The sequence below is a fragment of the Podarcis bocagei genome (genome assembly GCF_964188305.1).
Source record: "Podarcis bocagei genome assembly, chromosome: W".
NCBI classification, from domain to species: Eukaryota; Metazoa; Chordata; class Lepidosauria; order Squamata; family Lacertidae; genus Podarcis; species Podarcis bocagei.
Genome location: NC_138131.1, coordinates 48,765,942 through 48,838,030, shown reverse-complemented (window position 1 = coordinate 48,838,030; position 72,089 = coordinate 48,765,942). Strand labels below are relative to the sequence as shown.

Below are 72,089 nucleotides of genomic sequence, written 5' to 3'. Positions count from 1 at the left end.
GAAACCTGGTGGGATAAGTCCCACAATTGGAATGTAATAATGGGGGGATACAATCTATTTCAGAGAAACAGACCAGACAAGAAAGGAGGAGGAGTGGCGTTATATGTCAGGGATGTGTATACCTGTGAAGAGATCCAAGATTTAGAACCTCAATGCCAAAGTGAGAGCATTTGGGTCAAAATTAAGGGAGAGAAGAATAACAGGGACCTCATTGTGGGAGTTTACTATAGATCCCCAAGCCAAACTGAGGACATAGATGATGCCTTCCTGGAACAGATGGCCAAGCATGCAAAAGGAAGGGAGATAGTAGTAATGGGGGACTTCAATTACCCGGATATTTGTGGGATGTCAAACTCAGCCAAGAGCATAAGGTCAAACAGATTCCTCACTGGCCTTGCAGACAACTTCATTGTCCAGAAAGTGGGAGAAGCAACAAGAGGAACAGCCATTTTAGATCTGGTCCTAACCAATGTTGATGATCTGGTTAGTGGGGTAGAAGTGGAAGGATCATTAGGCGCGAGTGATCATGCTCTTCTGAAGTTTACTATACAGCGGAAAGGAGCAGCCAAGCATACTAGGACTCAATTTCTTGACTTTAAGAAAGCCGACTTCATAAAACTTAGGGAAGTGCTGGGTGAGATCCCATGGACAGTAATACTAAAAGGAAAGGGAGTTCATGATGGCTGGGAGTTTGTTAAGAGGGAGATACTAAAAGCACAACGTCAGTCAATACCAATGAGACGGAAACATGGAAGGTGCCTAAAGAAGCCAGGGTGGCTATCTAAAGAACTTTTAACTGAGTTAAGATTAAAAAAGGATGTGTACAAAAAATGGAAAAGGGGGGAAACCACCAAAGAGGAATTCAAACAAATAGCCAGCACGTGTAGACACAAAGTCAGAAAAGCTAAAGCACAGAATGAACTCAGGCTTGCTAGAGAGGTTAAAAGCAACAAAAAAGGCTTTTATGGGTATGTTCGTAGCAAAAGGAAGAACAAAGAAACAGTGGGGTCACTCAGAGGAGAAGATGGTGAAATGCAAACAGGGGACACAGAAAGGGCTGAACTCCTCAATGCCTTCTTTGCCTCAGTCTTCTCCGATAAAGAAAACAATGCCCGACCTGAAGAATTTGGAGCAAATGATTCAGCAAAGGAAACACAGCCCAGAATAACTAAGGAGACAGTACAAGAATACTTGGCTAGTTGAGATGTATTCAAGTCTCCAGGGCCAGATGAACTGCATCCAAGAGTATTAAAAGAACTGGCAGATGTGATCTCAGAACCACTGGCAGTCATCTTTGAGAATTCCTGGAGAACAGGCGAAGTCCCGGCAGACTGGAGGAGGGCAAATGTTGTCCCTATTTTCAAAAAGGGGAAAAGAGAGGACCCAAATAATTACCGCCCAGTCAGTCTGACATCAATACCAGGGAAGATTCTGGAGCAGATCATTAAGCAAACAGTCTGTGAGCACCTAGAAAGGAATGCTGTGATCACCAATAGTCAGCATGGATTTCTGAAAAAGTCATGTCAGACTAACCTGATCTCATTTTTTGACAGAATTACAAGCCTGGTAGATGAAGGGAACGCAGTGGATGTAGCCTACCTTGATTTCAGCAAGGCATTTGACAAGGTGCCCCATGATATTCTTGTAAAGAAACTGGTAAAATGCGGTGTGGACTATGCTACCACTCAGTGGATTTGTAACTGGCTGACTGACCGAACCCAAAGAGTGCTCATCAATGGTTCCTCTTCATCCTGGAGAAGAGTGACTAGTGGGGTGCCACAGGGTTCTGTCTTGGGCCCGGTCTTATTCAACATCTTTATTAATGACTTGGATGATGGACTCAAGGGCATCCTGATCAAATTTGCGGATGACACCAAACTGGGAGGGGTGGCTAACACCCCAGAGGACAGGATCACACTTCAAAACGACCTTGACAGATTAGAGAACTGGGCCAAAACAAACAAGATGAATTTTAACAGGGAGAAATGTAAAGTATTGCACTTGGGCAAAAAAAATGAGAGGCACAAATACAAGATGGGGGACACCTGGCTTGAGAGCAGTACATGTGAAAAGGATCTAGGAGTCTTGGTTGACCACAAACTTGACATGAGCCAACAGTGTGACACGGCAGCTAAAAAAGCCAATGCAATTCTGGGCTGCATCAATAGGAGTATAGCATCTAGATCAAGGGAAGTAATAATGCCACTGTATTCTGCTCTGGTCAGACCTCACCTGGAGTACTGTGTCCAGTTCTGGGCACCATAATTCAAGAAGGACACTGACAAACTGGAACGTGTCCAGAGGAGGGCAACCAAAATGGTCAAAGGCCTGGAAACGATGCCTTATGAGGAACGGTTAAGGGAGCTGGGCATGTTTAGCCTGGAGAAGAGGAGGTTAAGGGGTGATATGATAGCCATGTTCAAATATATAAAAGGATGTCACATAGAGGAGGGAGAAAGGTTGTTTTCTGCTGCTCCAGAGAAGCGGACACGGAGCAATGGATCCAAACTACAAGAAAGAAGATTCCACTTAAACATTAGGAAGAACTTCCTGACAGTAAGAGCTTTTTGACAGTGGAATTTGCTGCCAAGGAGTGTGGTGGAGTCTCCTACTTTGGAGGTCTTTAAGCAGAGGCTTGACAACCATATGTCAGGAGTGCTCTGATGGTGTTTCCTGCTTGGCAGGGGGTCGGACTCGATGGCCCTTGTGGTCTCTTCCAACTCTATGATTCTATGATTCTATGATTCTAATGTCACTGAGCCTCCCTGCCAAATCGTGTATGTTATTTAAGTGTCCGGTGATGTTCAAGGATTGGTCAGTCACATATGTGCAACATTCGGCGCCTATCAAAGCACAGGTCCCCCCTTGACTTGACAAAAAAAAGTCTGTAGCAATCCTCGTTTGTAACCTACCTCAGAGAAGTCAGATACCAAAGAGTCTGTTATCTGAGTGGCTTCTTGCATGAACTTCAGGAGGATGTCGGTGAGTCTGAGAATGTTGACGTGGTTAGATCCAGCTCCGTAAGCAGGGAACAGTGCCCGACTCACAGTCTCTCCATTGGCAGCGATGTCAGAGAGATCTGACAGGTCCTTTTGTTCCCTTTTATTCCCCTGTCTCCCGGGTGGTAGATGCGGGGTGACCCTAATCCCAGGGACAATGTATCCGACAAAGCAGGACCCAGACATGTGTGGGCTTATCCAGGTGTATGCCCGGTGTCTGCACACCCAGAACAAGCCACTGAGGAACGATTCCATTCTGCCAGATGCAAAGGTCTGCAATAGCATAAGGTCTGAGTGTTGTGGCTTCCAAGTGGGTGGGTGGCCGATTGCGTTGGCCCAGGCGAGGGTGAGGTTTGGAAAGGTCTGGGAACGCGTCGGGTTGGTGACAGTCACTTGTCCTGTGGCTAGAATCTTATATAATAATAATAATAATAATAATAATAATAATAATAATAATAATAATAATAATAATAATAATAGTAATAATAATTTATTAATAATTTATTATTTATACCCCGCCCATCTGGCTGAGTTTCCCCAGCCACTCTGGGCGGCTCACAATCAGTGTTAAAAACAGTACAGCGTTACATATTAAAAACTTCCCTGAACAAGGCTGCCTTAAGATGTCTTCTGAATCTCAGGTAATTATTTATCTCTTTGACATCTGATGGGAGGGTGTTCCACAGGGCGGGCGCCACTGCCGAGAAGGCCCTCTGTCTGGTTCCCTGTAGCCTCACTTCTCGCAATGAGGGAACCGCCAGAAGACCCTCGGCGCTGGATCTCAGTGTCTTGAGGTTGACATTGCAGGTGCTAGTTCCGATAGAGGTCCCTTCTCCGGTGAAGCGGCGACAGAGGGGTCCCTTTTTCTTAAACCTTACTTCGCCGACTTCCTCATACCTCCCCTTTCTGCATCCCAATTCCCAAACTTATTTCAGCAAATCCTAACTTTTAGTTTTGTCAAATTTTTCCCTTATTCTTTTCTTTTACTTAATCTTTTACAGCTGTAATCGCCTTTTTTTCTAGAACCTCGACATTTTAGCATTCATTAATTTTATAATATTTCTTAAGATAAATTTTAAATTTCTTCCAATCTTCATCCGCCGTCTCTTTCCCCTGATCACGGATTCTGCCGGTCATTTCAGCCAGTCCCATATAGTCTATCACCTTCATCTGCCATTCTTCCAGAGTGGGTAGATCTTGAGTCTTCCAATGCTTTGCGATGAGTACTCTTGCTGCTGTGGTCGCATACATAAAGAAAGTTCTGTCTTTCTTTGGCACCAATTGGCCGACAATGCCCAAGAGAAAGGCCTCTGGTTTCTTAGGGAAAGTACATTTAAGTACCTTTTTCAATTCATTATATATCATTTCCCAGAAAGCCTTAATCTTCGGGCACATCCACCAAAGGTGATAAAAAGTACCTTCAGTTTCTTTACATTTCCAACACTTATTATCAGGCAAATGGTAGATTTTTGCTAGCTTGACTGGGGTCATGTACCACCTATAGATCATTTTCATAATATTTTCCTTTAAGGCATTACATGCCGTAAATTTCAAACCGGTGGTCCACAACTGTTCCCAGTCAGCAAACATGATGTTATGACCAATGTCCTGTGCCCACTTAATCATAGCTGATTTAACTGTTTCATCTTGTGTATTCCATTTCAGCAACAAGTTATACATTCTTGACAAATTCTTAGCATTGGGTTCTAGCAATTCTGTTTCTAATTTTGATTTCTCCACCTGGAAGCCAATTTTCCTGTCCTGTTTATACACTTCCATTATTTGGTAATAATGGAGCCAATCTCGTACTTTGGTCTTCAATTTCTCATGGCTCTGAAGTTTCAGTTTGTCACCCTGTTGTTCCAAAATTTCCCAATATTTTGGCCATTTAGCCTCCATCTTGAGTTTTTTCACAGCTTTAGCCTCCATTGGCGACAGCCATCTTGGAGTTTTATTTTCCAACAAATCTTTATATCTAGTCCAGACATTATATAATGCTTTCCTATAAGGAGGCAACATCTCCGGAACGGTATTGTTCCAGTGTTATGGCTACTGGAACTAGTGGAAGACTTTGCTGGAGGTGGCTGGGTGCGTGGGCACAGATCCAACAGTTGAAGTAGGGACTTTCTTTAGTCACCTGGCTAAGAAGTTTGATGTAAGAGTTCTGCTCCCAGGACAAAAGGAGATCTTCTCCCGGGAAGGAGAGGTCTGTGCCAAGCTGCCGGGGCGCGATGCCAACTGGGTATAGTGGGTCAGTGGTATTCAGGAGCCGCCTGTCCTTAGCAATCCCGCCACATCTCAAAGGACCGGCGTTGTCCCACACAGGGGTGTGGGAGGGGTGTATAGGATGGTGCCAACCCTCCAGGTACTCTGCCCCTCTCCAGTCATGAGTGAGTCCAAGGCTCCATAGGCAACAGAATTGCCTTAGGCGGAGTCCTTGCAGTTAGGGTTTTCATGGCTCAGGGGTCATAAAAAGGCATTGGAAACCAAAGATCAAATTTTCGGAAGGGTGGTGTGAGTCTGTGTACACGTGTGTAGCCCCTCCGGCTTCGATTTCGGTCCAGTTCAGATTTCTAGAGATCTCTCCCTGGCCATAAAGTAGGTAAGTCCCATTGTTGCATCTCAGGCAGTAATAATAATAATAATAATAATAATAATAATAATAATAATAATAATAATAATAATAATAATAATAATAATAATAATATTTTTTATTTATACCCCACCCTCCCCAGCCAAGGCCAGGCTCAGGGCGGCTTACAAGCAATAATAAAAACAAGTTGAATTATTACAACTTAAAAACAAAATTAAAAATACAACAATAAAATATTGAAACATTAAAATATTAAAATGTAGTCTCCTCGCAGGAGGAGAAGGAAAAGAAAAAAGAAAGAGAGGGAGGGAATCAAATTGGCTCCAAGCCAATGGCCAGGTGGAACAACTCTGTCTTACAGGCCCTGCGGAAAGAAATCAGATCCTGCAGGGCCCTGGTCTCATGAGGCAGAGCGTTCCACCAGCCAGAGTTGAAAAGGCCCTGGCACTGGTTGAAGCCAATCTAACTTCCTTAGGGCCCAGGACCACTAGAGTGTTACTATTTATGGACCGTGGGGCATACCGGGAGAGGCGGTCCCATAGGTACGAGGGTCCTAGGCCGTGAAGGGCTTTAAAGGTCAAAAGCAGCACCTTAAATCTGACCCTGTGTTCCACCGGGAGCCAGTGCAGCTTGAAAAGCACTGGGTGAATATGTCCCCATGGTACATATCAGTACCAATACTGATGGTTGAGAGTGAGGATGGCTGACCCTATACGTTGGAGATTTTGGTCTCGTATAAAGAGTTCCCAGTACTGGTTATTGGTAAGTCTGGGTACTAATGAATGGTGCAACAGAGTCAGTGACACAGAGAGACAGAAGTCCAAGTCCCCCATTCAGTCAGGGTTGGATTTCCCCCCAGATTCGATACTGTGAAAGTCCAAGAAATGGTAGTTTGTTTGTAATCCAGTGCAGTGGCTCGACGCGAAAGCGGAGATCCTGGTCAGGGAGGAGAGGATAAAAAGGGTGGGCAATATTCCATGTTCAGCAGCGGGGTGGTAAACAGGATGAACGGAGGGCTGGGTTGGCGCTCGGAAAAGAGGAGTTGGGCTATGAAGTGGTGAGCTGTCAGTGGAGCTGTCGGTTGAGCTGTCAAACGGAGCGCTGAAGGAAAGCGACGAAGCAAGGAGCTGTCAGTGGAGCTGTCAGTTGAGCTGTCAAACATGTTTGAGGTGTAGTTTGATGGCGGTTGTGTCCAGGACAACTTCGGAGGTCCAGATGGGCTCAGAGGTAGTATCTGGTCCAGTCTGTTGGGCCCAATCCTGACTCTGATCTGGTCCGGTCTGTTGGGCCCGATCCTGACCCCGATCTGGTCCGGTCTGTTGGGCCTCGTCCTCGTTGATGTAGGAGGTTGCGGCAGGAGGCGGGGCATCAAAGGTGTAGTCCTCTCCCTGGCTCTCCTGCGCCTCCTGGGGCAGTGGTGCTGCCTTGCACCTAGTGTGATGTAGTCAGGCGTTCTTTTCTCCCACCTTCACAGCAGTAGGCGAGGTTAGAAGTACTTGGTACGGGCCCTCCCAGGCAGGTTGAAGGGGCAGCTTCTGGTACACTTTAACCAGGATCCAGTCCCCCAGGTGGAAGGAGTGTGCTGGGACGTTGATTGGTAGATTCTGTCCCTCTATGGCAGCATACTTGTGGAGATGTTGTAGCTGTTTTTGGAGCTGAATGACATAATTAGTAAGTTCTGCTTCCCCCACCTCAAGTTCCAAGAGGGGAAATAAAGTGTTATAAACAGAGGGAGGGGGTCTCCCAAACAGAAGTTCAAAGGGGGACAGTTTTAACGGTCCAGTGGGGGCACTCCGAATATTATGGAGAACTAGTGGGAGTGCATTTACCCATTTTAGTCCGGTGGTACTACAAAGTTTCCCTAGCTGTACCTTTACCTCTTGATTCATGCTCTCTACTTGTCCTGATGAGGCTGGGTGGTAGGGTGTATGGAATTCCCACTTTATTCGAAGAGCTTGGGCCTCCTGTTGGACTGCCTCTGCAGTCACTGTCCAGTCGACGGGGTACTCCATACCGGGGAATGATATCTTGTAAAAGGGCCCTGGCGAGTACTGAAGCGGTTGCCTTCTTGCAAGGGAATTCCTCCACACAGGAGGAGAATTTGTCCACTATGATTAGGGCATGTTTGAACCCCTGACACTGGGGTAAGTCGATGAAATCCAGCTGTAAACTCTCATGTTATGCATGTTATGCAATTCTTTGAGGCTGCTGTGGCTGCAGCCGCTATCCCTGGAGCATACCAGCACCTTTGGACATGGTCTATTAGTCTTCCCTTTCCCCAATGTGTCTGTTGGTGGAGGACCCTCACAAATTTTGGAGTCCAGGCTTTTGGCATGACGGTTCTGCCGTCTGGGAGGAGCCAGACGCCACCCGTTTTGTTGGCGCCCATGGATTCCCACATTGTTTTTTCCTCTTCAGTGGCCGATTGGTACATTTGTTTGAAGTCAATGTTGGCAGGGAGTTGTATACCTTGGAACTCAGTCTCGTCCTCTGGGGGATGTAGTGAGGCCATTTGGGCTGCCCTGTCGGCTTGCCTGTTACCTTTGGAGACTGAGTCCCTCCCCTTTGTATGTGTGCTTTGCAATGGACGATGGCTATTGCTTTGGGCATGTGGATGGCTGTTAGTAACCTTTCCACTAGGGCGGCGTGGGAGAGCTGAGAACCAGCTGCGGTCAGGAAGCCTCTTTGGAGCCATATCTGGCCAGTTGTGTGTACTAGCCCGAAGCAATATTTGCTGTCAGTGTTGTCCTTCTTCCTTCGCTAATCTCACAAGCCCTTATGAGGGCAATTAACTCTGCCGCCTGGGCACTATATTGAGGGTTTATAGGGTTGGCTTCTAAGACTTTGAAGTCAGAGACTACGGCATATCCAGTCTTCCTTTCCCCGTTTATGACTTTGGAACTGCCGTCTGTGTAGAGTATTAGATCAGGGTTTTCTAGAGGGAGGTGGTCTAAATCTTCTCGGGGTTTCTCAGCTTGTTGGACTATCTTTGTACAATCATGGTGCAGGGTGCCATCATCTGGGAGGGTGTAGGAGTGCAAATATCCAGAGATGTAGTGATCAGGTGGGATTGCTATGAGGAATTATAACAGATATAGGGTAAGCCATCTGTGTCAGCAATGAAAGCATTGCGTTGACTGGGTTTATGTTGGATTCTTAAGCCTTATCAGAGGGAAAACTGGCCACTCTCCAGGCACTCGGCTTAAGATCCTTGTTGACCTCCCCGTCTGCGTCTCCCGGCAGGATACAGGCTAGGTCACTATCGGCGATCCCACTCAGCGTGAGAGGGACACACCACTCCTCCCTCCTCCCTGCCTCCCTCAGGGAGGGGGAAAGAGACAGACAGAATTCTATTTACATCGCTTTATTTCTGTCTTTGCAGCAGTACAGAGAAACGCGTCTGCACTCATCAGACTCCAACAGTAGAGAGAAAAAACTCCACCCCTGTACTTCCAGTCCAGGTCAGATGACACTCTGAGCTAACATCCGGTGCTCAGAACAGTGAATAGACTGCCCCTTCGTTCCCATGGTACAGTCCCAAATATCAACATCCTGTTTTGCTTTGCAGCCACCTGCAGCTCGCTCTCACATTGCTGCTTTTTTCCTGACATATCATATTTTGATATGATTCTTGATCAATCTACACCCCTGCATCCCTGTTCCATTCCTCTCTTCCTCACATGTCACGTACACAGCAGTTGCTTCACCAGGCAGGCATCATGGGCCATAAAGATAGTGGGCAAGTTTCTTTGAAGCAGTTTCTTATATATTAATCTTAGGATGTTAATCTTAGGGCCAGGAAACAGATCTCACATGAAGGTGATAATGATCCGCTGTCCTCCTGGTCATCCTTCTTATCATATGTACTGATTGTTTATTACCTCCAGGGTTGCCATATGCTCTTTGTAGTTCTGTTCTTTGTTTACCCCAGAAATATTTGTGCTTAATTAGTTTTAGTAGTTTAACTTGTCCCCACGTGGGTTTGTGGAAATGCTCAGAAGAAATCTGATTGGTTCTTACGAACACTCTGTAAAAAGTTCTTTTGTGAATAAAACGGCCTGGGCCAGGGGCTGCACATGGACAGGCACAGAGAGAGAGAGAGACGATTTATATGCACCCTTCCCAGAGTCTTGCTGGTTCAAGCCTCTGTGTGTATTCTTATTAATCAGAGTTCAATCCTTCCTTTACTTTGCGAACGCAACAGGAGGGGTAGTAGGGTTGCTGGGTTTAGGGAGTTGACCCGTTTAATAGTGACATTGTATGGAGTTAACAGGAGGGCTTCATAACGGTTTAGACGTGGGTTTGAGAAGTGGTGGCAGCCCCTTAGAGCTAGAAGGGTTGAGACTGCGTGGGGAACGTGTATTGTGATCTTATGTCCCAACACTGTCTCTTGAGCCTTTTGAAGGAGGAGTGCAGTGGCAGCAATGGCTCTCAAGCAACTCACTGCTCCCTTTGCAGTATTGAGTTATAGACTGTAATATGCCACTGGCCTTTCTTGATCTCGGAAGGGCTGGGTAAGAACTCCTGAGGCTACCCCCATTTGTTCATGAATGAATAGGTTGAAAGGGATGCGATAGTCCAGGAGGCCCAAGGCGGGGGCAGATCGTAATTCCCTCTTAAGGCTTTCAAAGGTGTTATAGGCTTCCTCTCCCCAAACCAGTTCATCAGGATGATCTTGGCGGGTCCTAGTGGACTGGGGTTTAGTTATTTCGCTGTAGCCGGCAATCCAAGCTTGGCAGAAGCCTGCCATACCAAGGAAGCCTGGCAATTGTCTCTTTGTTTTGGGGAGGGGGATTTTGGTGACTGCCTCTATTCTGTCAGTTGCTAGGCTTTGGGTGCCTATCCCCAGGATATGTCCGAGGTATTTTACTTCCTGCTTGCAGTATTGCAGCTTCTTAGGGGACACCTTGTGTCCTTTATATGCTAGCTCGAGAAGGAGGTGTTTTGTGTCTAATTTACACGCCTCCTCGCTGGTAGAACATATTAAAATGTTGTCTACATAGAGCAGATAGGTAGACCAGACAGATGTACATCCTGTAAATCCTGGTGTAATATTGCAGAAAATATAGCGGGTGATTCCGCATAACCCTGGGGTAGTCTGGTCCAGGTTAGTTAACTAGGTCCCCAGGTGAAGGCGAAGAGGAATTGACTCTCAGGGGCTAGAGGGAGACTGAAGAATGCAGAGCATAGATCTGCAGCGCTGTACCATGTAGTTCCTGCCAGGAAGGGAATTTAGAAGGGAATTTGGGTTGCCCACCACTGTCTCAGGTCCTGAACAAATTGTTCATTCACCCACAAATAGCAAAGCGAAGTGTAATAAGGCTAAACAAAGCAAAACAGGTTGTTTTGGGTTCCATCTACATAGAAAGAAGAATCCTCTGTGGGCCTGAGGTGTTTGAGATGGCCTGAGCATTGCTTGCACCTGAAGCAGCTTGCACCTGAAGCAGTCCAGGCAGCTCCGTGGGACACGATTCAAGAGAAGCTCCGCAACCACTACGCGCCAAAGCCATCCAAGATTGCTGCCCGCCATGCGTTTTACCACCGGAACCAGGCAGCGGGGGAGTCAATCAACAACTACACCACCACCCTGCGACAGGCTGCAATGCACTGCAAGTTCTGAGACCTAGACGATGCCCTGATGGATCGATTCACCTGCGGGGTCCGGGACATCTGTCTGCAACGGTGTCTCCTCGCCAAACCAGACCTCACACTGCAGAAAGCCATTGAGGAGGCCGTGGCCTCGGAAGCTGCTGATCCTCAAGCCAGCAGCCCACGTCTTGCTAGGAAGCCAGTTCCAGTGCATCATGAAGAGGCCAGCAGTGATGAGGCATCCTCCAGTGAAGACGATGACGTGCACCAGATAAAGCGGGAGCGCAGGAAGTTCCAACAGAAGTCCAAAGGTCAATCGGAATATGCCGGCTGCGGAGGCAACCATTCCCGTGCCAAGTGTCGATTCAGAGATGCCATCTGTCGGAAGTGTTCCAGAAGGGGCCACATTGCTAAGGTCTGCCGATTGGCTCCGTCCGGCACCCCCCCTTCACTGCCTCACAAGTCCAAGTCTTCACTCCAGTCCGCCAAGGAAAGCTGTTTCGCTCTCACCAACTGCCACTGCCCGTCTGGAACCACTATTGGCCAAACCGACTCGCCTACGCGACGCAAGCTAAACGTCACGGTGCTCATTGAAGGAGCTCCATGTGACATGGAGATTGACACTGGGTCTGCCCTGTCCATCGTGTCTTGGAGCACCATCAAAAGACTGGTACCCAGAGTGTCTAAAAGGCAACTCGACTCTCACCGTGTACACCTGAGAGACTACCAGGGAAACAACATTCCCGTGGTAGGCGTTGGCCGGTTCCAGATCACCTTCAAGGATTTTTCAGGCCTGCTCTGACTGGTGGTGGTCGAAGGTCAGCGGCCAAGCCTCCTAGGGCTAGACTGGTTTGATGGAAGTCACCAGCATCAACTGCATCTCTAACGCAGAGACTGAGGATCTGGTCAAAGACTTTGCTGAGGTTTTTTACGGCACTTGGGGCAATATACAGGTACGCCCATCTCCTTTAGCCTTGATCCACAAGTCGCCCCCATCAAGCTAAAGCCACGCCGGGTTCCCTTTGCTCTCAAGGCTAAGGTGGATGAACAATTGGACAAGCTGATCGCCCAAGGAGTTTTGGAGCCAGTTGACCACGCCAAGTGGGAAACCCCCATCATCACGCCTGTCAAGCCGGATGGGTTGGTGAGAATCTGCGCCGACTACAAGTGCACAATCAACAAGGCACTTCAGCAGCACGCTTACCCGGTTCCTATTGTTCAACACCTGCTGCGTTCCTTGGATGAGGGTAAGGTCTTTGCTAAGCTGAACCTTGCCCAAGCCCATCAACAACTGCCTGTCGATGATGCCACCGCTGAAGCCCCGACAATCGTCACCCACCGAGGGGCATTCTGTTGCCGCCGTTTGTAGTTCGGAGTAAATGTGGCTCCTGGGATCTTCCAAAGCCTTATGGAGCGTCTCCTGCAAGGGCTTCCGGGCATGGTACCATATTTTGATGATGTCTTGGTGTCCGCAGACTCACACCAGCAGCTGTTCGAGCGCCTCCACACCGTACTGACCAGGTTCCAGGAGGCCGCGCTCAAGGTAAAGAGGGAGAAGTGCCAGATCGCCGTTCGCAGGGCAGCAGTTGAAGAAAGAGCAAAAAGGGTTTTCTTGTGTGTGTGTGTTTCTTTGTGGCTGATTAGCTGTTCTCCCTATGCAAAGGTCAGAGGGGGCAGGGTTTCTGTTGAGGCAGGTGATTAGCTGTGGGAAGAGCTTATCAGAGCTTGCAGGGCAGCAGCACGCGCAGTTTGATCCATCGTGTAGATTTAGGGGAGCTAGTCTCAAACGTTCGTTGGGGGAGACCTAGGGTTTTTTTGTGGGAGGAGTTATTTGTCCTGTCTTCACGCTTTTTATGATGGAGGACCGCTGTAGCCACCCCCAATGACACATTCTCAAGATGGAGGGGGAGGGAACAGCTGCAGTCGCCTGCGGTTCCTGCGCAATGTTTGCCATCTTGCCAAAGGTTGCAGGCAGCTTTACCTGTAGCAATTGCATGTTGATTGCCCTCTTAAAAGACAAAGTCCAGCAACTGGAAGAACGTGTAGCTACGCTCCAAAGAATTAGAGAGCTGGAGCTCTTCTTGGAAGCAACAGAGCACACCGTCTCCACCAAGGAGGAGACAGGGGACTCCCCTGAGAAGGAGGCTAGTTCACCAACACAGGAGCCAGATATATGGAGAAACGTGACTCAAAGAAGTAGGAGGCCCAGGGTTCGCTCTGATTGTTTAGAAATACACAATCGCTTTGAGGTCCTCTCCCCTAGCATGGAAGACGAAGAGCAGACTCCATTTGAGGATCTCTCCCTCATTACAGTCGATCAGGTATATGAAGACGAGCAGCAAAGTCAGTCCTCAGGGAATGTGCAGGCGACCTTGGAACGGACAGCTCACGGAAGAACCCCGACCAAACCTAAGAGGAGGCGTGTAGTGGTGATAGGGGATTCCCTACTGAGGGGAACAGAAGCAGTGATCTGTGGGCCTGACAAGATGTCTCGGGAAGTGTGCTGACTCCCCGGGGCTAAGATCCAAGATGTAACTGAACGACTGCAAGGAATCATAAAACCCACTGACAAATACCCCTTCCTCTTGGTTCATGTGGGAACCAATGACACTGCAAGCAATAGCCTCCAGAAGATCAAAAGAGACTACGAGGCCCTCGGCAGGAAATTGAAGCAACTAAATGCACAAATTGTCATCTCATCTGTCCTCCCAGTTGAACGACGTGGCCCAGGGAGAGAGGGAAAAATAGTGGAAGTGAACAGCTGGCTTCGCAAATGGTGTAAACAGGAACGGTTTGGATTCTTAGATCACGGACTGCAGTTTCTTGAAGATGGACTTCTGGCAAGTGATGGGCTGCACCTCACAACGGTTGGGAGAAATGTTTTTGCCAAGAATCTCAGAAACCTCATCAGGAGGGCTTTAAACTGACTAATGTGGGGGAGGGAGACAGTGCTCCTGAAGGTAGGAGTCTATCAATTGATGAAGATGATCATCCAAATGTCATAGACCAATGGAGCAAACAGCACGCAGACCTAGTGGTGGGAGGAAAAAATCCTTAAATAAGAGACACGGGGGAATGATTAATGGACTTCAATGTCTGTACACTAATGCGCAAAGCATGGGAAATAAACAAGATGAGCTTGAGCTCTTGGTACAGCAAACTAAATATGACATAATAGGCATCACTGAAACCTGGTGGGATAAGTCCCACGATTGGAATGTAATAATGGGGGGATACAATCTATTTCAGAGAAACAGACCACACAAGAAAGGAGGAGGAGTGGCGTTATATGTCAGGGATGTGTATACCTGTGAAGAGATCCAAGATTTAGAACCTCAAAGCCAAAGTGAGAGCATTTGGGTCAAAATTAAGGGAGAGAAGAATAACAGGGACCTCATTGTGGGAGTTTACTATAGATCCCCAAGCCAAACGGAGGACATAGATGATGCCTTCCTGGAACAGATGGCCAAGCATGCAAAAGGAAGGGAGATAGTAGTAATGGGGGACTTCAATTACCCACATATTTGTTGGATGTCAAACTCAGCCAAGAGCATACAGTCAAACAGATTCCTCACTGGCCTTGCAGACAACTTCATTGTCCAGAAAGTGGGAGAAGCAACAAGAGGAACAGCCATTTTAGATCTGGTCCTAACCAATATTGATGACCTGGTTAGTGGGGTAGAAGTGGAAGGATCATTAGGCGCGAGTGATCATGCTCTTCTGAAGTTTACTATACAGCGGAAAGGAGCAGCCAAGCATACTAGGACTCAATTTTTTGACTTTAAGAAAGCCGACTTCATAAAACTTAGGGAAGTGCTGGGTGAGATCCCATGGACAGTAATACTAAAAGGAAAGGGAGTTCATGATGGCTGGGAGTTTGTTAAGAGGGAGATACTAAAAGCACAACGTCAGGCAATACCAATGAGACGGAAACATGGAAGGTGCCTAAAGAAGCCAGGGTGGCTATCTAAAGAACTTTTAACTGAATTAAGATTAAAAAAGCATGTGTACAAAAAATGGAAAAGGGGGGAAACCACCAAAGAGGAATTCAAACAAATAGCCAGCACGTGTAGACACAAAGTCAGAAAAGCTAAAGCACAGAATGAACTCAGGCTTGCTAGAGAGGTTAAAAGCAACAAAAAAGGCTTTTATGGGTATGTTCGTAGCAAAAGGAAGAACAAAGAAACAGTGGGGTCACTCAGAGGAGAAGATGGTGAAATGCAAACAGGGGACACAGAAAGGGCTGAACTCCTCAATGCCTTCTTTGCCTCAGTCTTCTCTGATAAAGAAAACAATGCCCGACCTGAAGAATTTGGAGCAAATGATTCAGCAAAGGAAACACAGCCCAGAATAACTAAGGAGATAGTACAAGAATACTTGGCTAGTTGAGATGCATTCAAGTCTCCAGGGCCAGATGAACTGCATTCAAGAGTATTAAAAGAACTGGCAGATGTGATCTCAGAACCACTGGCAGTCATCTTTGAGAATTCCTGGAGAACAGGCGAAGTCCCGGCAGACTGGAGGAGGGCAAATGTTGTCCCTATTTTCAAAAAGGGGGAAAGAGAGGACCCAAATAATTACCGCCCAGTCAGTCTGACATCAATACCAGGGAAGATTCTGGAGCAGATCAGCATGGATTTCTGAAAAATAAGTCATGTCAGACTAACCTGATCTCGTTTTTTGACAGAATTACAAGCCTGGTAGATGAAGGGAACTTATTTTTCAGACTTATTTTTCAAACTTATTTTTCAGACTTATTTTTCAGAAATCCATGCTGACTATTGGTGATAACAGCATTCCTTTCTAGGTGCTCACAGACTGTTTGCTTAATGATCTGCTCCAGAATCTTCCCTGGTATTGACCAGATCTAAAATGGCTGTTGATCTACTCCAGAATCTTCCCTGGTATTGACCAGATCTAAAATGGCTGTTCCTCTTGTTGCTTCTCCCACTTTCTGGACAATGAAGTTGTCTGCAAGGCCAGTGAGGAATCTGTTTGACCGTATGCTCTTGGCTGAGTTTGACATCCAACAAATATGTGGGTAATTGAAGTCCCCCATTACTACTATCTCCCTTCCTTTTGCATGCTTGGCCATCTGTTCCAGGAAGGCATCATCTATGTCCTCCGTTTGGCTTGGGGATCTATAGTAAACTCCCACAATGAGGTCACTGTTATTCTTCTCTCCCTTAATTTTGACCCAAATGCTCTCACTTTGGCATTGAGGTTCTAAATCTTGGATCTCTTCACAGGTATACACATCCCTGACATATAACGCCACTCCTCCTCCTTTCTTGTCTGGTCTGTTTCTCTGAAATAGATTGTATCCCCCCATTATTACATTCCAATCGTGGGACTTATCCCACCAGGTTTCAGTGATGCCTATTATGTCATATTTAGTTTGTTGTACCAAGAGCTCAAGCTCATCTTGTTTATTTCCCATGCTTTGCACATTAGTGTACAGACATTGAAGTCCATTAATCATTCCCCCGTGTCTCTTATTTAAGGATTTTTTCCTCCCACCACTAGGTCTGCGTGCTGTTTGCTCCATTGGTCTATGACATTTGGATGATCATCTTCATCAATTGATAGACTCCTACCTTCAGGAGCACTGTCTCCCTCCCCCACATTAGTCAGTTTAAAGCCCTCCTGATGAGGTTTCTGAGATTCTTGGCAAAAACATTTCTCCCAACCGTTGTGAGGTGCAGCCCATCACTTGCCAGAAGTCCATCTTCAAGAAACTGCAGTCCGTGATCTAAGAATCCAAACCGTTCCTGTTTACACCATTTGCGAAGCCAGCTGTTCACTTCCACTATTTTTCCCTCTCTCCCTGGGCCACGTCGTTCAACTGGGAGGACAGATGAGATGACAATTTGTGCATTTAGTTGCTTCAATTTCCTGCCGAGGGCCTCGTAGTCTCTTTTGATCTTCTGGAGGCTATTGCTTGCAGTGTCATTGGTTCCCACATGAACCAAGAGGAAGGGGTATTTGTCAGTGGGTTTTATGATTCCTTGCAGTCGTTCAGTTACATCTTGGATCTTAGCCCCGGGGAGTCAGCACACTTCCCGAGACATCTTGTCAGGCCCACAGATCACTGCTTCTGTTCCCCTCAGTAGGGAATCCCCTATCACCACTACACGCCTCCTTTTAGGTTTGGTCGGGGTTCTTCCGTGAGCTGTCCGTTCCAAGGTCGCCTGCACATTCCTTGAGGACTGACTTTGCTGCTCGTCTTCATATACCTGATTGACTGTAATGAGGGAGAGATCCTCAAATGGAGTCTGCTCTTCGTCTTCCATGCTAGGGGAGAGGACCTCAAAGCGATTGTGTATTTCTAAACAATCAGAGCGAACCCTGGGCCTCCTACTTCTTTGAGTCACGTTTCTCCATATATCTGGCTCCTGTGTTGGTGAACTAGCCTCCTTCTCAGGGGAGTCCCCTGTCTCCTCCTTGGTGGAGACGGTGTGCTCTGTTGCTTCCAAGAAGAGCTCCAGCTCTCTAATTCTTTGGAGCGTAGCTATACGTTCCTCCAGTTGCTGGACTTTGTCTTTTAAGAGGGCAATCAACATGCAATTGCTACAGGTAAAGCTGCCTGCAACCTTTGGCAAGATGGCAAACATTGCGCAGGAACCGCAGGCGACTGCAGCTGTTCCCTCCCCCTCCATCTTGAGAATGTGTCATTGGGGGTGGCTACAGCGGTCCTCCATCATAAAAAGCGTGAAGACAGGACAAATAACTCCTCCCACAAAAAAACCCTAGGTCTCCCCCAACGAACGTTTGAGACTAGCTCCCCTAAATCTACACGATGGATCAAACTGCGCGCGCTGCTGCCCTGCAAGCTCTGATAAGCTCTTCCCACAGCTAATCACCTGCCTCAACAGAAACCCTGCCCCCTCTGACCTTTGCATAGGGAGAACAGCTAATCAGCCACAAAGAAACACACACACACAAGAAAACCCTTTTTGCTCCTTCTTCAACTGCTGCCCTGCTAGGTCTGATAAGCTCCTCCCACAGCTAATCACCTTCCTCAACAGAAACCCTGCCCCCTCTGACCTTTGCACAGGGAGAACAGCTAATCAGCCACAAAGAAACACACACACACAAGAAAACCTTTTTTGCTCCTTCTTCAACTGCTGCCCTGCTAGGTCTGATAAGCTCCTCCCACAGCTAATCCCCTGCCTCAACAGAAACCCTGCCCCCTCTGACCTTTGCAAAGGGAGAACAGCTAATCAGCCACAAAGAAACACACACACACACACACACACACACACACACACACAAGAAAACCCTTTTTGCTCCTTCTTCAACTGCTGCCCTGCTCATTGATGTTTTGTAATGTGTTCCTAATGTTGTACACCACCCTGAAATCTTTTGCTAAAAGATTATAAAAAAATTGAATTATTAATATTAATAATAATATTTCACTCATGCACTTGCAAAGAGGTTGGATAAAGTTGGCTGGAAGTGCTGTAAAAATGATACATGGAGCAAGAGCAGCAAACAAATGAGAGAAAGGGGGTCAGCTTAGTTCCCATCTGGTTTATAGAAGAATAGAATAGTGGGAAAACATCCCTGTTACAGGATAAATAATACATTGAAAAAAGGCAGTTTAGAGCCTGGTTCTTACGCATTCTTATTGTGAAGTGAGTGAGTTCAGTGAGTCTTCTTCCCAAGAAAGTGGTTTTTGGCTTGTGGTGCTCATCTAGATTAGGAGGAGAGAGCTAAGAACCAGCATTTCTCTTAGAGGAAATTCTGTGTATGTGTTGTGGGCAAGAGGCACCCTCAACCTTGAGACTGATGTGAAGTGCCATAATTTCACCACCAGCAGACAAGACAAATAACATATTTGCTGGCAGGAGACAAACTGTAGCAGAACAGAAATGGTGCTGCATGCAACAAATAAGAGGTTAGGATAGAAAACGATACCTAAGCAGCCCAGTCTCACTCTCCCTTTCATACATTGAATCACCTGGGTATGGAGGGGGAAGGGATGCACAGAGCTCATAAACATAATCAATGTAGCCTACATTTATCAATTGAGAGCATAATGAATGTGGTTTGATGATAGGCATGTTAGAAGGTACATTAGTCATCCCAAGCTGACAAAATCCAAAACTGCGATCTAAATTGGATTTATTTATTTACTTACTTACGCAAAGCAAGTAACATGTAAACAAGTTACATAGACTGCCCTATAAATTCACTCTTTGGAAGGCTCTTCAATATACACTGGTAAAACACAATATTAAAAACAGCTCTCTCATTTTGCATTTCATTCTCAGTGTAAATAGAATAGTAGCAAGGAAAATAAATATTTATGGAGCTTTGTAAAAAAAAAAGGTAATACTTATAAAATTATAAAACTATTTCTTATATGAGCAAAAAGAGCATCTTAGCCTTCTTCCCAATAATCTTCTGTAACAGAAAGCGAATTAAGTGGTGGGGTGAGAAACACTTCACTAGTAATGCACACTGGAAGGAGGAAGGATAGAGAAAGGATTTTGCCAAGAACCAAGGCAGACCCCCTGTCTCACAAAGGAGGGCTATCTAGTCCCCCTCCCCAATTACCTGACCCTGGCATAGCCCAAACGTGTTCAAAGTTCATCAGAATCTCTCCCTCTGAAACAAGCTATTTACACCTGCTTCCTGACACTGTGTCACAATGGAATTATTTGGAGGTGGGTCTACCCAAAGGGGCAAGTCACCTCTGTGGCCTGTGAGTCCACCCTCACTCTTTGAGTAAACAAACTGGAGGTGTGCCATGAGAATACTCAGAGTGACGAATCCCAAGACTGAACTGTGGGGCTCTGGGTTTGTCGGTGGTGACCAGCTCCGCATTGTAGTCAGGGGGTCCTGGTGTATAGTTCTTGCTGGAGGAAGCAAACCTTTGGGAGATGCTGTAGGATGGCTGGTGGCACAGGTAAACATCTGGTTCAGGTATGGTATTCATTGCCGGGCCAGGCCCTCTCACCAGGTCTTTAGCATAGCCCCACACAGAGGCACTGGATGCCATTGAGAGGCAGGGAGCTGCAGGTTTGACAGGCAGCTTTGGACCCAGTGTCTGTGGAAGGGTGTATTGGTTGGGTGCTGGGTTTGGGCTGCTCACCCAGTAGTGCGTTCGAAGGCCCATAGTGTACGCTGGTGCATTCGACTCTTCAAGTGGGTGTATCTTCTCCACGTAGTACTCATTTGGGGCAGGCGTACAAGATATAACTGCAAGCCAAGAGCAGATAGGAGGTGACACCCCTCACTTGGTGCTCCCCACTGTCGAGCATGTGGATAAACCTGTGGATACTGTTGGGAATCAAGCCTTTATCAGGAGAAACTGGCAACTCTCCAGGCACCTGGCTTGATCTCCTGATGACCTCCCTGTCTGCATTGCTAGGTCGCGATAGGCGATCCTTCTCAGCGTGAGAAGAACACACCCCTCTTTCCTGCCCCCCCCCGGCAGGGAAAGAGATAGACAGAAACGTATTTACATGCCTTTATTTCTGTCTTTGCAGCGTTACAGAAAAACACGACTGCTCTCTTCAAACTCCAACAGCCGAGAGACAAACTCCACCTGTACTTCCTGTACAGCTCATATTACACTCTCAGCTAATTCCGGCGCCCTCTGCACTGTGAATTGACTGTCCCTCTGTTTCCCATGGAACAGTCCCAACATTCCCATTATGTTTTGCTTTCAAGCTACCAGCTCGCGGCCGCATTGCTTCTATATCGTAACATACTCCCCCATATGAATCAATGTGCGCTGCGAGCAAAGCGTGATCCAGAGAAGAAAACAAACAGTTGTTATACATATAACACTCCCCTGTTGTTTCAGTTCCACCCTTGGAACTACCCGCCACTGGTTTCCCCAGTGTACCTCTCTGGTAGTCTGACTTCCAAGGAATGAGTGCATCTGCATTACCTTGGCTAGGGAATGTAGTGTTACACTTAGCAACTCCCTGTTGTGTCTTTGTCTCTGACTTAGACACAGCTTCAACCTGTCTTGACTTGTCAACAATAGTAACACATGCAACAGCTAAGTTAGCAAACTCTTTTGAATACCTCTTGGGTGGTACACCCTTTGTAACTCTCTCAGACCTACGTATGAGGTGCTGATCCTCTTTGCTCACTGGTTCAGTCTCAGGACTCTTTGGAGAACCAGTTCCAATAGTAAACAGTGGTTCATCCTTCATTTGTGAAGGTCTAGCCATTGTGTGAGATTTCCTCTCAATGACTGTGTCAACTGAGCTCTTTGAGCTATCACTGTCACTCTGAGTACCACTGTAATCAGTAAAATCATCATCAACATCTGAATTGTCCTCAGTGGGAAATGTGTGAACAATTACTCTCTCCTGTTCAGGAGCACTCTCTAGAAATTTTCTGAGAATCACCTGACCAGATTCAGACAAAATTACTCTGTAGAGACCCTTTTCATAACCCACAAAAATGCCTCTAGCATTCTTTACTCCACCTGGAGCTTCTGTCTTCACATGAGACCCAAAAACCTTAAAATGGGCAACACAAGGTTTTCTACGGAACAGCTTCTCAAAAGGAGAACTTCCCAAATCTTTTGAAACCTTTCTCAATCAAGACTAACAATAACACAATATCGACTCCGCCCAATACTCATGTGGCAAATGTGAACTCAGCAATTGTGCCTTCATGCCATTTTACAATTCTTTGTTCACTTGCACACAGACACTTCTGTTCCATGCTTCTGCAGAAACAGCAGTCTTGTGCCTTATCCCTTTCTTATCCAGGAAATCCTGAAAATCCTGTAAAAGAAAAACTGGCTTTTCATCTGTGAAAAGACAATCAATGTTAGCATTATGAACATTCTTAACCTTGTCACAAAATTCTTTAAACCTTTCTAAGGCTTCTTGTGGTTTCTGCAATATATATACCCACACATAATGAGAGAAATAATCTACACACACAAGATAATATCTTGCATTGCCTCTAGATGGTGCTAGAGGACCAATCACATCAGCATACACTCGCTGAAAAGCTTTGATTACTTGCGTCGTCTTCTGGACGTTTTTCTACACACCTGCGAAAGAAATCATGTTAGATTCAGATGCATTACAATTTATGCAATCATTTTGATTAAAAGTCAACAAATACAGCCCATCTTTCTCTCTGGCAGAAAGATACAGCTCTCCATCTTTGAAGATTTTGCAGCTTTCTCTATCATAGGACAAAGTCAGTCCTTTCTTTGTGATCTGCGAAACACTCAGCAGATTGAACTTTACATCAGGAACCAAATACACATTGTTTATAGTCAAGTTCAGACTTTCAAGATGCACAGTTCCAAACCCGGTCGCTTTCAGCTCCTGGCCATTGGCCTGTTTCACAGTGAAGCTTTGCTTCTTAAATGTTGAAAACAGATCTCTGTGCGATGTCATGTGCTGTGTGCATCCCGTGTCAAGAACAAAAGCGTTCTCCGTTGAAAATGCGGCTTTTGTTGACAGCAATGCTTTTGCAGGTTTCTTTCTTTTTTTAAAAAAAAAATTATTAGAGTTTCCAATTTTTACAAACAAAAAGAAAAAAGAACAAAAAAACCCAAAACCACATAAATTTCACAGCTTATTTTCTCATAACATCTTTCCCCGACCTCCTCATACCTCCCCTTCTTGTATATCCAATTCAGATTATTCATACAGCAAATCCTTATCTCAAAGCATTACAGCTTAAAAAGAAAAAGAAGAAAAAAACACCTTATTTTCTTAGATTATTATAACTTTGAATAAAAGAAAACCATTTTATCAAATTCCTTTTACCATTACAGCTGAAAACCGCTTAATTTCAATCCAACATCATTCAACATTCCTTAATTTTGCAATATTTTTGTAAATAGTCCTTAAATTTTTCCCAATCTTCCTCTGCCGACTCTTCTCCCTGGTCACGGATTCTGCCAGCCATTTCTGCCAGTCCCATACAGTCAATCAGCTTCATCTGCCATTCTCCCAAAGTGGGCAAATCTTGCGTCTTCTAATACTTTGCAATAAGTATTCTTGCTGCTGTCGTTGCATACATAAAAAAAGTTCTGTCCTTCTTTGGCACCAATTGGCCAGGAGAAAGGCCTCTGGTTTTTTCAGGAAGGTATACTTAAATACCTTTTTCAGTTCATTATATATCATCTCCCAGAAAGCCTTAATCTTTGGGCACGTCCACCAAAGGTGAAAGAATGTACCTTCCATTTCTTTACATTTCCAACATTTGTTATCGGGCAAATGATAGATAGATTTCTGCGAGCTTGACTGGGGTCATGTACCACCTGTAAATCATTTTCATAATATTTTCTCTTAAGACATTACATGCCGTAAATTTCATTCCGGTGGTCCACAACTGTTCCCAGTCAGCAAAATTAATATTATGTCCAACATCTTGTGCCCATTTAATCATGACAGATTTAACCGTTTCATCCTGAGTATTCCATTTCAACAGCAAGTTATACATTTTTGACAAAATCTTGGTTTTGGGTTCTAACAGTTCTGTTTCCAGTTTAGTATTTTCCACCTGGAAGCCAACTTTTTTATCCAAATTGTAGGCCTCCATTATCTGATAATAATGGAGCCAATCTCTCACTTTACTTTTTAATTTCTCGAAACTCTGTAATTTCAGTTTATCTCCTTCTTGATCCGAAATTTCCCAATATTTCGGCCATTTGGCCTCCATATTGAGCTTTTTCTGGGCCTTTGCTTCCATCGGTGACAACCACCTTGGGGTTTTATTTTCAAGTAAATCTTTATATCTTATCCAGACATTAAACAATGCTCTTCTGACAATATGATTTTTAAATGCTTTATGTGCTTTAACCTTGTCATACCACAAGTATGCATGCCACCCAAAAACGTTATTAAAACCTTCTAAATCCAAAATGTCTGTGTTCTCAAGAAGCAGCCATTCTTTCAGCCAGCAAAATGCCGCTGATTCATAATAGAGTTTAAAGTCTGGCAGGGCAAATCCACCTCTATCCTTTGCATCAGTTAATATTTTAAATTTTATTCTGGGCTTCTTGCCCTGCCAGACAAATCTAGAAATGTCTCTCTGCCACTTCTTGAAACAGTCCATTTTGTCCAAAATTTGCAATGATTGAAACAAAAATAACATTCTTGGCAATACATTCATCTTTATAACAGCAATTCGACCTAACAAGGAAAGCTTCAAGTTTGACCAAATTTCTAAATCTTTTTTAACTTCCGTCCAGCATTTTTCATAGTTATCTTTAAACAAATTTCCATTTTTAGCTGTCATATTAATCCCCAAGTATTTCACTTTCTTAACCACAGTCAAACCTGTTTCATTCTGGAACTTCTCTCTTTCCAATGATGTTAAGTTTTTCTCCAAAACCTTAGTTTTTAATTTGTTCAATTTAAATCCTGCCACCTGACCAAACTCTTGAATTAATTCTAATACTCTTTTGGTACTAGACTCTGGCTCCTGTAACGTCAAAACTAGGTTACCTGCAAATGCTCTCAATTTATATTGTTTAGCTCCGACCTGTATACCTTTAACCTGCCGGTCTCTTCTGATCATATTGAGCAGAACCTCCAGGACCGATATAAAAAGCAATGGGGAAATTGGGCACCCCTGTCGTGTTCCTTTTTCTATCTTAAATTGTTCCGTAACCACATTATTTACAATTAATTTAGCCTTTTGTTCAGAATATATTGCACCTATACCATTTTCAAAACCTTGGCCTACCCCCATACCCTGCAAGTTCTTTTTCATAAAACTCCAAGATATATTATCAAAGGCTTTCTCTGCATCCACAAATATCAAAACTGCTTTAGTGTTTATATTCACTTCTAACTTTTCCAAAATGTCAATTACGTTCCTCAGATTATCAGATAAATGTCTTCCCGGCAGAAAACCCGCTTGGTCCTTATGAATCTCTTCAATCAGTACTTTTTTCAGCCTCTTAGCCAAAATATCAGCAAAAATTTTGTAATCCACATTTAATAAGGATATGGGACGGTAGTTCTTAAGTTGAGTCTTTTCAGTCTCTGTTTTCGGTATAAGTGGTTCCTCTTCATCCTGGAGAAGAGTGACTAGTGGGGTGCCACAGGGTTCTGTCTTGGGCCCGGTCTTATTCAACATCTTTATCAACGACTTGGATGATGGACTCAAGGGCATCCTGATCAAATTTGCAGATGACACCAAACTGGGAGGGGTGGCTAACACCCCAGAGGACAGGATCACACTTCAAAACGACCTTGACAGATTAGAGAACTGGGTCAAAACAAACAAGATGAACTTTAACAGGGAGAAATGTAAAGTATTGCACTTGGGCAAAAAAAAATGAGAGGCACAAATACAAGATGGGGGACACCTGGCTTGAGAGCAGTACATGTGAAAAGGATCTAGGAGTCTTGGTTGACCACAAACTTGACATGAGCCAACAGTGTGACGCGACAGCTAAAAAAGCCAATGCAATTCTGGGCTGCATCAATAGGAGTATAGCATCTAGATCAAGGGAAGTAATAGTGCCACTGTATTCTGCTCTGGTCAGACCTCACCTGGAGTACTGTGTCCAGTTCTGGGCACCACAATTCAAGAAGGACACTGACAAACTGGAACGTGTCCAGAGGAGGGCAACCAAAATGGTCAAAGGCCTGGAAACGATGCCTTATGAGGAACGGCTTAGGGAGCTGGGCATGTTTAGCCTGGAGAAGAGGAGGTTAAGGGGTGATATGATAGCCATGTTCAAATATATAAAAGGATGTCACATAGAGGAGGGAGAAAGGTTGTTTTCTGCTGCTCCAGAGAAGCGGACACGGAGCAATGGATCCAAACTACAAGAAAGAAGATTCCACCTAAACATTAGGAAGAACTTCCTGACAGTAAGAGCTGTTCGACAGTGGAATTTGCTGCCAAGGAGTGTGGTGGAGTCTCCTACTTTGGAGGTCTTTAAGCAGAGGCTTGACAACCATATGTCAGGAGTGCTCTGATGGTGTTTCCTGCTTGGCAGGGGGTTGGACTCAATGGCCCTTGTGGTCTCTTCCAACTCTATGATTCTATGATTCTATGAAATTTTGGTAGCAATTTCTCCTTTGCATATATCACCAAGCCTCTCTTTTTAACTTTGTCATACGAAATAAATTCTTGTCCCAATCTCTTATTAATAAGCATTTTCCTGTGTAGCCTCATTACATGTGTTTCTTTTAAACAAATCAAGTCCAATTGTTCTTTCCTTAATACATGAAAAACAGATTTCCTCTTCCGAGGGGAATTCAGTCCATTACAATTCCAGGTTAAAAGTTGCAGAGCCATGGTAAGTTACTTAGCTTTCCCTCCAACTGCACCGAGTTGTTGTTGTCTTTCCCTGGGCCCGGGAATCCAAATGACAAGTTTGCTATGTCTAGAATTCCTTTTCCTGATGCAGTCAGCTCCTCTCCTGATTCCACTTCCTTCTGTAAGTCCTCCTCGTGATCTTTCAGAAACTTGTCTTTATCATTCACTGTCCTTATTCTTATTTTCCTTCCTTTGTATTTAAAAGATAAACCTTGGGGAAATTCCCACCTGAAGAGTATTTTATTTCTTCTAAGTAGGCCGACAAGATCTTTATAATAAGCCCTTATATCCAAAATGTGTTTAGGTATATCCTTGAAGGACTCAACAAATGAGTCTTCAATTTCCAAGGTTCTTTGGTAGTGCAGATTCAAGATTTTATCTCTTTCTTCTTTTGTTCTTAAGGTGATCAAACAATCTCTTGCTCTGTTCTTTCCTTGTCTTTTGCTGAGTCTAAATGCACTCACTATCTTGAATTCATCTTTCCCCAGGTCTTGTAGTCAAAAGTCTGTGAATTCCTTTGTAAGGAAGTCTATCAAGTTGTCTTTCTCACTTTCAGGTACTGTTCTAATTCTTAGGTTTCTCTCCTTTCTTTGTAATTCAATCATAGACAGTGTCAGGTCGTGATCCTCTAATTTCTTATATACCGGTGGTATCTTCTCTTGAACAGCAGTTGCAATATCCTTAGCTTCCTCTGCAATCTGTCGAGTCGAGGCCGATTCCTCTAATAGTTTTTCAATGGACTGTGTATTGGAGTTCACCTTGTTCCCCAGTTCATTAATACTTGGAGTGTTCAAATCTATTTTTGCTGAGGCCCCAGCTACTTGTTTATTTGTCTCTGCAACCTGTTTGGCTAATTTTTCCAAAGATGCATCAATTTTGCCAAGTGCCTGAGCCAATAGCTCTTCAGATGACATAGCTTTTGATTTTACTTGCGAAGCAGCAGCTCCTACTGTGCCTGCCGCTCCGGATGTTGAGGCCCTTCTCTGAAAAGTAATATCAGTCTTGTATTGTCTGCCGGATCTGGTAGTTTTATCCTGTATGCCACTCACCAGCTCTATCTTCCCTTTCCCATCTGCCATAACAAGCCCAAGGTCAGTCACACGCTTGGTGAGTTTGTTTTGCAAAGTAATTTTCCAGAGCTTGGTAACTTGATGACAAAATAGTTGTTACAACGTAGTCTCCTCTAGGGGGACACCCTTCCAACTTCACTATGCAACTGTTAAAAACAAGTATAGTTCTTAAAAGTTCCAATATCCCTCAAAAGCCAGAGTTTCAATGCTTTTAGAAAAGTTTCAGTGTCTCTAAAAAGTTACTTTATAGTCAAAGGCAGATCTATAAACACTGTATCTTTCTCAAAGTGTCAATATTCTTTACCCTTAACATGCAGACAATTCTTCCCACTGGTCGACCTTCCCTGTCATAGGCAGTCCGTTCCCAGATTTCCGAGACAGCAGAAATATATTTACACCCTCTTTTCTTGCAGGTAAAATAATGCTCGGTTCTCCCCCCTCCACTCCTGCAAACCGGAGGGGAGTCGTCTTTTTTGGTGCTGGATTTGACCTTTAAAAGTCGTCTTTCAGGGTTACAGCTTTACAGTCTCTTTACTTTAATCTATTTACAAGTCGGAAGAGGCAGACTTCCTGTTTGTGCCTTTCCCGTTTCGGTGCCAAATTAACTAAATTTTTCTTCCAATTACTTGCTTACTCCTACTCACGGGTAGTTGCTTTAGCTTCCAATTGTCCAGAAAGAAATCAGCGCTCTCCGCGCCACACACCCCCTTTCCGTTCCGGAGCCTTTAAAAAGGGGGGCGCAAACGGAGCCCGCCGAGTCTCCAAGTTCTCAGGCTTCCCCGCCTGAGATTTCTTCGGGTCCCACTTCACCGCAGCGGTCAGACCCTGTCCCCGTGGAGCCGATTCCCTCCGGAGCTCAGAGGGAATCCGCCATTTGTCGCTGGTGCTGACCGGAAGTCTTTTGCAGGTTTCACCTGGGACTTGGTACGACTTTTGCCTGACGCTTCAGGCTTTGCAGAGCTCCCCTTAGCTCCTTTGTGTTGACATGGCTTCTTACAATTCCGCTGAAGATGCCTAGTCTGTCCACAATTGAAACAATGGACAACGTTCAAAGCAACAGCCTGTTCTTCACTAGCAATAGCAGTGGGGGTGTCAGAACTCCGAGCTTCTCTCCCCCTGTCTTTGACATCTATTGCAGCAAGGCAATCTTTCTCATTGAGAATCACGGCGCAGATTCTCTCCGTCGTGAGTTCTGCGGCAAGTAGAGAACCAAGCTGACTTGCAACCGTTTAATAATAATAATAATAATAATAATAATAATAATAATAATAATAATAAATTTTATTTATATCCCGCCCTCCCCAGCCGAAGCCGGGCTCAGGGCGGCTAACCACAATCAAATAATCAAACAGTAAAATAGTTACACAATCTAAAAATATTTCATTATAAAAATTAATTAAATCAAATTGAAGGCAACCAATTAAGCAAAATTATGTGCAGGTTGCCAGAGGAGGGAGTCAGGCTGCGCCCTGACCAAAGGCCTGGTGGAACAACTCTGTCTTGCAGGCCCTGCGGAAAGATGTCAGGTCCCGCAGGGCCCTAGTCTCTTGTGACAGAGCATTCCACCAGATTGGGGCCACAGCCGAGAAGGCCCTGGCTCTAGTTGAGGCCAGCCTAACCTCTCTGAGGCCTGGGACCTTGAGGATGTTATTATTGGCAGACTGTAGGTTTCTCTGTGGGGCATACCAGGAGAGGCGGTCCCGTAGGTACGAGGGTCCTAGGCCGTATAGGGCTTTAAAGGTTAAAACCAGCACTCTATAAACACTGTATCTTTCTCCTGTACTCCACCGGGAGCCAGTGCAGCTGGTATAGTACCGGGTGAATGTGATCTCGCAGCGAAGACCCCATAAGGAGTCTCGCCACGGCATTCTGCACCCGCTGGAGTTTCTGGGTCAGTCTCAAGGGCAGCCCCACGTAGAGCGAGTTACAATAATCCAGTCTGGAGGTGACCGTCGCATGGATCACAGTGGCTAGGTCAGGGCGAGAGAGATAAGGGGCCAACTGCTTAGCTTGGCGGAGATGAAAAAATGCCGCCTTTGTTATAGCTGTAATCTGCGCCTCCATGGAGAGGGAGGTATCGAAGATTACACCCAAACTCTTAACGGACGGTGCTGGCACTAATTGCACCCCCGCAAGAGATGGGAGTTGCCCCCTCAATCCCATATCGTCCCGCCCCAGCCAGAGGACCTCTGTCTTCGAAGGATTTAACTTCAACCGGCTCCCACGTAACCATCCAGCCACAGCTTCCAGACATCTGGTCAGTGTGTCTGGGGCCGAGTCAGGATGGCCATCCATCAACAGATAGAGTTGGGTGTCATCAGCATACTGATGGCAACCCAACCCAAAACTCCGGACAAGCTGGGCGAGGGGGCGCATAAAGATGTTAAAAAGCATCGGGGAGAGAATTGCACCCTGAGGCACTCCACACACCAAGGAGTGGCACGATGACAATTCCCCCCCAAGCGCCACCCTCTGTCCCCGACCAGAGAGAAACGAGCGCAGCCATTGAAGGACTGTGCCCTGGATCCCCACGTCGGCAAGGCGGTGGTCCAGGAGTTCGTGATCGACCATGTCAAAGGCTGCTGACAGATCTAGAAGAATCAGCAGCCCCGACCCGCCTCGATCCAGCTGCCTGCGGAGATCATCTGTTAGGGCGACCAGAGCCGTCTTGGTCCCATGACCAGCGCGGAAGCCGGACTGGAATGGATCCAAAGCAGATGTTTCATCCAGAAACCTAAAAAGCTGTTCAGCAACCGCTCTCTCAATCACCTTACCCAGGAATGGAAGATTTGAGACCGGGCGGTAATTGGATAGATCTAAGGGATCTAATGATGTTTTCTTTAAGAGCGGACGCACCACCGCCTCCTTCAGTTCCCCTGGGAATATCCCGGTGCCAAGGGACAAATTGATGATATCCCCCAGGGGGGCCCGCACCTCGTCTGGACACGCTCTAATCAGCCATGACGGGCACGGGTCAAGAGGACAGGTGGTGGGCTTTCCAGCTTGGAGGAATCTGTCCACATCGGCTGGAGATATCCGGTCAAAGTGGTCCAATACTGGACCCGAGGACAGTCGAGGGGCCTCCAGTTCCTTTATTGTATCCAAATTGGCAGGGAGGTCATGGCGGAGCAACAGGACCTTCTCCGCAAAAAAGCTCGCAAATGCCTCACAGCTGTGTGTCAGATTGTTATTTAAATTTGGCTGTCCTTCAAGGGATGTTAAAGACCGAATTATACTAAATAATTGCGCCGGGCGAGAGCTAGCGGATGCAATGCAAGCCGAGAAGTAAGACTTCTTAGCGGCCTTCACTGCCATCTCATAGGTTTTCATAAAAACCCTATAAGATGTTCTTGAGGCTCCGTCACGGGCACCCCGCCATACTCGCTCTAGCCGTCTGAGGTCCCGCTTCATTTTCTGAAGCTCCTCGGTAAACCAGGGAGCCCGGTTTCTGCAGGGTCGTAGAGGGCGCTTAGGTGCAATCTCATCGATGGCTGCCAGGAGCTGGGTATTCCAGCCCTCAACAAGCTCAGTCAATGAGTCGCCAGGGGGAGCAAGGTCCCGCAAGGCTTGACGGAATCTATCAGGGTCCATCAGCCTCTGCGGGCGAGCCCAAATCGGCTCGCCACCTAAGCAGGGTGGGGGTGGAACATCAATCCTGGCTTTCAGAGCATAGTGATCAGACCATGGCACCTTCATCGAAGGAGACATGATCACATCTATACCGGCGCCAAAGATCAAATCCAGCGTGTGGCCTGCTTGATGTGTGGGGCCCGAAACAAACTGGGAGAGCCCTAGTGTCGCCATGGAAGACACCAGTTCCAGAGCCTGTGAGTAGGGAGTGGCATCAGCGTGGAAGTTGAAGTCTCCCAATACCAATAGGTTAGGGAACTCCAAGGCCCAGCCGGCCACCGCCTCCAACAGGCCTGACAGGGTGGCTGCTGGTACGCTAGGTGGCCGGTACACCAGCCAGACAGCCAAGCTCTCCTCGGAGCCCCACACTAGGCCAACACATTCAATGCCGGGGATCAATGGCGATGGTAGAGCCCTGAAAGAAAAATCTTCCCGGATTAATACTGCCACCCCTCCCCCCCGGCCCACAGTCCGTGACTGGTGGAGGACGGAGAAACCCGGGGGCGCCATCTCTCGTAAGGTAACAGTTACCCCTTCGTGCACCCAGGTCTCCATCACACAAGCCAGGTCAACCCCCTGCGAGGTAAAGAAATCTCGCAGGGTAGCGGTTTTGTTGCCTATAGACCTGGCATTGCACAACACCAGTGAAGGAGGTGAGTAATCCTTGCTCACCCTACCCTCGTCCCTCGAGATGGGGCGCAGATTGGAAGGGGTACGAGCATATCCGTATCTCAATCCCCTTCGCCTATAACATCTGCCCCCACCTCCATACCTCCCTCGCCCCTCCACGGTAGCAATCCCAAGCCTCATACTAACCTCCATTTACAAATTAGAAAACAAAACAACCAAAACAATTATGCCCAAACAAAACCAATCCCCACTCCACTCGATGTCCAACCCCAAAAACAAAACAAGACGGAACAAACAAAAATACATAGATAAAAACCACCATTCACGGTGGTACAACAAAGTAAACAATAAAAACACCTTTAAAATACCTTAAAATATATATAAACATCTTCAACATTTGCTGCAGCAGCACCAGTGTCCTTAAAACTATTACGGGGGTGAGCCTGGGCCCCGCCCCCTAGGCCGGATGGAGTGAGCCTGAGGAGGGAGAGGCCTTCTCCAACACTCACGATGCAGCAGCAGGGATGTCCCAGACCCCAATGAGGCCTCTTAACGCTGTGGCGAAGGTGAGCCTGGGCCCCGCCCCCTAGGCCGGATGGGAATGAGCCTGAGGAGGGAGTGTAGCACCCTGCTTGTGGTTAACGCTTAGCTGGAATGAAATATTCAACGCAGCAATAGAGAAATTAAAATAATAATTTATTTGTCAGACAAATAAATGAGAGGCACAGTGGTATATGGTTACCAAGCTCTGGCCTGGTCTCCTGTCATTATGGCCAGCACTTATATTCCCTCAGTCCAGCCCCCTTGCTCCTCCTTTGGCTGCCTCTGTCCAATCAGCCTGGTTGAATTTCCTATTGGCTGATTGCTATAACCAATCCTAAAAGATACACCCATTTCCTATTGCCTTTTATGGGATACAAAAAGCTATATATTCTTCTATCTATAAATGACAAATAAGTAGTCATATATCTTACATTTGTCTCAACAAGGAACCTTAATTACCAGCTCACCTCTTGCCCTCCTTGCCCTATGGCCCTCCAAAACAGATGGTTAATAGTTTTAAATTTTTATCTTAGACAGATGTCAGGGATCTTGGGTTCACATTCTCATGCATCATCAATGAAAGATCTCCTTTTTGGAGGTCTTTAAACAAAGGCCTGACAACCATATATCAGGAGTGCTTGATGGCGTCTCCTGTCTGGCAGGGGGCTGGGCTCATCTGCCCCTCTGGTCTCCTACAGCAATATGACTCTATGAAATAAGAATTTAACATTTCTTTCTTTCTAGATCCTTTGCATAATTATATTTAAGCCAGTATATTTCATACATTACCATAGATAGCTTTTTAGAAGAATAAACCTTCTCAAAGGAAAGGATGGACCAGTTTACAGCCTCAAAATAAAAGCCCCTTCTTCTATTTACACTTCCCTTCTCAGCCAGTTGTTTTCTTTTCCATTTACTCTTGGCCTTTAACCTTAAGAAGATATGGCTCAAGTTTAAGGCACATGGTTTTATTTTACTGTTTACCAACTATTAATTATGTAGGGTCAGTGTAGCCTTGGTCTCAGCCTGTAATTCCCTTTTTACGACTTTGAGAATTGTTTTCTGCTATAAATCAGGGGGCCCCCTTGTCCAGGAGGATAAACATCTTGCCAAAGTACTTCTGCCTGGCATAAAACATTTGAAAATCTTTAAGCTCATTTTAAAATACAGACCCTAATCAAACTATAAGCCTTGATAAAAATGCAGGCTATGATTAGATACCTCATTCCCCCCTTTCAAGCTCAAGGACCTTCATCCCAAGTGTCCTTGATAGCTTGACCTTCATCATATTCCTGAGGTAAAGCTCTATATAGGGCCATGATATGAGGTAGAGTTTCATTCGAAATCATCTTGCTAATTGTACTTCTAAAACATGAAATGATACATGGCACCATACATAAAACCATTATTACTACCGTCAAGAAAAACAAGCAAGACAATAGTATCCCTTTGAGTCCCGCAACATTAGGTAACCAGTTGGTGAGCCATCCCATATCCCATCCTTCCCATGTTTGTACTGGGACATGTGCTATACTCTCCATCTTTGTGGCCAACACACGGATTGCCTCACCATTATCAGAAATGTTAAAGCAACAGGCATTCCCTGTCAAGTTCAAGACTCCACATAGGCCTCCCTGCCTGGCAAGTACATAATCCATTCCCATTTTCAGCTGCAAAATGGCGGCTCTACTTTCATCCAGCTGTTGTGCAATAAGTCTCAAACTCTGGGCCGTTGCATTGGTTACAAGTTCCACTACTGCTTGCAATCGAATTATTCTGTTTAGATTATAAATAGGATCCCGTGCCCCTTGTATGAGCTCACCAGGATTCCAGGAGGCAGGATCATAATAGGCTATAATGCGCTCTGGTGGCCAATCATCAGTATCGCTCCAACTTTGGGTACTTCCTCCTGCTATACGAGAAATATCAGCGTTTCTTCGTGTACGCTTGGCCAAATTAGTGGGCATAATCCACATTGGTGGTAATATCCATCCCAAGAAACAAGTCCCACTCCATTTGGAAGGGAGTTGCTTGTATGCCCATTCTCCACATATCCACCACAACCATCGGGTCTGAGGTTTTTGGTATGTGGAGTGCATAAGGCGAAATATCAAAAGGGGTAGAGAGTTCACAGTGCAGTATGTTAGATTGCCTTTCTCTGTCACAGTTATGTTCCATACCACTTTCCATGCATGAATAAAAGGAGGTGCACAGGGCAAGGTATTCCGAGTTCGATAGGTAGTACCATTTGCCCAGGTTTGACTATTCTTAATATAATCCCAAGTATAGTGACAATGAGAAGAGCCTACCATGGTAGGATCAGCTGCCTCTGATGATTTATGTACACAGAATTCCCCTTGTACAGGTATAACTCGTAGTGGTTTAGATGAGTTCCATCCGGGGAAATTCTGTACTTCTGTTTGGTGTGGCATTTCGCTTACCATACCAATGGCATTTAATGGTATCGGTAATAAGGGCATACCTCCCTCTGAATCATCTGGCCCAAGAGAGCAAACAAGGCAATTGGTCCTATTTGCAACATTGGCTACCATCTCAGCTAAGCCTACCCACATATTGTGGTCATGGCGGAATCCATATTTAGCAAATTTGGTCAGATTCAAGGACCCTTCCCCTTCCCAAGGGATCAGGATTAATAATAAAATCATGTTGATATGTAGTATATGCATTCCTTCCACAAAAGATTACCTTATTGTGATAGCATAAAAATATTAGTCCCAATATAATTCCCCCAGTGACAGAAGTGGGGAACCACCAAGACCAAAACATATATCCCAAGGATCCCCAATGAGTAATATCCTTGATAATTGTTCCACAAGGGGGGGGGGCAGTCAATTAATTGTATAAGAGAAACTTTCCTTTCACAATCGCTGGTTCAGATGCTCCTCAAGCTTCAGGCGTGCACAGGTCAGCCAGCTTCCAGGTTGTGGCTGCAGCAGGCCGGTCGTCTAATATTGCCCGTGACCTAGCCCGTTCCCGGTAGGGCTAGATACAGGGGTTTTTGGAGAGAGTCAGTTTAAGAGGATTAGAGGGGTCACCTTTGCACGTCCAACTGCCTTCGGACTTCTTCAAACGGGAGTGATGAATCCAGGGGGTCACCTCAGCTACCTTCACCGCTGTTGGAGTAGAGCAGTGTTTCCCAACCTTTTTTGGGCAAAGGCACACTTGTTTCATGAAAAAAATCTCGAGGCACACCACCATGCCAGATGGGGAAAGGTCACTTTTTACTTATGTAAAAAAATATAGTAACAGCATGGAAGGTAATGGTTAGGCTAGCATCCCTCTTCCAAATATACTAGGTTTTTATTTGCAGGGACTGTTCTACATGGGAAGGGGAAAGGAAAGTTAATAGAAGGAAAGGTGGGTGGGAGCGAAAGAGAAAGAGGGAAGGAAGGGGGGAAGAGAAGTGGAAAGGAGGGAGACCGAGGCGGGGGAGAAGCGCCTGGAGAGTTGCTCTGAAGTTTGGGGGGCCGCGGGGGTGGGCGCGCGTCCCAGGAGGCGGAGGCCAGCCCGGGCTGGGAGCCGCGCCACGGCCCGGGGGCGGAAGGCAGCTCCTAGGATGTGGAAAGGGGACGGCGGCGCAGGGGGAGGAGACCCGCACGGCTAGGGCAGCGCGCAGGGGGAGGGGAGTGGGCCGGAGGCGGGCGAGGGGGGCCGCGATCCCGCGCACCGCAAACATGGCCTCCTTCCCCGCGGGCCCCACCGAGCCCCCCGGCCGGGGAGGGCGGCGCGCCCCCACCGCCGGAGGAGAGCAGAGGCAGGAGGAGGAGGACGAAGGCGCTGCCGAGGAGGCGCGCCAACTTCTGCCAACTTCGGCGCCCGCCCCGTCGCTGCAGGCTCCTCCCGGCCGAGAGCCAGAGGACGGCGGCGGAGCAGGAGGAGGAGGATCGGGTTTGGCGACGGCTGCTGCGTCCTCTCCAAGCGCGGGGCTGGCCTCCGCCGTGCCCGATCCTCCGCGCTCACCGCGCTTCTCGGCGGAGCAGGTCTCGTGCGTGTGCGAGGCGCTGCTGCAGGCGGGCGACCCCGGCCGGCTGGGCCGCTTCCTGGGCTCGCTGCCGCCCGACGCCGAGGCGCCATGCCTGGAGGCGCAGGCGGGCGAGAGCCTGGCCAAGGCGCGCGCGCTGCTGGCCTTCCAGCGCAGCGACTTCGCCGAGCTCTACCGCCTGGTGCAGAGCCGGCGATGGGATGTGGGAGGGAGCTCGCTCGCCGCCCCGCGTGTGCCTATGTGGGGCACGTTACAGCCCCGGACGTCAGCGCCACGCAGGCAGCCAGGCAGGCAGACAGTGAGAGCCCCGCGCTGGGCGGCCTCTCCTCGCTGCCGCCGCCCCGCCTCTCGCCGCCCGACTCGCCCGCCTCCCTCCCACGGCACACCAGGCAACGTCTCGCGGCACACTAGTGTGCCGCGGAACACCGGTTGGGAAACACTGGAGTAGAGAGCAAGACGGTGTAAGGTCCACGCCACTTAGGTGCAAGTGGATCTCGTTTCCACTCTTTCACCCATACGCTATCGCCAGCCTGGAACTGATGAATCGGCTCGGCAATGCTGCACGGCGTGCGCTCGAGGGCCCACCTGTTAAGAGAAACAAAAAACAACACGGGAGAGAGAGTGCACTTGTTCCTGTGTCACATGGTCTCCTATTTGTTTGAGGTCAGCTGGAATATCCTGAACAAAGGAGGGCGGCCTCCCATACAGGAGCTCAAAAGGTGACAACTTAAGTCTTTTTGTGGGTGCACACCGAACACAAAACAGTGTTATGGGTAACACATCACTGCTGTGGCTAGCATCACCATCTTTTCCTTCTGCCACTTCTTCTTCTCTTGCTTCTCAGCCTCATCCCTATTCCGATAAACTCGGCGTGCAATGGCCATAATTTGGCTCATCAGCATCCCTTCCCATCCTTCTGATTTCTGAATTTTCTTACAAATGTCAGAAGCGCACTGGGCCACAAATGTAGCAGTAATCATTCTGCTGTTTTCAGGGGCTTCAGGGTCAAAAGGAGTCCATATACGATAGGCTTCCTGCAGCCTCTCTAAAAAGTCTCCTGGACTCTCATTTGGTTTCTGTTCTACTTCTGAGACTTTAGACATATTAGTGGGCTTCTGGCATGCCCTGCGGATACCTTGCACAAGCGTCTGGCGGTAGGTGGTAAGCCTGGCCAGATGAATTGCATTGTTTGGATCCCAATTAGGATCTTCCAAGGGAAAGTTGTCTTGGAGATGACGGTCAATATTAAAAATATTTCCCACTCTGGCCTGCTCACGCAAATATATCTGTGCCTTTTCAATTATGTCTCTCCTTTCCTCAGTGGTGAACAGAGTATTCAGGAGCTGGCGGCAATCTGTCCAAGTAGGACTATGAGTATTTATTATTGAAGTCACCAAGTCCATCATAGCCTGAGGTTTTTCTGCAAAAGATGGGGTGTGTGTTTTCCAATTCATCAGATCCGTAGTTGTGAATGGAATGTACTGGAGGGTTGAAGTTCGAGGTGGCCGTGGTCCGAGTTGCCCGTTAACCAGCACAGGCTCCTCAAGTGCATCAAATACTCTTCTGAGAGGGGCTACTACGTGATCTTTCTCTTCGCTTTGCTCTAGGGGCCTCAAATCATAGGGGATGGTATTTGTCCCAAGGCGTTCTTTTAGCAGCCTTATACGCCTGGCTGTATTGCTTGCTGACCGATTAAGGTCTCCCTGTAACTTCTGTAATAATTCTCTAGGACTTGGATGTACAGGGGTTTGGGGTAGGCAATCAGTTGTTCCACTAAAAGAGACTGTAGATGGAGTTCTACTGGGACTCACAGGTGGAATAACCACTTCTGCTTGGGCTTTATTATAGGCCTCCAATGCCTCCTGAAGATATTTATCATAATCTATCAAGGAATCAAGTTCTGTGACTCCAGCCCCATTATTCATTCCACTTTCTTGCCTTGGGGTTACAACTGGTGGAGTGTTTGGATTAGGCTCCCTTCGATGTGGAGCATAGGGTGGAGGTGGAAGCAGCTCTTCCTCTGGTCCCTCAAAAATGGGTTTGAGTTTATTTGGCAAGATTCCTTTCCTAGCTTCGGCTTTTACAGCCAATAATTTGCATCGTTGGACTTTGCATTCCCTTATCCATGGAGGATTTTTATTTAATGTGCTCAGCCAAGAATCTATATATGAAAATTGTTCTGGGCACCCTCCAGTTTCTTTGGCAATGTTAGACCAATGTTTGCTTACTAAATTTATATCAAAGGTTCCCTGAGATGGCCATTCAGTATTTTGTTTCGGCCACTCTAATTCACATAACGTTCTCAAGCGCTCTGGCGTCATTTTGACTCCATATGCCCCTGAGAAGGCTTTCTTAAAATTATTTAACATACATTCAAGAGGTGTATTTCCCCCCTTTGAACCCCCAACTCCCATTGTATGGCCCTGTGAAGTATCCGCTCAGTCACTCACACACACGCTTCGTGAGATTCCTTGCCCCGTGAAGTCGCCTTACTGGGAACCGAAGTACTACCCACTCCACACTCAGGTCAGCTACAAATTGTACTTTCTCACACATACAATGCGTTGGATACTTCACCACACACTCTACCTCCCAACCTTTCCCTTTCCCTACACCAGATCACCATCTGATGTACCCAACCACCTAGCGTACTCAGTTCCCCTTTACTGAGACGCAGAAGTTTGATCAAGACTTCTCTTCCTCCCAATTAATTGGAGGGCCAAAAACCCCTTAGTGCACTTACCCTTAGTTGGTTGCCTGTTTATTTCTCTGGTTCCCCCCGGTCCGTCGCCGTCGGTGGGCAGGGTATCAGACAGACGAGACTTCTGCGTTCCCCTGGAAAAAAACTTTCCAGTGCGCGCTGGGTAAGCAAAGAGTGGTCCTCTCTCTTGTACCCTGCCCAGTAAGGCGAAGGGGCTGCGTTCCAGCAGACCACTTATCCAAGTCACAGGGCACCATAAAATGTAGCACCCTGCTTGTGGTTAACGCTTAGCTGGAATGAAATATTCAACGCAGCAATAGAGAAATTAAAATAATAATTTATTTGTCAGACAAATAAATGAGAGGCACAGTGGTATATGGTTACCAAGCTCTGGCCTGGTCTCCTGTCATTATGGCCAGCACTTATATTCCCTCAGTCCAGCCCCCTTGCTCCTCCTTTGGCTGCCTCTGTCCAATCAGCCTGGTTGAATTTCCTATTGGCTGATTGCTATAACCAATCCTAAAAGATACACCCATTTCCTATTGCCTTTTATGGGATACAAAAAGCTATATATTCTTCTATCTATAAATGACAAATAAGTAGTCATATATCTTACATTTGTCTCAACAAGGAACCTTAATTACCAGCTCACCTCTTGCCCTCCTTGCCCTATGGCCCTCCAAAACAGATGGTTAATAGTTTTAAATTTTTATCTTAGACAGATGTCAGGGATCTTGGGTTCACATTCTCATGCATCATCAATGAAAGATCTCCTTTTTGGAGGTCTTTAAACAAAGGCCTGACAACCATATATCAGGAGTGCTTGATGGCGTCTCCTGTCTGGCAGGGGGCTGGGCTCATCTGCCCCTCTGGTCTCCTACAGCAATATGACTCTATGAAATAAGAATTTAACATTTCTTTCTTTCTAGATCCTTTGCATAATTATATTTAAGCCAGTATATTTCATACATTACCATAGATAGCTTTTTAGAAGAATAAACCTTCTCAAAGGAAAGGATGGACCAGTTTACAGCCTCAAAATAAAAGCCCCTTCTTCTATTTACACTTCCCTTCTCAGCCAGTTGTTTTCTTTTCCATTTACTCTTGGCCTTTAACCTTAAGAAGATATGGCTCAAGTTTAAGGCACATGGTTTTATTTTACTGTTTACCAACTATTAATTATGTAGGGTCAGTGTAGCCTTGGTCTCAGCCTGTAATTCCCTTTTTACGACTTTGAGGATTGTTTTCTGCTATAAATCAGGGGGGGGGGGCCCTTGTCCAGGAGGATAAACATCTTGCCAAAGTACTTCTGCCTGGCATAAAACATTTGAAAATCTTTAAGCTCATTTTAAAATACAGACCCTAATCAAACTATAAGCCTTGATAAAAATGCAGGCTATGATTAGATACCTCAGGAGAGGCCTTCTCCGACACTCCGATGCAGCAGCAGCGATGTCCCAGACCCCAATGAGGCCTCTTAAAGCTGTGGCGAAGGTGAGCCTGGGCCCCGCCCCCTAGGCCGGATGGAGTGAGCCTGAGGAGGGAGAGGCCTTCTCCGACACTCATGATGCAGCAGCAGCGACGTCCCAGGCCTCAATGAGGCCTCTTAAGGCTGTGGCGAAGGTGAGCCTGGGCCCCGCCCCCTAGGCCGGATGGAGTGAGCCTGAGGAGGGAGAGGCCTACTCCGATGCAGCAGCAGCGATGTCCCAGACCCCAATGAGGCCTCTTAAAGCTGTGGCGAAGGTGAGCCTGGGCCCCGCCCCCTAGGCCGGATGGAGTGAGCCTGAGGAGGGAGAGGCCTTCTCCGACACTCCGATGCAGCAGCAGCGATGTCCCAGACCCCAATGAGGCCTCTTAAGGCTGTGGCGAAGGTGAGCCTGGGCCCCGCCCCCTAGGCCGGATGGAGTGAGCCTGAGGAGGGAGAGGCCTTCTCCGACACTCCGATGCAGCAGCAGCGATGTCCCAGACCCCAATGAGGCCTCTTAAGGCTGTGGCGAAGGTGAGCCTGGGCCCCGCCCCCTAGGCCGGATGGAGTGAGCCTGAGGAGGGAGAGGCCTTCTCCGACACTCCGATGCAGCAGCAGCGATGTCCCAGACCCCAATGAGGCCTCTTAAGGCTGTGGCGAAGGTGAGCCTGGGCCCCGCCCCCTAGGCCGGATGGAGTGAGCCTGAGGAGGGAGAGGCCTTCTCCGACACTCACGATGCAGCAGCAGCGATGTCCCAGGCCTCAATGAGGCCTCTTAAGGCTGTGGCGAAGGTGAGCCTGGGCCCCGCCCCCTAGGCCGGATGGAGTGAGCCTGAGGAGGGAGAGGCCTTCTCCGACACTCCGATGCAGCAGCAGCGATGTCCCAGACCCCAATGAGGCCTCTTAAAGCTGTGGCGAAGGTGCGCCTGGGCCCCGCCCCCTAGGCCGGATGGAGTGAGCCTGAGGAGGGAGAGGCCTTCTCCGACACTCCGATGCAGCAGCAGCAATGTCCCAGGCCTCAATGAGGCCTCTTAAAGCTGTGGCGAAGGTGAGCCTGGGCCCCGCCCCCTAGGCCGGATGGAGTGAGCCTGAGGAGGGAGAGGCCTTCTCCGACACTCCGATGCAGCAGCAGCGATGTCCCAGACCCCAATGAGGCCTCTTAAAGCTGTGGCGAAGGTGAGCCTGGGCCCCGCCCCCTAGGCTGGATGGAGTGAGCCTGAGGAGGGAGAGGCCTTCTCCAACACTCACAATGCAGCAGCAGCGATGTCCCAGGCCCCATTGAGGCCTCTTAAAGCTGTGGCGAAGGTGAGCCTGGGCCCCGCCCCCTAGGCCGGATGGAGTGAGCCTGAGGAGGGAGAGGCCTTCTCCAACACTCACGATGCAGCAGCAGCGATGTCCCAGACCCCAATGAGGCCTCTTAAAGCTGTGGCGAAGGTGAGCCTGGGCCCCGCCCCCTAGGCCGGATGGAGTGAGCCTGAGGAGGGAGAGGCCTTCTCCAGCACTCACGATGCAGCAGCAGCGATGTCCCAGACCCCAATGAGGCCTCTTAAAGCTGTGGCGAAGGTGAGCCTGGGCCCCGCCCCCTAGGCTGGATGGAGTGAGCCTGAGGAGGGAGAGGCCTTCTCCAACACTCACAATGCAGCAGCAGCGATGTCCCAGGCCCCATTGAGGCCTCTTAAAGCTGTGGCGAAGGTGAGCCTGGGCCCCGCCCCCTAGGCCGGATGGAGTGAGCCTGAGGAGGGAGAGGCCTTCTCCAACACTCACGATGCAGCAGCAGCGATGTCCCAGACCCCAATGAGGCCTCTTAAAGCTGTGGGGAAGGTGAGCCTGGGCCCCGCCCCCTAGGCCGGATGGAATGAGCCTGAGGAGGGAGAGGCCTTCTCCGACACTCACGATGCAGCAGCATAAGTCCGATTAAGGCTGTTAATAATCATGAAGCAGAATATCTCTTCCTGTAGAGGGAAATTGCATTCCGCCATCTGCTGGCGTAAGAATTTCATCTCTGTCAGATGCGCTTGTACATCTCCATCTGGCACTAGCCTTAGATTGGTCAGCTTTTCAAAATGCAGCAACGCTGAAGAACCAGCATCTCTTTGATGTATTCTACGCAGCTGTCAGAGCCGCTTCCAGGTCCCAGCTCACAGAGGACCACGCTAGCCGGCAGTATTGTACAAACTTCTTTATTGAGCTACAGTTTCCATTTTCAAGCCGCAGCGCGCAGCTCTACGTCTTAGAAGCTAGACCGGCGAAGCTCCGTCTGAGTCTCCGCCTCCTGTACACCAACTTAATACTCTAGCCTTACTCCACCTCTTCCGTCTTTCCTTTCTCCTCTGGGTCCCTCTACCCCCCGTGGTCTCTTCCTTCCTGGACTCTTCTGACGCTGACCCCCCCGACTCTTCTCCCTCCTTGCGGCAGGCTTTAGGACCTGGCTCCCTATCCGGGCTGCTTACTGTGCCGCCTTCCTGTGCATTTGAACTTGGCGCGCGCGCGCGCAGCCTTCAACCTTCCTCTTGACGGTTTCCTCGCTCCCCGATGGAGGTGTGGCCAATCCTAACTCCTGCCCTCCCGCTTGCGGCGAGCCGCCAGATCCCGATACCTGGGACCCCTCCCCCCTACTGCGCTCTGGTGGGGAAGCTGGTCCCGATTTCCAACTGCTGCTCTCTGAGTCCCCTCTGGTCCCTTCTACCTGGGGTGTCCCCCTAGGCGCCCCCCTTGCTCTGACCACTGGCGCCCCTTTCTGTGAATCTTCCGATTCACTGGAAAGACTCAGAGATCTCGGGCCGCTGTCATCGCTCATATTACCTCCGGATTCCTCCCCCTCGCTCTCTGTTTCCTCCCTTTCCTGTGCCTCTGCTCCTGAACCCCTGACAGCAGCGTTTGCCAAATCTCACGCGCGCATTGCAAATTCTGAATATGCACGAGTTGATCATCTGAGATACACAGAATTATGGCCGTCCTGGCTCTCACATTCTGTGAATTCCAACCTGGCGTTGGTGCAGCAGGGATGGGGTTTTCAATCACCCCAAAAATCCTCTGATTCTGAAGCAGGGCTTTCATCTTTACAGACCATGAGGAATAATTGTCATTAGTCAGTGGAGGTGGGTAAGGTAAGCCTCCTCCCTTCTTGGCATCCATTTTGAATCCAAGCCTCAGCTCTCACTCTCGAGCCTGTAAAATTCCAAGAGTCTATTGGCTGTTTACTGCCTCACTTGGCAGTTAAACACAGGCTGTTTTGAAAGTCCTTTCAAGAGCAGTGAGATATTAGACAAAACAAACGCTGTTTACCAGCCTCTCACAGTCCCAGCCCCTCTTCCGTTGTTGGCCGGTAACTTTCCACTTTACTGACGTTTCGTTGCTTAGCAACTGGACATTCCAGGCTTATCAAGACTCAGGTATGCGAAATATGTGGCTCTCTTTCAGTGCTGGTTTCATCCAAAAGCAGACACTCAGTGAACCGAAGAATGTCTCAATTCGCGTTCACTCTCACAGCCATAAAATTAGCATACCTTAGGGGTTCCGTTGCTCAGCAAAAACACCTCCTCCGGTGCTTCCATCCGCACGCTACCATATCTTCCTTATCTCCTTGCAGAGGATGAAGTACGCTCCATCAACCTCTCTTGTTGCTTTCATGGATCAAAACCATCCTCTGCTACCAGATGTTGGGAATCAAGCCTTTATTAGGAGAAACTGGCAACTCTCTAGGCACCCGGCTTGATCTCCTGATGACCTCCCTGTCTGCATTCCCCAGCAGGATACAGGCTAGGTCGTGATAGGCGATCCTTCTCAGCGTGAGAAGAACACCCCCCTCTTTCCTGCCCCCCCCCCAGGCAGGGGAAAGAGATAGACAGAAACGTATTTACATGCCTTTATTTCTGTCTTTGCAGCGTTACAGAAAAACACGACTGCTCTCTTCAAACTCCAACAGCCGAGAGACAAACTCCACCTGTACTTCCTGTACAGCTCATATTACGCTCTCAGCTAATTCCGGTGCTCTCTGCACTGTTAATTGACTGTCCCTCTGTTTCCCACGGAACAGTCCCAACATTCCCATTATGTTTTGCTTTCAAGCTACCAGCTCGCGGCCGCATTGCTTCTATATCGTAACAGATACATCATATCCTACAGGAGCACAGGAGGAGGCAGGAATGATGGATGTAAAATCTGACAGGTGAGAAACATTGAGGCTTAAAGAGAAGGAGCAATCTGCCATGCAGGGTTTGTTTGTTTTTTAAGTTGCTGTTTTACTTGCTAATGTTAGGAGTAAAAAAAACCCACTTATTGATCTATTAGTAGATCCCAAGCTTCCATTGATGTTTCTCAAACGAAAGGGAAAAGCATTTCCCATGTATTTGCTACAATACTCTGCTCCTCCTTGTAGATGACAAGCCTTGCATATTCTCTCTCTCTTTCTCTCTCTAAATTTGAGAATTCTATTTGTTCTTAAGCTGAATCATTTGTAAACTGTTGTGATTTTGAGGATGTTGGAGGAAGAGGCACTATCCTCCTTGCCTTGACTGAAAATCCCCCCCACTTTTAAAAATCATGGCATTGTCCTCCAATCTCCTCTTCTAGCAGCCTTTCCAACTAAGTTCATCACCTGTGGAGTTAAGAGTGCACTGCTATTAATCTCTTCCATGACATCTTCCCTTGCAATTCACTGTCATTTACTGTTAATTCCATAGGTACCCTCCAGACTACTTCCTAGATTATGACTCTAAAGCAACATGACCCTCTTGTTTTCCCTTATGCTGTTTTTGGTGGCTCTCCTTTCTGTCCGTTCATCAGCCACATGCTCAACATCTTATGGTCCCTTGGCATCAGGAAGATGAGACTTCCAGCGTGATTGACCAGAATGCTGCAACATGATTGCTGGCAGGAGTGAGACCTTGTCAGCATATAACACCTGTGCTCAAAGATCTGCACTGGCTGCTGATTTGCTACCAGGCCAGGTTCAAGGTGTTACTATTGATATATATAGCACATGGAAGAACCCTTTGCCTAGAGGACTGCCCTCTGTAAAGTAGGACACTTAGACACCCTAATGGTAAAAAGTGTTTTTCAACCCAGTTGACTTGGTGGAACACCAATCAGGAAAACTATATTTCCCCCAGTTCCTTGAATGCCCCTTTATCCAGAGCAGCCCCACTCGGTCAAGGCCAATAGCTGGAAAGCAATAGGGATCACACACACACATGGAATGAATGGAGGGATGGATGGGCGTCACAGACACTTTTAAACTACACTTTGATATCACCCCAGACAATCTCCCACATCAAACAGCCCACTTAGGTAAGGTCTCTGTACATAGCTGGTTTTCCTGTCTGGTTCTTGAAAACCCCCTACTCAGAAATATTTTTTTTTATCAAAGAGTGAATAAACTTTTACAGCCTATGGACAACACTCCCATGCAGTCAACCTTCCAGGGCCTGCAAACCAGTGGGGCTGGGACAAACAGTGAGTGTGGCTGATAAAAAAAGAGGGTGAGGCCACCTGTCTCTTTTTCATATGCTTCTCTCTGTAGTGCCAGATCTAGGGCAGTGCAGGCTGTTCCCCTGCTCAGGGTGCTGAGCCAAGGGGGCATAAAATAATAATAATAGTAATAATAATATTGGTAGTAGCAATAATAATAGTAATAATAATAGTAATAATTAATACTTATATTCATGTGGGTACCTACTGAGAAACCCCATTAAAAAGCAACTGTACCAAAAGGAATTACTGTGGAAATAAAATATATTGGGGGAAGTGCCAAATTTTGTCCTCACTTAGAAAACCGTATTACCAAAGTCTACCCCTGCTCTCTGTCATTCATACACAAATCCACATGCATGCAGGTAAAAGGTAAATGTAAGGTAAAGGACCTTACATACATAGTCAAAGGCGTCTATGCGGTGTGGCGCTCATCTCACTTCAGGCTGAAGGAGCAGACAGCTTTCTGGGTCATGTGGCCAGCATTCTGGTGCACCGGGACACTGTGATAGAAGCCAGAGTGCATGGAAACGCCGTTTACCTCCCCCCTGGAGCAGTACCTATTTATCCACTTGCACAGGTATGCTTTCAAGCTGCGAGATTGGCAGAAGCTGGAACAGAGCAACAGGAGCTCACCCTGTCTCAGGGATTCGAACCACCAACCTTCTGCTCAGCAAGCCCAAGAGACTCAGTGGTTTAAGACCACAGCTCCACACATAATGCTCCCACACATCCATTTTCATGCATAACACACCTGCTCATTCACTCACACTCATTCTTTTTCATTCCCTCTCTTTCATGTTCAGGGATTGACCAACAAGCCTTCTTTGCACAAGGTGAGAAAGAAACATTTCCATCACAAAATTGCACAGATGCCACTCCAGCCCCATCTTGACCATCATAGTATTTCTCATCTTTCAACTTACATGCCCGCTTTCTCTCTTGCACCATGCGGAATGAAACTGGTCTCCATATCCCTAGACGGGACATGCTTGGGTCCACATAGTAGCAGGGCCCAGGACTCTCCGTGATCGAGATCACTTGCAAAGGAAAGAAGAATTGTCTGCATGAGGCATGGTGTGGATTCTGAGCTATTTAGCTTGGTTGCAATGACTGACTTCCTATCCGATATCAATTAAAGGCACCCACTAGCTAGATAGCAGTGAATATGTTAAGCTCCGCCCCCCTGCACCTCCATTCCTGTTATCCTTCAACATGGCTTAAGTGTAGATCATCCTCTTCCCACTAAGGTCCACAGCTGTACAACTGAGAACCCTGATTTTTGTGCAACCATAATAATCAGCAGTATAAGACCCTCCAGCCCTTGCTGGACTACAACTCCTATCATTCTTGACCATGCTGACTGGGGCTGATGGGAGTTGTAGTCAAGAAACAACTACATTAGCCCCCTACATGCAGTGCCATTGATCCAGTTGGAATGGAAACTTTGGAAAGCCACCCAGCTCTTGATCATGGATCACCCAGGTCCCATCAACTGTGGCCCCGATAATTAGAGAGTCCCAAAAACACAGGTTGTCAATCTCTGTTCAAATGTTTTGCCAGCAAATTTAACAGTTGTTTAGCCAGCTTCACCCTGTGGGTCAGTTAATGCTGTTGGGAAAACCCAAATAACACAGAACCTAACTTGTCAGCATCTTACATCTTTCACTGGATTTCACACGCATTGTGTAGGCTGGCTCAGCATACTTGGTGAAGTCATGGTCCTTAATGCCAGTGAGAGGCTACCTACCATACTTCCCAGGTCCTGGCCCTGCAAGAGAACCACAAGGGGGGGGGGAGGAATAAAATAATGGGAAGACAACCCGGAACCATTAGCATTTGCAGATTATGAGCTGCCACACTGGGTAAAAGGGCAAAATGGAATAATATATTGTGTTGAATAATATATTGAATAATATATTGGGTTTTGGAGCTACAGCTCTCTAGGTGTTGTTGTTGTTGTTTAGTAGTTTAGTCGTGTCCGACTCTTCGTGACCCCATGGACCAGAGCATGCTGGGCACTCCTGTCTTCCACTGCCTCCCGCAGTTTGATCAGACTCATGTTTGTAGCTTCGAGAACACTGTCCAACCATCTCATCCTCCGTCGTCCCCTTCTCCTTGTGCCCTCCATCTTTCCCAACATCAGGGTCTTTTCCAGGGAGTCTTCTCATGAGGTGGCCAAAGTATTGGAGCCTCAGCTTCACAATCTGTCCTTCCAGTGAGCACTCAGGGCTAATTTCCTTAAGAATGGATGTGTTTGATCTCCAGGTGTTGCTGCACTGCAACTCCCATCCTCTCTGACCATTGAACCAGACTGGCTGGGGCTGATGGAAGTCCCACAACATACTTTTCTTCTCCCTCTGGTAAAATCTCGCTAGCCTTGGGCCAGGATATTTGCATTGCAATAGGAAGTGAGCATTACAAGGCACCTGAATTCTTCTGTGGCTCGGACTATAATTCAAGCCAGAGAAGATTTCCCATTTTACTCAACCACCTATGCTCTGCCTGTACTTTCCCAACCCCCTTCCTTCATCCCCTTTAAACAAGCGTTACCCTGGTAGGACAACAGCAGTGGTGACATACCAGCCACAGGAAAAGGAAAACAAAAGAAAAAAAATATTATTAGCCTGACTCCCTCCTTTGGCAATCTTCACAGAACTCTAGCCCAATGGTTGCCATCAATTTGATTTGAATAAATTTTATAATGAAATGATTTTAGAATGTTGTATTATTTTATTGTTGTTAGCTGCCCTGAGCCCAGCTTCGGCTGGGGAGGGCGGGATATAAATAAAATTTATTATTTATTATTATTTATTAACAAGGAAATATGCACTGTCTCGCATGCTAGCAGTACTCTTGGAAGAAAGTTCTGATGGTGACTGAGAAATGTAGATCAGTTTCCTTCTTTGGTTTCCACAAGAACAAAAAAGGAACCCTGATGGGAGGCGGCGTCAAGATGGCGATGAGGTAAGACGCATTTGCCGGAGTTCATCTCGAATCCTCTTTAAAATCTGTGTTGTGGCTCCCAGCCTTGCAAGTTTTTGCTGAAGATTGTATCAGGGTGTTGGAGCCCATGCCAGGAGTTCACATTGTTGATAACTGTAAAGCCTGCATCGTAAATCAGCTTTAATGAGCAGATAATTGTATTCTCTGGCAGCCTTGGAAGCAGCCTTCGACTTACTGGCTCTCCGCCAGCTCACATTCAGTTGTTGTTTTTATTTCTACCACTTTTTACTACCTTTCTACCACTTTTTACTACCTTTTAAGCACCGCTATTTTAAAAGACTTATAACGATGGGCCAAGGCAAACGCCTAAGGGATTGTGACGAGGCTCTGCCCTCCCCAAGAGCCAAACAATTAAAAACCGACCCCCCCGTGCCTGGCAAACGGAGTGACCCCATTGAATTCTGCTATAGGGTGAAAACTCAGAACCGTTTCTACCCTCTAACGTCTCCAGAAACAATGTCAACACCAGAGGAATTATTTTTACCTCAGATTAAATCTGCGGACGGCAAGCTTGGAGGAAGAGGGTGTGTTCCACTGAGGGTGGTGCAGGACGCCGGAGCTGAGGACTGCGCAAGACAATAACAACATGAACATCTCCATCTTGTGGTCAGAACCCTTAATTGCATATTCAAGAAGATTGATGTGCTATCCTCCCAGCTATGTAACCTCGAACAGAAAATTGATAACTCCTGGTCAAAGTTTAAACCAACTGTAGACACAGGGGAATTGAAGTGCCAGAGGTCCATACCTTCAACCAAAAAAAGAAGTGTGATCCCTAAATATAAACCAAATCCTGCACTGAAACACCAAGCGTTGTCCCTACAACCTAAGAAAATCTGCCTAAACATCGGGGCAGGGTCACCAAGGTGGCTTACTCTGAGTGGGGTTAAAAAGCATCTAAGCAATCTCCTAAACATAGAAATCTCACAATGTGATCTCATTGCAGTATTACCCTTGAACCAGCACCTCAGGCAACAGAAAGTGATGCTTGCGTTTTACTCTCCAAGGATCCCTTCAGCTATCATCAGGCAGAAATCACTCTTGGCTAGGTATGATATCATCCCAACAAGAGTTTTTATGGATAGCATGATCCACCCCCTTCTACTTGCCGGTCACGGCACGGAGTGGACTCTGTCGGAGAGGTCGGGAGTACCTCAGGACATTGAGCCTCCTCTCCCGGAGGATATCCACCCGCACCGAAACTGGATTTACCCTACGCCCCCACGAGCTCTAAAGAAACCCACTGGCGCAAGTAATTCTCTGACCCCGCCGGAGGAAAGAGAGCTTTTAGCCACCTTTGGCGACCTTCCAACGAGAGAATAACAAGAAATAATTGATAGACTAGAAGTACTTAATCATCAGCTCATACATGTCCAGAAGAACGGAAAAGTTCTGCCCACTTTTCAGGACTACCCTGCCAGCTTTTCGGAGTCGTGTTTTAAGGAAGCAGGAAGTCTTCCTCACCTTAGTCCTGCTCCTAAACCCATGTCTCCCCCATTTGTGGGCAAAACCCACCGACGCCTGGCAGACCCAGGTCTTGCCCCACAAGTTGGCCTCTCACCTCAACTCTTGATAAATTTTGACTCGCCCTCCAAGAGTCCCCCGCTGAGGAGTGTATCTCAGAGTTCCTTCCACCAAAACAATTCCTTACCATCTAATCCATCAATGCCGGAACTGGAGTCCTCTTATTCCCCTGAGCGGCATAGACCCGACATACAAACGGTACCAGTACGCCAAGCATCCCCTGTACCTTCACCAGCATCAGGTCATGGGAGTGCTCCACCTACATCAAAAAATGGCCCGGATTTGATTGAAGACCCGGCCGGACATATAAATCAAATGGTTTCATTGGCGACCTTCAGCCCTCGCGGTGGGGCAGTCTCAGCAAATCCTGTGGAGTTTCCCACTGAAGTGTCCACCCTTGGGTTACCCAGCGGGAGACCCGTTTTGTCGCCTCAGTCAGAATACTTCACTACCAACTTCAAGACTAGGTACCTTCAGCAGGTGCCTGCCATGCAAAGTAAAATAACTGACTTTTTTGCGGGGTCTGCCCTGCCTCCAAAGGACTCACATCTCTCCCTGAAATGACAGCGAATTGGGCACAACAGGAACTCCCCCCTATCAGTCCTCAGCTGGAACATTGCGGGCTGGAGGGGGAAAAAACTTGACCCAGAATTCCTGGAGTATATTAACCTGTTTCATATCATCTTGCTCCAAGAATCGTGGGAAGTAGAGAAAATTTCCCTAAATGGCTTTGAGCTTCTAGAACTCCCTGCCTGCCCCTCCCTGAAAGGAGGCCGCCCTAAAGGGGGCCTAATAATAGGCATCTCCCTCAACCTACATTCTAAACTTACTCTAGTACAGGCCTTGCCTCCTTACGCCCTTACTGGACTGATTGCGGGGGAAAAGATCTCACTTCTAGTTACAAATGCTTACTTGCCACCTGGGGGCTCTTCCTCCGAACTGGGCTCTAAATGGGGCTCGCTAGAAGAGCATTTGCTCTCATGCTATGTTAAGTTTCCTAACACCCCGGCCATAATAGGTGGCGATTTTAATGCCCGCACAGCAGCAAATTGGGACTCGCTAACCAAAGCCAAATGGTGGGTTACCCCAAACCTTGATAATTATGAGCTGGAACATATCATGAGGAGAACTTCTAAAGACCAACGAGTTAACGAGGCTGGAGTACTCCTCTATCAAATGGCCATCCGTTTAAATCTGGTCCCCCTAAATGGAACATGCCTCCCTGATATTCCAGGGGATTTCACTCATCTGAGCGTTAAATCAAACAGCGTTCTCGATTACCTGCTGGTTTCCAGTGATATACTTAAGTGTATCTCCACCTTTAAGATCGAGAATGTACAATCTAGTGACCATCTTCCCCTTGTAGCCAAGCTCTCCCTGAACTGGCAGTCAGAGGCCCATAGACATGCGACCCAGATGGTAACCAACGAATCTCTCCAAGTAAGAGGAATCAAATGGTCGGAGACCCAGGCTCAAAGGTATCAGGAATTCTTTCAAAAAGAAATCCTCGGGCCCCATTCCAACATAGACTCTGCCTCAGACGAGTATAGCATAGTGTTGAAACGCTTCCACCACCATACGACTGATCTTACGTCCTTCTTCAGGCTACCACCCAAAATATTAAATCGAAACGAGTATACTTACGGTGCCCCCTGGTATAATTCTCAGTGTAAACAAGCAAGACAGCGCCTCCGTGCTATATATAATGTGTACAAGACCTCCGATGCATCTACTCTGCCAGCTAGTTATGCACAAGCCAAGCAAGTTTACAAACGCACGCAGAAAACTGCCAAACGCGAGTGGCAACAGAATCGCTGGCAGGCCTTGATTACTGCTTCAAAACCACATAGATCCAGGGAATTCTGGTCTTTGATTAACAGAAGGGCGAGGAAATTCCCAAGGGCAGTCATCCCAGCACCGACATGGGAATTGTTCCTGAAGAAATGTTTCTCACAGGCAGATGCTCCCTCCGACCATCTGATGCATCTGTTTTCCCACCTACCTATTTGGCCTCCCACCGATCCGGACGAAATAGCCAAGCTAATAGCCCAGCTGAAACCGGGCAAAGCCCCAGGGCCCGACCTGATCCCTGCTGAAGCCATCAAACTACACCCAAAATGGTGGGCTGACATCTTGGCCAAAACCTTCGACGCAATCAACGCTTCTGGTCTCATCCCCAAAATATGGAAGGAGGCCATTATAGTACCAATTCATAAAAAAGGTTCTCCAGTGGAGCCGGAAAACTACCGTAACATCAGCCTCCTTTCGATCATAGGGAAAATTTATGCCAGCTTTTTGCTGACTAAACTATTGCGATGGGCAGACGAGACTAATCAGATTGGTCACGAACAAGCAGGGTTCAGAATTAAACGTTCAACAACTGATCATGCGATAGTTCTTTACCATCTGGCACGGAAGTACTCGTCCCCCCCCCCCCCCCGGGGCTACCTTTGTGCTGCCTTCTTAGATCTAAAGGCAGCCTTTGACAGCGTTCCTAGAAATATTCTTTGGGAGAAACTTGCAAAACAGGGCATCGATAGAAGACTCTTATGGCTTATAAGCCAGCTCCACGAAGGTACCCTTGCCAGAGTGAGACTTACTCCTGTGGGCGACCTCACAAATTCGATTCCAATAAACAAGGGAGTGCGCCAAGGATGTATATTAGCTCCCTGCCTATTCAACCTATTCATCAGCGACATGCGAGCACCCCTAGTCAACTCATCTCCAAGTACACACGCGCCTAGACTAGCGGATTACCGCTGTCCACTCCTTTTATACGCGGACGACGCGGTAATTCTATCTTATACACGTGTTGGACTAACCAGAGCTCTGAAGATCTTTGCCACGTACTGTCAACTCAACCAATTAACCATCAACCATGCTAAATCTAAGATTCTGATTTTCGCCAGAAGTCGGAGATTATACAAATGGAAGCTTGGTGGAGCAAAAATAGAGCAAGTCCTAAAATTTCAATACCTAGGAGTTATTTTTCAACACAATTTGGGGTGGAAAGCACAAATTCAACACCTACTCAACAAGGCCAAAACTCTGTCATATGCGCTCCTCCGATTTTTCTTTTCGGATGGAGCTTTGCATGTTCCCTCGGCCCTAAAGGTGTTCAAGGCAAAAGTGGTTCCCGTGCTTGCTTATGCTGCCCCGCTCTGGGCCGTGATGACAGATCTTGCTCCTCTTGAGACTTTGCAAAACCAATTCCTACGTCGGCTCCTAATGCTCCCCCTGTGCGTAAGCAACGCAGCCATCCGATTAGAATTGAAGATCGCATCCTTAGAAACTTGCCTGTGGAAGCAAGTCTTCAATTATTGGTTATCATTGTGGCACAGATTACCAGACCATTACCTTGTCCAATGCCTATGGCGAGATGAATTCTCCAGCCTTTGGACTAGTAGAATTCATGCCAAACTCCTGAGTTATGGAATCTCTCCCCTAGATTCCCTAAAACTAGATCAAATCACTGCTCAAAGACTGATCCGCCAAAGACTGGACGACATCGATTTACAGCGAAATTATACGCTGGGGGGAGGTGTTTGTTCGCCCCAGAACATTGGTATCACTTTAACTTACTGCGTTCCATCATACCTCTCCTCCCTTTCGTCTGTTGCCCATAGGCTGGCCTTCACCAAGGCGAGGTTTAACGTTTTTCCCTCTAATGTCCTGAGACATAGATTCTCAAAGGGCCAAGCCTCCGCCATGTGCGAATGTGATAAGGAGACGCCGGAGTCGCTTCAGCACATTATGTTCACTTGCCCCTTGTTCAATGTGCCACGGGCAAATTTGTTGGGATTAATCATACAGAAGCTAGAGGGTACCCCACCAAAATTCCACCTTGCCCAAATCTTGCAGGATAAGGACATCCATACGACACTGAAAGTGGCTAGGTTCCTGGTCGCTGTCCTTACCCAAAAGCGCTGCCAAGGAGCACTACAAGTTAATTAAGGTGCAGCATGTCATTCCTTCCTTCCATTCCATACTACAGTATTTTATTGTTATAGTGGTGTTTTAGCGGCTGTTTTTTCCCACGTGCAAAAACTGTTATTTATGTCTTGTTTTTATCTGTATGGGCCTACGGCCGCAATAAAATTTCTTTGAAATTTCTTTGAACCCTGATGGATCAAGCCAGCCAGCCACCGAGTCCAGCATCCTGTTCTCACAGGGGCTAACCAGATGCCAGAGGGTCTTTCAACAATGCTGTTGAACACATCCAGACTGGCAAAGATATAGGTACCTCTGTATTCCTGATCTCCTTCTCTCTCTTGCCCCATCTATTCCCACAGCTCACCTTTATACTTGGCACTGATGGACGCATACTGCTTCTTGATGGCCGGCACTCTGGCTGGATGCTTAGAGATACCAGAAAGACAACTAACAGGCTGAGCTGCACCTTTGGCTCTGGAAGTCGGCATTGGAGTGTGCCCACTGCAGTGGGGAGTCGTATGTGTCACCAGTGCTCTGGGGAATGAAAGTAAATGAATGAATGCAAGTCCAACCTGCAATAAAATGTTGCACCATGGAGTGTTGCAGCTCAGGGTTCCAGCTACTCCGTTCTACCCCACCCCAAACAGTATTCAATTTCCACTAAGTATGCTAAGTTCACATTGGGCTATTTGGGGAGGGGGGAGTGTTCTCCTCTGAGGGATCCTATCCTATCCTATCCTATCCTATCCTATCCTATCCTATCCTATCCTATCCTATCCTATCTTCAAACCTTGCCGTTTTCTCCAGGCTTGCTGAGCCCTCCGTCTTGCACAGATGGTGCTGTTTTGGCCACATAAGGACCATAAGTGCTAAAAGAATGGAGATTGCTGCTTGTTTATGTGATTTAACGGCATGTACCTAGGCCAGGGTAGCCAACATCCCAAGAGCTTGTTGGACTCCAACTCCCATCAGCCCCAGTCACCATGGGATGATGGGAGTTTTAGTCCAACAACAGACAGAGAAGAGCCCCTTTGCAGCCCCTGCACTGTAAGGGCTAAGGGAATGAGGGTGAATCCAGAGGTCTGTGTGCCTTTGTTTATTTAAACCAGGAATGGGAGGCTCAGCCCAGGAGCCACATGCCACCAACCAGACCTCTCTCTCTCTGACCATTAGCACTCTCTCCAGGTCACAAGCCTCCCTGCCCCTGCTTTGTGCCCTCTTCAAGTGCTTTTGCCTGGCTGGAATGTGAGATCAAAGCCTCTTGCTTTCCTGAATGAAGATGGGGGCAGGGGTAGGTATAGAAACTTGGAGGGTATGTGGAGCTGGATTATAGCCTAATGCACAAAGAGTCCCTCCTGTTGCTCCACCCAGTTTTTGTATCTAACCCCATTCAACACTGGTACATGGCCCTCAGATGGTTATCAAATATGGCCCTTGCACTAAAAAAAAAAGCTTATCGACCCCTGATTTTACTGCCCCCCCCCCAGCCTGCCTTTCAACAACAAGGTCCCCAAGGCAGCTCAGAACAATTTAAAATGAACAACATGGAATGAAATTGCAACCATAAAATATAATTGCAAGCAGCTCAAGCAACAGTACCACGATCCCAAACAGCAGAAGGAAAACAATAGAAATGATTAATAGCAAAATAGCCATGTAGAAAACACACCAAAAGAAACATGCAAGGGGAACCAGCAGGCAGGAGTTGGGGAAATAGTTTCATGTGTGTTGATAGCATTAAGCAAAGCCCCAATAAACAGCGCTTAGTTTAACTATGGAACTCCCTCCCACAGGAGGCAGTGCTGACCACCAACATGGATGGCTTTTAAAGAGGACTGGATAAATTCACAGAGGAGGATAAAGCTATCAATGACAACTAGTCAGGACAACAGTGGAATTTGCTGCCAAGGAGTGTGGTGGAGTCTCCTTCTTTGGAGGTCTTTAAGCAGAGGCTTGACAACCATATGTCAGGAGTGCTCTGATGGTGTTTCCTGCTTGGCAGGGGGTTGGACTCGATGGCCCTTGTGGTCTCTTCCAATTCTATGATTCTATGATTCTATGATTCTATGATTCTATGATTCTATGATTCTATGATTCTATGATTCTATGACTACGTCCTGCTTCTGAATACCAGCTGCTGGAAACATGGGAGGAGAGTGCTTGGATCCTGCTTGCAGGTTTCCCACAGGCATCTGGTTGGTCACTGTGAGAACAGAATGCTGAACTAGATGCCCTTTGGCCAGATCCAACAGATTCTTATGTTCTTACGTTCTTATTTGTTCGCAGCAAAGCACACTCACCATTGATGTGTGGAATTTGCTGCCACAAGACTTGTTGAACCTAGGATAACTCAGTTGGTGCAGCATGGGACTCTTAATCTCAGGGTCATGGGTTCGAGCACCATGTTGGGTAAAAGATTCTTGCATGGCAGGGGGTTGGACTAGATGACACTCATGGGCCTTCCCAACTCTACAGTTCTGTGATTCAATGATGGACGAAAGGCTAGATAGGGATCTCCATCCTTTTCAGTAACATGCATTTGGGGACCCATTTCTTCATCATTGACCATATATTTGCATGGTGGAAGTATTGGTGGAAGTCCTGACCCACCAGCTGAAGACCTAGATGGCATTGAAGGGGGAGTATTTATTTAGCTAGTTGTTTTCTTACATTTATATCCTGCTTATTTTTGGCATGAGTAAGCTGTCGCCTGCCCTTTTCCAGGTACCAAAATACTGATTCCAGACATTCCAAGCATAAGTCTGACCCTTCCCCCCGGAAAACCACAACTGTGTCCACCCTAATCCCAGAGCCCTTCAGGACAGAGGAGCAGAATGAAGGGCGCACCCCCTCCAGAGCATGAGACCAGGCCTGATCCCTCACCCTGAGCACTTTGGAGGGGGTGGGGAATAAAACTTAAATACAGGGCACAAAAACAATGCCTTTTGTCATCTCCTTGTAGTGGCATGGTCTGTGGGGCAGCATTTGGAGAATACAAACAATTTCTTCTGTGACTTTCTAATTCTCTGGAGTTTCTAAGAGAGGTGGCAACTGGCCTTTGCATTGCTATGCTCCCTAACCCTAATCATGCTAATACACAGCAAACAAAGGTCTTAGGATTTCAGTTACCAATCAAAGTAGCAATTGGTTGTGTCAGTCACCCATACCGCTGATGCTGCTTCTCTGGATGGAATGGAAATCTGGATGTAGATTTCAATAAGGAGTGGGGATGTTACTCAGCTTTCCAATTCCTCCTCTACCCCCTCCTTTTTGGAACATAAACAATGCCTCATGTCGCAATTCGCTCCCAGGTTGCCCAGGCGATGCTGATGCAAGTGTGGAACCAGACTTGTTTATTTCCATATTACCATGGTTCTGGCAGAATACTCTCCCTCTCCCTCCCTCCCTCCCTCCCTCTCTCTCCCTCCCTCCCCCCCCCTCTCTCTCTCTCTCTCTCTCTCTCTCTCTCTCTCTTTGTGTGCTGCTAATACAAGTCCTCCTTCCTTGCAAGTTACCAGCCCGGGGGGGGGGGGGAGAGCCACAAGCCCAAAATACCACATTTTGTTTCATAAGACCCATGGGCATAGCTAAGGGGGGGGGACAGAGGGCAGCTGCTCCCTATCAAATAAAACAATAGAAATACTTAACTGACCAATCATGTCATTTCTGCCCCGCTAACAAAAGTCCTCGCTATGCCCATGCTAAGACCATGTTCCCCATTCCTTTGCCTTCATATGATATAGTATTCATTGATTTTTTTGGTTCCATTTTTTCGTTTTATTTGCAGCATTTGTATTCTAACCTTTCCCCATTCCCAGGAGCTCAGAGAGGGGTGTTTGCACAGGCTGCCTGGGCAACAATGACCACATCCCAGTTAAAATGAAACAAAAAGTCCAGAAAGCATAAAAAAATGAACCTCGAAGCAAAAGAGAATGTTTCTCAATATGAACAGAGGGATGGAGAGGAAATTCAGTTCCCTTAACATGAAACTGACCCAATTCACCCTTCCTTAAACAAGAGGCACACTGAAACGCAGCTTTCTTTTGAAATTTGCACTTCTTGGAATTTTGCCACATGGTTCTCCAACAAAAAACAATGTGGACATACTGTCAGGGAACTGACATCGGAGCAGAGGGGAGAGGCGAGGCTCCTGGACTCTGCAGGAGAGGGGACAAGTAAGGGAAGAGAGAGAACGTCATCTGGGGAAGGAAGTCCAGGTGACACCAGGAAGAAGGGAGAGGCAGAGAGCAGCTCGGACGTGAGGCTCCGAGACTCTCCCAGTGAAGTCAGTGAGGAGGGTGGAGGACCACCACTCAGCACGCCCACTCTGCGCAGAAGGCTTCCGCGCAGAGAGGCGAGGCGAAGGTTGTCCGTTAAGGAATTCTTTTTTTAAAAAAAAAAAATATTTATTGCAATTTTTTAAACAACGAACAAACCACCAAACATATAAAATACCATCACCATACAGACAGAAAAAGTCAAAGCAAAGTTAAGAAATAAACAAAGAATAAAAGAAGAATACATATAAAACACAGTTGTTCATAAGTCATATTTTCATAATCTTTGGACTTCCCCGCATCTCCCTTCCCTGCGTTCTCAGTCACATAGTTATAGACAGCAATTTATTACCTTATTTCAATTCTTATTTTGTAAATCTCGGATATTATGTCCCAACTTTTAAATAACTTTATCGTAAATTAAACTGCTTGATTTAAACATAATATTGCTTCAAATTTCATCATTTCCTTAAACCTCACTTATTCTCATATATTTTACAACAAAGTTTCTGCTGCCGTGTTACTTTCAATCGTGCATTCTCCTAACATTCATACAGTTTGTAGTGTTTTTGTAAATAGTCTTTAAATTTTTTCCAATCCTCTTCCACCGTCTCTTCTCCCAGGTCCCGGATTCTGCCAGTCATTTCAGCCAGTTCCATGTAGTCTATCAGTTGCATCTGCCATTCTTCCAGTGTGGGTAAATCTTGGGTCTTCCAGTGCTCTGCAATGAGTATTCTTGCTGCTGTTGTTGCATACATAAAAAAGGTTCTATCTTTCTTTAACACCCCTTGGCCGACAATGCCCAAAAGGAAGGCCTCTGGTTTCTTAAGGAAGGTATACTTAAATACCTTTTTTAACTCATTATAGATCATTTCCCAGAAAGCCTTTACTTCCGGTCGGCGCCAGCGTTAATGGCGGTCCTCTTTCCGAGCTCCGGAGGAGGACTGCTCCATGAGTTCGGGTCTGACCCGCTACGGCAAGTGCGGGACCCCTAAAATCACAGGCGCGGATGCCTGTGAACAAGGAGACTCGGTGGGCACCAGAAGCGCCCCCCTTTACTGCCTTTTTAAAGGCTCCGGAACGGCATCGGGAGAGCGCGGTGCTGAGAGTCGCTACCCAGCCCGCAGAGTGAAGCCGCGTCGCCATTGACGGAGAGCGCCGATTCCTTCCTGCAAATTGAATTTGGATTGAAAACCCCGTGAGTAGGATTGAATGACTATCGGGAACTTTTAAATTTAAATTGGAAATTTGGCCGGAAACGGGGGAGGTTAAAATCAAGGAAGTCTGCCTTCCCCCGACTGCATGACAGATGAAGCAACGAAAAACAAAGAGCTGCATCTGAAGGGAAATAACAATAGGACTATTTAAGCCTGGCATTTGGATATAAATCTCCTCTCTAGCAGGCAGGGGCAGAGGGGAGGGAAAGTAACCTCATTAACCTGCATGATTTTTGAAAGAGAAAAACTTTCCGCTGCCTCAATCCCCTGAGACGGACTGTCAAAATAAGATACCAGGACAGTGAAAAGATTTTAGAAACTTGTTACAAGGCTACATAGTTGAGGACTTAACTGATACAAAGTTTTGGGGTTTTGCTGCTACAATATACCAGACTGGACTGTGTTGACAGAGAAACTACATAGAAAAAGTGTTGCAGCATTTATATTGAAGTTTCCTGGTTTCTTTGTTCTATATTCTTTGTTTCCTTCACTTGGACATTATGTTTTGCCCCCTCTAGAGGGCTGAGAAGTAACAGTTGCAGAATAACAGATTAAGACAGTGGGATTTTCCATTTGGAAATTGTTCCTGTGAGAACGTCCTTGGGACATGAGTGGCCCAGCAGAGGAGATAACTACGAGAGCTAAAGCAAAACAGCAGCAACAGCAACAGAAGAAAAGAGGCTCAATATCAAGTTTAACACCGACAGGTGCAGCTGGGCAGGAAAAAGTGACGGCTGTCTCCATGGAGTCAATGACACAGGCGTTACTCAAGATAAATCAATCCCTGGAAGCTTTGACACAGCAGAGTACAGAAAATTCACAAAAACTAACAGAATTAACAGCAAGGCTGGATTTGAATACGAAAAGTGTGATATCCAACACAGAATCTATAAATAAACTGATTGAAGAAAACTCGGCAACACGTAAAATCGCAGAGGATGCCAGAAAGATTGCTGAGGAGACACAGGAAAAATTAGAACCGTTTTCTAAAAAAGTGTATGAACATGATGCGGCCTTGTCTTTGATGGAATTACAGAGAAAGGAGAGAAATTTGAAATTAAGACTAATTCCTGAAAGTGAAGGAGACAGCCTTGTGGAGTTCCTTACACAAGAGTTTTCTGACTTTTGGCAGGAAGAATTGGAGGAAGAAGAATTTAAGATAATAACAGCATTTAGACTGGGCAGGAGACAAAACAGAAAGACTCCGAGGGATTGCCTGATTACTTTCAGATCCAAGGAAGAAAGAGACAAAATACTGAAACTAAATTACCAAAAGGCCTTGGAAATTGGAAATTCTCATATACAGATTTTTAAGGACATCCCTAAATATATTTTGGAGGTGAGAACCTTCTATAAAGATCTGGTCTACCTGCTGAAAAAGAACAACATACTCTTCAGGTGGGAGTTTCCACAAGGACTGCCCTTTAACTACAAGGGAAAGAAGGTGAAAATAAAAACAATTCAAGACAAAGAGAAATTCTTGGAGAGAAACCACGAGGATCTGCAGAAGGGAACGGTAGACCCAATCTCAGAGCAAAAAAGAGTAGTGGACATTCTGAATCTATCATTTGGGCTTAAACCACCACCATCAGAGGAAGAGCAACAACTTGGAGCGGTAGGAGGAGTAAGTGACAAATAACAAGATGGCCCTGCAATTCCTTAGTTGGAATTGTAATGGGCTGAACATGCCCACGAAAAGACGCCAAGTTTTTCATATTTTGAAAAGAGAACAATTGGATTTGATCTGTTTACAAGAAACCCATGTGACCAGGGTACACAGAAAACTACTTATAAATAAAAGATTAGGACAAGAATTCATCTCATCGGACAAAGTTAAGAAAAGAGGAGTGGTGATTTATGCAAAAGAGAAATTGGCCCCAAAAATGATGTTTAAAGATGAACAAGGAAGATACCTAGCAGTGGAAATACAAGTACAAGGAGAAAAATTGTTAATAGTTGGAATCTATGCACCAAATGAAGGGAAGGCGGAATTCTTCAAGAAGTTGCATGAAACTCTGATGGATTATTTGGACTATAACGTAGTAATTATGGGAGATATGTATGGTGTGGTTTCTACAAATATGGACAAGGCACAAAGACTGACAATCTCCAAGGAAGGGAGACTTCCGAAGACCTTCTTTGAAATGACTGAAAATATGGACTTAATAGATATTTGGAGAACAAGGAACCCTCTCGAGAGAGAGGGAACTTTTTTCTCTCAAGCAATGATGACCTGGACCAGAATCGACCAAATTTGGATTACTAGTGGGATGGCTCCAAAGATTAAAAAAATAGAAATCTGCCCAAAGACTTGCTCCGACCATAACGTCGTGAAGATGGAGATGAAACTTACAACAACTGGTCAATTCAGATGGAGGATGAATGACACCCTGTTTCGAGACGAGGAGATCCACAGAAAGGCCCAAAAAACCTTAAAGGACTATTTTGAAATAAATTTAAAGGCCGATGTAGAAAAAAGAGTGATCTGGGACGCAAGCAAAGCTGTGATGCGAGGATTTTTGATTCAACAAAATTCAATAAAAAAGAGAAAGCAAAATGAGAAGAAGGAAAAGATTTTGGAAAAGATAAAAGAAGGAGAGAAAAGATTAAGATCAAAACCAAAGTCCCAGGAGATTTTGAGAGAGATCAAGCTATATCAAACACAATATATGGAATTGATGAATCAAGAGATTGAGTGGAAGATAAAGCAAATGAGACAAAAGACATTTGAATCGGCAGATAAATGTGGTAAACTTCTGGCTTGGCAATTGAAGAAAAGACAGAAACTAAATACAGTTACAAATCTAGAAGTGGATGGAAAGAATATATCCAAACCCAACGAGATTAGAAATTGTTTCCTGAGTTATTTTAAAAAGTTATATTCACAAGGATCACAGAATGAAGAGGACATAGATGAATTCCTTAAAAAATATGGATTACAAAAAATCTCTCATCAAAGTAAGGTGGATCTAAATCAGAGAATAACAGAACAAGAGATAGAGGGTGCCATTCAGAACATGCAATTGGGCAAATCTCCAGGACCAGATGGACTGACTTCCAGATACTACAAAGCTTTGAAGGCGTGGTTGGTGCAACCGCTAAAGGAAGTCTGTAATGAGATTTTAGAGGGGAAAAGGGCGCCAGAATCGTGGAAAGAAGCGTATATTACACTCATACCAAAGACAGAGACTGAAAAGACTCAACTTAAGAACTACCGCCCAATATCATTACTTAATGTGGATTACAAAATTTTTGCAGACATTTTGGCAAAAAGATTGAAAAGAGTGTTGATGGAGAAGATTCATAAGGACCAAGCAGGCTTTCTCCCTAAAAGGCATTTATCAGACAATGTGAGGAACATAATAGACATTTTGGAACTACTAGAGGTGAATATAAACACTAAAGCAGTTCTGATTTTTGTGGACGCGGAGAAAGCCTTTGACAATATCTCTTGGAGTTTTATGAAAAAGAATCTTCATGGGATGGGGGTAGGCCAAGGATTTGAGAATGGTATGGGTGCGATATATTCTGAACAAAAAGCTTGAGTGTAAAGTTGCTTAAAGTATCTCTGGAAGCACTTTCTAATCTCCACAGGATTCTGAATGTTTTTCCCTTCAATCTCTAAGTTGGTAACCGTATTTAGTTTTTGTCTCTTTTTCAGCTGCCATGCTAACAGCTTTCCACATTTATTTGCCGATTCAAATGATCTTTGTTTCATTAACTTGATTTTCCACTCCACTTCCTGATTTATCAATTTAGAGTATTGTACTTGGTAGAGTTTAGTTTCTCTCAGAATCTCCTTTGACTTCGGTTTCGATCTTAACTTTTTCTCGCATTCCCTAATTTTCTCCAAAATCTTTTCCTTTTTCTCGTTCTGTGCTCTTTTCTTTATGGTGTTCTGTTGTATCAGAAACCCCCTCATTACAGCTTTACTTGAGTCCCAGATTACTCTTTTTTCCACCGTGGTGTTCAAATTTATTTCAAAATAGTCCTTCAAAGCTTTTTGGGCCTTTTTGATAATCTCCTGGTCTCTGAGCAGGGTGTCATTCATCTTCCATCTAAAGGAGCCGGTTGTAGTTAGTCTCATATCCATCTTTACTGCGTTATGGTCGGAACAAGTCTTTGGGCAGATTTCCACTTTTCTGATCTTGGGTGCCAGACCTCTAGTTATCCAGATTTGGTCGATTCTTGTCCATGTCAGTTGGGCTTCAGAAAAGAATGTTCCCTCTCTTCCTAGGGGTTTTTTTGTCCTCCAGATATCAATCAAGTCCATATTGTCAGTCAGTTCAAAAAAAGTTTTAGGTAGTCTGCCATCTTTTGTCAAGCTTTGGCCATGTGACTTATCCATATTTGTAGACACCACCCCATTCATATCTCCCATCATAATGATGTTATTATAGTCCAGATAGTCCAGCATTGTCTCATGCAGCTTCTTATAAAATTCTGATTTCCCTTCGTTCGGTGCATAGATTCCCAGTATCAAGAACTTTTCACCCTGGGTTTGAATTTCGATTGCCAAAATTCTTCCTTGTTCATCTTTAAAAAGGAATTTTGGTGATAGGCTCTCCTTTGCATAAATCACCACTCCTCTCTTTTTGACTCGGTCTGATGAAATAAATTCTTGGCCTAATCTTTTGTTAATTAACACTTTTCTGTGGAGCCTAGTCACATGTGTTTCCTGTAGGCAAATAATGTCCAATTGTTCTTTCTTTAATATATGGAATATCCTTCTCCTTTTTTCCGGGGAATTTCCACCATTAATGTTCCAGCTAAGAAGTTCAGAGACATCCTGGGCGAGTCTGTTATTCTGTAGAGGGTGGTGTTTCTTTCTTCTGTTCCTCAGATCCCAAAGGTGTAGGTGCAGGCGGTGGCGGTGACCAAGCCTCAGGCCCTGTAATCCCTTTCTGAAGGTCTTCTCCGTAATCATGCAGGAACTTATCTTTATCCTCGGGTGTTTTAATTTTCACCTTCTTCCCTCTGAATGTGAAAGATAATCCTTGAGGAAATTCCCACCTGAAAAGGATTGAGTTACTTCTCAACAGTTTGGTTAGTTCTGGGAGGGGAAGTGACCCACCAGACCCCGCCCATGAAAATGACAGTTTCCAGACACACTGAGACAATTGTCTTTCACGTAGCCACCTTAGCAGGACCACCTATCATACTGGGAATGAGTTGGCTGGCACTGCACGACCCAGTAGTAGGGTGGCACCAGCGGACAGTCACCTTTGGGTCAGCTCACTGCGTAGAGCATTGCCACGGAGGGGAAACCTCGAGGATGGCAGTAGCCAGGGTGGCAGGGATGGCAGTAGGGGAAAAAGGGAAGATACCACCTCAGTATGCGGACTTGGAAGAAGTCTTCAGCGAGAAGGAGGCGGATCGGCTACCCCCCCACAAGCCCTTTGACTGCCAGATCAACTTGCTCCCAGACGCTCAGCTGCCAGTGGGCAAGCTGTACACCATGTCAGATAGGGAGATGCAGGAATTGCGGAAGTTTATTGACAAGAACCTGAAGCGAGGGTTCATAAGGGAATCGAGGGCGGTGGGGGGTAGTCCAGTGTTCTTTGTGGACAAGCAAGACTCCCATCAGCCCAGGCTCGTAGTGGACTACCGTGGATTGAACAGGGTGTCGGAACCAGTGACCTTCCCAATGCCCAGAATTGATGACATTTTGGCCAGGGTAAGGAAGGGGAAGATTTTTACCAAGCTGGACCTTCGGGGGGCGTACAACTTGATAAGGATGAGGGAGGGGGATGAATGGAAAACCACCATGTTCACCCCTCTGGGAGCCTTTGAGTACTTAGTTATGCCCTTCGGATTACAATCGGGATCGAGCACCTTTCAAGCTTTCATGCACCACGTGCTGGGGTCCCTGCTGTACAAGAATTGTGTAGCCTTCCTGGACGACGTCCTAATCTACTCAGAGAATGAGGAGCAGCATGTAAAAGACGTCAGGGAAGTGCTGAAGAGACTGCAGGAGCACCAGCTGTGGGTCAAATTGGAGAAGTGCCAATTCCACGCTCGATAGGTGGAGTTCCTTGGCTATCGGTTGTCAGACAAGGGCTTGGCCATGGACCCGGGGAAGGTGCAGGCCGTGCTAGAATGGAAGCCTCCCAAGAACAGGAAGGACGTGCAGAGGTTCTTGGGGTTTGCAAATTTCTACAGGAAGTTCATCAAGAACTTCGCCCATCTAACGGCACCCATAACGGATTGTCTCAGCAGTAAGAAGAAGTTCGAATGGACAGAAGAGGCCCAGCGTTCCTTTGAAAAGCTTAAGAGGGCTTTCGCGTCGGAAGAGCAGCTCCTACATGTGGATCTGCGGAAGCCGATGAGGCTAGAGACGGACGCGCCAGACAGAGCTGTGGGGGGCATATTGCTCCAGCAGGAAAATGGGGAACAGTGGAAGCCGTGTGCCTTCTTTTCCAGGAAGCTGAACAAGTCAGAGCAAAACTATACAGTGTACGATCGGGAACTGCTGGCAATTCACGAGGCCTTTTGACGATGGAGACATTTTCTCATAGGCGCACAGCACAAAGTCCAGGTGTGTACTGACCACAAGAACCTGGAATATTGGAGAACGGCGAGAGTGCTGAACCAACGACAGGTGCGGTGGGCACAGGAGTTTTCCAAGTTTAATTTTGAGATTAGGTACGTGCCTGGGAAGGAAAATGTCAGAGCAGACGCCCTCTCCCGCAAGCCCGAATACGCAGAAGGGGAGGGAGGGCCAGAAGCACGTCATGTCATTCCCGAGGGCAGATGGGTGTGTGGGGGAGTGTTCGTCGGGAGGCAAGAGCTGGCCGGGTTGACGAGGGATGATCAATATGCACAAACCAAAATCGAAGTAAAGGACGGGGCACTGTACTATAAGGGTGCATTGTACATACCTGAGGGGGATTTGAGGAGCAGAATACTCAAACAACTGCATGACAACCCCACGGCAGGACATTTTGGACAACATAAGACAATGCTACTGGTCACCAGGCAGTTTTGGTGGCCACGGGTGAGGGAAGATGTGAAGGAGTATGTACGTGGGTGCCAGTGCTGCCAGAGAGCGAAGCGGGAGAGGACAGCACCTGCAGGGTTACTGGAGCCCTTACCCACACCAGAGAGGCCATGGGAGGTGGTATCAATTGACTTTATGACGGACTTACCCAAAGCCAGGGGGAAAACGGCAGTAATGGTGGTAGTTGACTTGATGACCAAAATGTGCCATTTTATTGCGTGCTCGCATGCGGTGACTGCAGAAGAAACAGCAAAGCTGTTTGTAGAGCATGTTTTCAGGTTGCATGGCGCCCCCTTGAGGATTTTATCCGACAGAGGCCGGCAATTCACGTCCAGACTCTGGAGGAAGCTCATGAGTCTGCTGGACGTCGAGGTTGGGTTCTCAACGGCCAGACATCCAGAAACCAATGGACAAGCAGAGAGAGCTAACAGCATACTTCAACAATATCTATGCTGCTACGTCAGCGAGAGGGAGAAGGATTGGGTGGACAAATTAGCGCTGGCTGAGTTTGCATACAATAACGCAGAACATGTGTCCACAGGGATGAGTCCGTTTATGGCGAATTATGGGTGTCACCCCAGGGCTTTCCCCGGGGAAGGGGAGGGAAGTTGGAGTGTTCCCGCAGCTGAAAAATTTGTGGAAGAAATGGAGGCTTTACACCAACAGCTTAAGTTAAACCTGGAAAGGGCCAAGGAAGAGTACAAGAGGCAGGCAGACAAGCACCGCAGAGAGGGAGAAACCATAAGAGTGGGGGACCAGGTGTGGTTGTCTACCAAAGGGTTGCCGTTCAAAGGAGGGTGCAAGAAGCTAAGGCCAAAGAAACTGGGACCGTTCGAAGTAGCGCAGCAAGTTAATCCAGTGGCCTTTAGGCTCAAATTGCCATCTCACATGAAACTGCACCCCATGTTCCACAGGTCCTTACTCTCACCGTTCAGGGAGGGGAGGGAATTTCTGGGTCAGCAAAGTGAAACACCCTTGCATCCACAGATGGAGGAAAGGGAATTCAGTGGCCATGCAGCTGAAATTCTTGATTCCAGGTGGAGAGGGGGACGAGTGGAATATTTGGTGGCGTGGGAGGGGGAGCCAGAAGCGGAAAATGCATGGGTCCCAGCAGAAGAGATTAGGGATGAGTATCTGCAGGAGGAGTTTCATAGCAGGTATCCGGGAAAGCCCAAACCACCAGAGAGGTTCTGGGGGGAGCAATTTGGCACCACCGATGAAGAGGAAGAGTTTGAGGGTTTTCCCGCCTCCGAAGAGGAGGAAGGGGAATTGTCCGAAGAAGAATCCGACTGGGGAGATAGGGGAGAGAGAAGAGACAGCAGCAAATGGAGAGGGGTGTTTGAATCATCAGATGGAGGGGAGAGTTCCTTCCGGGGGTTTCCTGCATCACCGTCCGAGGAAAGGACGGGGGGGTTGGAGGGCCCTGGGAGGGAGGTGGATGTCAGGGAACTGACATCGGAGCAGAGGGGAGAGGCGAGGCTCCCGGACTCTGCAGGAGAGGGGAAGAGTAAGGGAAGAGAGAGAATGTCATCTGGGGAAGGAAGTTCAGGTGACACCAGGAAGAAGGGAGAGGCAGAGAGCAGCTCGGAGGCGAGGCTCCGAGACTCTTCCAGTGAAGTCAGTGAGGAGGGTGGAGGACCACCACTCAGCACGCCCACTCTGCGCAGAAGGCTTCCGCGCAGAGAGGCGAGGCGAAGGTTGTCCGTTAAGGAATTCTTATGCTGGAGGAAATTTAGGAGACACTCACTCACGGATTCTGCTAGCGACTGAGCAGCAGCGCAAAGGGCTGCTCAGTCATAAAAAGACACAACCACACCTAAGCAGTTTGGAACGGCTGGAGATTTACACACAAGCAACCCCATTTCCCGTGACACATACGTTAGGGAAAAGTGTGCATCAAAAATACATATATTTGTGGCAATAACAAACAGAAATGTGTTATTTTGGGGAAAATTGCTTGGAAAGAAATTAGGGGAAATGAGAACTAAAATTGTGTGTTTGTGTGTGTGTGTTTATTGGCTTATATAAACAAGAATAACATTATACAAGTTTTCTCATGTCATTAGTATGTCACAAAAATAGCATAATAATTGTGGAAAAATATCTGCAACATATGTTTCATTATTAGTGATCAGTGTATAAGTTCTTGGTTTATGAACTGGTTTAAACAATTAGGAAGAAGAAGAAGAAGAAGAAAAAGACAAAAGAGGGAGAGGGGTGGGGTCGGGTGGTTATGCTTCTCTTATTCTACTTACCGCATTTTTCGCTCTATAAGACACACTTTTCCCTTCCTAAAAAGTAAGGGGAAATGTGTGTGCGTCTTATGGAGCGAATGCAGGCGGGAGGCTCTGCTCAGTGCTCCCTTTTATTAGCCGTGTGGAGCTTGTGTGCGGCTCTTGGCTTTTCCCCAGGGAAAGAGCGCTTCACAGGCTCTTTAAAGGGAGCACAGGTCTTGGGGGAGCCTTAGCCATGCGCAAGTTCTCCCAGGCAACAGAAGCCTTCATCCCGCTGCCGGGGGCTGCGTGTGGCTATCCCAGAAGCCAGGACAGCAAGCGGGATCACTGCGATCTCGCTTGCTGTCCTGGCTTCTGGGATTCAGAATATTTTTTTTCTTGTTTCCTCCTCCAAAAACTAGGTGCGTTTTATGGTCTGGTGCGTCTTATAGAGCAAAAAATGTGGTAGTGTGTGTGAGGGGTTGTGTCAGCATTACTTGTATGAGTTCTTTTACTATTCACTTGTATGGGGAATTATACTTAAAATTATATAGAACACAATAACTATACAGTGGTACCTCGGGTTACATACGCTTCAGGTTACAGACTCTGTTAACCCGGAAGTGGTACCTCGGGTTAAGAACTTTGCTTCAGGATGAGAACAGAAATTGCACGGTGGCAGTGGGAGGCCCCTTTAGCTAAAGTGGTGCCTCAGGTTAAGAACAGTTTCCGGTTAAGAATGGACCTCCGGAATGAATTAAGTTCTTAACCCGAGGTACCACTGTATATGAAAATGAAAAATGGATATGTAGGTCAACATTTAATTACCCTAGAATCATTTTATCCAATTCATCCGAGCAGAAGCAACAACCACTGGACAGATGATCTTAGGATTCAACATGCTAATTTCCAGCAGTGTTCTCAAACTTGCAATTGCCAGTAGTGTGGCACCTCTGTTTTTGGTTCAATATAACAATTTAAACATTGTATATTTGTCTATTAAGGGTTTTTCCCCAAAGCTAAGTACAACAAAATAAAATACAGATACAGAAGTATGCAAAGGAACACAAATGAAACACAAAAATTTCCTTTGCTGGGGGCAGCATGGAAGAAAAAGAAAAATTGATGTCCTCAGAAGGCATGTAAAAGGTGAGTTCAGGTAAGTGCATCAGTTAGACAAGCCATAGGTTCTGAAAAACCATGGGTACAATTTAAAAAACCTACTTTTTTCTTACAACAGTCTTCCAAGGTAGGCCAGTATCACTTTCCTAACATAGCAGTGAGGTGACTGAGACTGAGAGGGAAGGTTCTTGCATCAAGTTACAAAATACATAAGAAGCTGCCTCGATACTCGCTCAGAATATCTGAATGGAATTAAATCTATCTATTCCGAACAATTCGCTAGATTAATAATTAACAATACTTTAACGGAAAGAATTGAGATAACGAAGGGGACAAGGCAGGGCTGCCTGCTATTGCCATTATTATTCATAACAACACTAGATGTTCTGCTGAAAAAAATAACTGAAACAAAAAGAGTAAAAGGTATAGAAATTGGTTTAAAAGAATACAAATATAAAGCTTTTGCAGATGATGTAGTGTTGACGTTGGAACAACTAATAAATAGTTCAATTGAGGCAATGGAAAAAATAGAAGAATATTGTCATCTTGCTGGATTTAAATTTAATAAGAGCAAAACAAAACTACTAACAGAAAACATGGATAGTAAAGAAATAGAAGAGTTACAAATGAAAACAGGACTAACAATTGCAAAAAAAAGTAAAATACTTGGGGGTATGGCTAATGACAAAAAACATCAACTTATATAAAGATAATTACGAAAAGGTGTGGACAGAGATTAAACAAGACCTGGAAATTTGGACCAGAATGAAATTATCGTTGATGGACAGAATTGCTGATATTAAAATGAACATGCTTCCGAAACTGTTAATCTTATTCCAGACCATTCCTATTATATGTGGAACGAAACAATTTGACATCTGACGAAAACTTATTTCTAAATATATCTGGCTGGGAAAGAAACCTAGGATCAAATATAAACTCCTGACTGATGCAAAAGAAAGAGGTGGATTCTCCCAGCCAGATCTAAAAATTTATTATGAAGCATCTTGTTTTTGTTGGTTGCGTGATTGGATAGCATTAGACAATGAGGAGGTACTAGATTTAGAGGGATTCGATAATAGATACGGGTGGCACGCCTACCTGTGGTATGGAAAGACAAAAGTTCACAGAGGGTTTCTGCACCACATCATTAGAAAATCCTTGTATGAGGTATGGACTAGACATAAAAATCTCTTAGAACGTAAAACTCTGTGAGGTCTGGCCAGAGCAGAATACAGTAGCACTATTACTTCCCTTGATCTAGATGCTATACTCCTATTGATGCAGCCCAGAATTGCATTGGCTTTTTTAGCTGCCGCGTCACACTGTTGGCTCATGTCAAGTTTGTGGTCAACCAAGACTCCTAGATCCTTTTCACATGTACTGCTCTCAAGCCAGGTGTCCCCCATCTTGTATTTGTGCCTCTCATTTTTTTTTGCCCAAGTACAATACTTTACATTTCTCCCTGTTAAAATTCATCTTGTTTGTTTTTGCCCAGTTCTCTAATCTGTCAAGGTCGTTTTGAAGTGTGATCCTCTCCTCTGGGGTGTTAGCCACCCCTCCCAGTTTGGTGTCATCTGCAAATTTGATCAGGATGCCCTTGAGTCCACCATCCAAGTCGTTGATAAAGATGTTGAATAAGACCGGGCCCAAGACAGAACCCTGTGGCACCCCACTAGTCACTCTTCTCCAGGATGAAGAGGAACCATTGATGAGCACCCTTTGGGTTCGGTCAGTCAGCCAGTTACAAATCCACTGAGTGGTAGCATAGTCAAGACCGCATTTTACCAGCTTCTTTACAAGAATATCATGGGGCACCTTGTCAAA

General features: G+C 46.5%; 1 pseudogene across 1 annotated transcript; it reads right to left on the bottom strand.

Moving 5' to 3' along the window:
- Positions 1-19,638: 19,638 nt before the first annotated feature.
- Positions 19,639-57,712, bottom strand: LOC308578011 (protein CIMAP1C-like; annotated as a pseudogene). Its single transcript has 5 exons — positions 57,601-57,712; positions 54,798-54,967; positions 47,631-47,741; positions 46,897-47,010; positions 19,639-20,388 (listed from the first exon to the last, which is right to left on the bottom strand). The product of its transcript is annotated as a protein CIMAP1C-like (transcript).
- Positions 57,713-72,089: the final 14,377 nt, after the last annotated feature.